The 60,948-nt window shown below is 39.6% G+C and overlaps 3 protein-coding genes across 9 annotated transcripts in view; 2 read left to right on the plus strand and 1 right to left on the minus strand.

Moving 5' to 3' along the window:
* Positions 1-8,641, minus strand: part of fbxl17 (F-box and leucine-rich repeat protein 17) — a 376,795-nt gene extending 368,154 nt beyond the window's left edge. For both annotated transcript variants that reach the window (XM_062998260.1, XM_062998261.1), the window contains exons 1-2: positions 8,505-8,641; positions 2,812-3,515 (exon numbers count right to left, since the gene is read on the minus strand). In XM_062998260.1, coding sequence (XP_062854330.1) covers positions 2,812-3,501 — 690 coding nt within the window. In that variant the 5' untranslated portion in view covers positions 3,502-3,515; positions 8,505-8,641. The remainder of the gene's footprint in view (positions 1-2,811; positions 3,516-8,504) is intronic.
* A 5,027-nt stretch (positions 8,642-13,668) lies between these two features.
* prxl2c (peroxiredoxin like 2C) lies at positions 13,669-29,917 on the plus strand. Of its 2 annotated transcripts, XM_062998263.1 has the most exons (6): positions 13,669-13,875; positions 22,620-22,688; positions 22,804-22,857; positions 25,448-25,553; positions 27,159-27,293; positions 28,672-29,917. In XM_062998263.1, exons 1-6 carry the CDS (start codon positions 13,678-13,680, stop codon positions 28,779-28,781), a joined length of 672 nt encoding a protein of 223 aa, XP_062854333.1. In that variant the 5' UTR covers positions 13,669-13,677; the 3' UTR covers positions 28,782-29,917. The 2 variants fall into 2 exon arrangements, with proteins under 2 accessions (XP_062854333.1, XP_062854332.1); XM_062998262.1 differs by lacking the exon at positions 22,620-22,688.
* Positions 29,918-34,721: 4,804 nt separating this feature from the next.
* cdc14b (cell division cycle 14B) lies at positions 34,722-59,043 on the plus strand. 5 transcript variants are annotated; one of them, XM_062998870.1, is made up of 16 exons: positions 34,722-35,144; positions 42,317-42,407; positions 42,517-42,592; positions 43,278-43,370; positions 43,474-43,550; positions 45,613-45,679; positions 45,763-45,825; positions 45,902-45,989; positions 46,078-46,308; positions 47,714-47,852; positions 47,935-48,097; positions 49,126-49,226; positions 53,954-54,067; positions 54,168-54,384; positions 57,012-57,077; positions 57,207-59,043. In XM_062998870.1, exons 1-16 carry the CDS (start codon positions 35,009-35,011, stop codon positions 57,219-57,221), a joined length of 1,737 nt encoding a protein of 578 aa, XP_062854940.1. In that variant the 5' UTR covers positions 34,722-35,008; the 3' UTR covers positions 57,222-59,043. The 5 variants fall into 5 exon arrangements, with proteins under 5 accessions (XP_062854940.1, XP_062854941.1, XP_062854943.1 ...); XM_062998872.1 differs by lacking the exon at positions 34,722-35,144 and adding an exon at positions 39,124-39,329; XM_062998871.1 differs by lacking the exon at positions 57,012-57,077.
* Positions 59,044-60,948: the final 1,905 nt, after the last annotated feature.

The raw sequence follows: 60,948 nt of genomic DNA on the forward strand, positions 1-60,948 counted from the left end.
ATAAGAATTCGTTCTTAATGACTTGCCTGGTCAAATTAATTAAAGGTTAAGTAAATAAAAATAAAAAATAACTTGTTGATCATCTAAATTTAAAACCATGGCCACTGGAACAGAGTTGTAATAATAACAGCAGCCTTCACTCCTCTAGGAAGTAATTCCACAAGACTTATAGGGAATATGTGCCCCCCACGAGGTCAGGGGCTGATGCTAAACAAGACGACCTGGCATGAAAGTGATGTTTCAAATCCTCCCAAAGGTGTTCAGTGAGAAGGCTTGTATAGAAATAAAAAGAAATGAATAAAAATAATGGGCATTGTGTTTGTGTGGCTCTTCTACCCAGTGTTTCAGGATAAAGTGATTACTAATAAGGAATATAAATATATATACAGGTCCTTCTCAAAAAATTAGCATATTGTGATAAAGTTCATTATTTTCCATAATGTAATGATAAAAATTAAACTTTCATATATTTTAGATTCATTGCACACCAACTGAAATATTTCAGGTCTTTTATTGTTTTAATACTGATGATTTTGGCATACAGCTCATGAAAACCCAAAATTCCTATCTCAAAAAATTAGCATATCATGAAAAGGTTCTCTAAACGAGCTATTAACCTAATCATCTGAATCAACGAATTAACTCTAAACACCTGCAAAAGATTCCTGAGGCTTTTAAAAACTCCCAGCCTGGTTCATTACTCAAAACTGCAATCATGGGTAAGACTGCCGACCTGACTGCTGTCCAGAAGGCCATCATTGACACCCTCAAGCAAGAGGGTAAGACACAGAAAGAAATTTCTGAACGAATAGGCTGTTCCCAGAGTGCTGTATCAAGGCACCTCAGTGGGAAGTCTGTGGGAAGGAAAAAGTGTGGCAGAAAACGCTGCACAACGAGAAGAGGTGACCGGACCCTGAGGAAGATTGTGGAGAAGGGCCGATTCCAGACCTTGGGGGACCTGCGGAAGCAGTGGACTGAGTCTGGAGTAGAAACATCCAGAGCCACCGTGCACAGGCGTGTGCAGGAAATGGGCTACAGGTGCCGCATTCCCCAGGTCAAGCCACTTTTGAACCAGAAACAGCGGCAGAAGCGCCTGACCTGGGCTACAGAGAAGCAGCACTGGACTGTTGCTCAGTGGTCCAAAGTACTGTTTTCGGAAATCAAGGTGCCAGAGTCTGCAGGAAGACTGGGGAGAAGGAAATGCCAAAATGCCTGAAGTCCAGTGTCAAGTACCCACAGTCAGTGATGGTCTGGGGTGCCATGTCAGCTGCTGGTGTTGGTCCACTGTGTTTTATCAAGGGCAGGGTCAATGCAGCTAGCTATCAGGAGATTTTGGAGCACTTCATGCTTCCATCTGCTGAAAAGCTTTATGGAGATGAAGATTTCATTTTTCAGCACGACCTGGCACCTGCTCACAGTGCCAAAACCACTGGTGAATGGTTTACTGACCATGGTATTACTGTGCTCAATTGGCCTGCCAACTCTCCTGACCTGAACCCCATAGAGAATCTGTGGGATATTGTGAAGAGAAAGTTGAGAGACACAAGACCCAACACTCTGGATGAGCTTAAGGCCGCTATCGAAGCATCCTGGGCCTCCATAACACCTCAGCAGTGCCACAGGCTGATTGCCTCCATGCCACGCCGCATTGAAGCAGTCATTTCTGCAAAAGGATTCCCGACCAAGTATTGAGTGCATAACTGAACATAATTATTTGAAGGTTGACTTTTTTTGTATTAAAAACACTTTTCTTTTATTGGTCGGATGAAATATGCTAATTTTTTGAAATAGGAATTTTGGGTTTTCATGAGCTGTATGCCAAAATCATCAGTATTAAAACAATAAAAGACCTGAAATATTTCAGTTGGTGTGCAATGAATCTAAAATATGTGAAAGTTTAATTTTTATCATTACATTATGGAAAATAATGAACTTTATCACAATATGCTAATTTTTTGAGAAGAACCTGTATATACACCCATCAGCCATTACATTAAAACCACCTCCTTATTTCTACACTCACTGTCCATTTTATCAGCTTCACTTACCATATAGAAGCACTTTGTAGTTCTACAAATACTGACTGTAGTCCATCTGTTTCTCTGCATGCTTTGTTAGCCTCCTTTCACCCTGTTCTTCAATGGTCAGGATTCTACAGAGCAGGTATTATTTAGGTGGTGGATCATTCTCAGCACTGCAGTGACACTGACATGGTGGTGGTGTGTTAGTGTGTGTTGTGCTGGTATGAGTGGATCAGACACAGCAGCACCCTCAAACAGCAGCAATAGATGAGCGATCGTCTCTGACTTTACATCTACAAGGTGGACCGACTGGTAACAGTGTCTAATAAAGTGGACAGCGAGTGGACGCGGTATTTAAAAACTCCAGCAGCGCTGCTGTGTCTGATCCACTCATACCAGCACAACACACACTAACATACCACCACCATGTCAGTGTCACTGCAGTGCTGAGAATGATCCACCACCTAAATAATACCTGCTCTGTGGTGGTCCTGTGGGGGTCCTGACCATTGAAGAACAGCATTAAAGGGGGCTAAAAAAGTATGCAGAGAAACAGACGAACTACAGTCAGTAATTGTAGAACTACAAAGTGCTTCTATATGGTAAGTGGAGCTGATAAAATGGACAGTGAGTGTAGAAACAAGGAGGTGGTTTTAATGTTATGGCTGATCGGTGTATGAATCTCAGCAGTAATGGCACATTTTAGTGGTCGTAAAACAAACACTGGCACTTAAGAGTGTGTCTTGCTTATGTGAACACAGCTTAACCCTGACAGGCCAAACATACAGACCTTAAGTAGTATAGAGGAAGGAAGGTGGTTGATTCTGGATGTGTCCATGTTCTCAGCACCCTTGCTGTCCTCTGACCCACTGCTGGTGGCAATCAGACAGGAGGAGGAAGAAGAAGAGGAGTTCTCGGGGGTTTTGTAACTGCCCGAGCTATGCCCCGAGTCAATCTGAAGTCCAGCGCCCGAGCTCTCCTCCTCCTCTGAAGGTGAGGAGAAGGAGGAGGAGGGCAGCGGACAGAGCTGAGGCAAGAGGGGTTCGCCGGCGTTCTTCGCCTCCTCTTCGCTCGCCGCCGTCTCCTGCGACGCGCAGCGCAGTTGCTTGCACGGCGCCACCGGCTGCGGCTCGCCGCTCTTGCGCTTGCACACCATGTCCGAGTAGTCGGTGCAGAACAGCACAGGAGCTCCGATGAGTCTGGCCGGCACGGAGGACAGCAGACTCCGGCCCTGGCGCTCCCACACTGCCAACTCGGCGGGCGAGAGGAGGAACTTGGCGCGGTCCTCGTGCGAGCTCAGCTGGGCCAGTCTGGGGTCGGCGTGGCACTCGGCCTCGAGGCTCTCGCTGCTGTTTTTGCGGATGATCAAGCAAAGCATGCAAGGCCCCCGAATAAAACAGCTCTTTCGCTTCTTCTTCTTGCGCACCTTCTGCTGACTTTTTTTCAAGCGGTGGCCATTCGTCGAGAGGAGATGGCCCATATAGATGACTGGCTCTGGTAAAAGCAGAGTGAGAGAACAGAGGGAAAATGACTTTACAAAGCAATAAAATAGTAAGGTTTGTATTTTGTACACTGGTAGCATACCATATCAGCTAAACATAAGATGTGTACATGAGTTTCGTGGATCTTTATGCTCTGGCATCATACAGAAGATTTTCTCTTTGCCATTTTAACTACACCTACACTGTATGTACACTCAGTGGCTATTTATAGTTGGGATGATCTACTTTATAATGTTCAACACTGTAAATTACTGCATTTAACTTGTAACAATGTCATTGTTTTTTATTTATACATTTTCTATTCTTTTTGATATGTTTTACTGTGTTTTACTGCCGTTTGTTTTTCTACTCTCCCCCACTTTGTCTTAATATGTCTTAATGAAATGTCTTAGTGCTGTTTTCTCGTCTTCCTCCTAGTATGTTTTAATTAATTATCTTGGTGCTGATTAATGTGGTGTGTGAATTTTGTACTACGATTTGTATGGTTTTGTGTTGTTGTTTGTTATGATTACTTGCTTTTTATGTAAAATGTAAAGCGTCTTTGAGAATCTTGGAAAGATTACTATATAAGTAAAATGTATTATTATTATTATTAAATCAGTTCAAATGAAGCACCAGTCGGAGCACAGCTGAGGTACTGTCTGAGGTACTAGTAACTGGGCAGTTTTTGTGTGGTGCTGGTACAAGTGAATAGGGATGCATCGATACCATTTTTTCCCAACCGAGTACGAGTACAAGTACATGTATTTTTGTACTTGCCGATACCGATACCGATACCAATACCTATTTAGAATACCGTTTTTTTTTTTAAACAAAAACACACGTGAGAAGTGACGAGAAGTTTAATGATATCACGTCCAAAAATGCACGTCAACAAGTAGCGAGTGATCGAAGTGTTTGTGCGCTGACGTGATGAAATCAAGGAGGAAAAATAAATGAATCTGAGTGGATTTGGCAACACGAATAGCATGGATTGTTCTGTAGTGAGTTGGAGGTTAATAAATATTTTTGCAATGTCGGTGTTTTGTTGTTATGTTTTGTAGAGAACGAACGATCAGGTCAGAAATACTGTAAAACGTGTGAGTGTGTGCTGATGTATTCTGATATAAACTATATCATCCCCCTGTCCCACCTGTTTACACTCCTCTCCTGCGTTTCCCCTCACGCCGTATCCTGCGTTCTCATTGGCTGTTCGACATGTCACTCATTCCCAGTCGCACATCTGAGATCAGATATCTGACGCGCTCGAAAACTCGAGCGAGTTGCTCCCGAGCCGGCAAATCTAGCGCCGACCGGCCGCCGAGCGAAAATCAGGGCAAAAATCGTGTAGTGTGAACCGGGCATAACGCAGCGACGTGCACTAGGCACACGGTATCAGATGTTTAGTATCGGAGCCTCGTTTGCGAGTACGAGTACAAGTTAATGAGCGCGGTATCCGGCAAATACCCGACACCAGTATCGGTACTCATGCATCTCTACAAGTGAACACCTGATTTTAATCCAGCATCCTGATCAAATGGTACGTGAGAACAAAAATGTGGTAGGTGGAAGTAATAAACTGACAACTGAGTAGTTATTCCAAAAGTGGGCAGAACCTTCATACATTTGTGCGCCCCGTAGTATGGTTTGCTTTTGTAGCATACTTTATACAATAGTGTATACTACCATGGGGACCAGTATGCAGTATATAGTATGTAGTAGGCTATTTCGAACACAGCCCAAGAGCATGAGCTTATTGGACACTCAAAGGCATTTAAAAATAGGCACTTGCAGTCACCGTTCTATTTTATCCAAAAGGTTTTTAGTGGGTTGCTTGAAGCCTATAATTTTTCCGAAGATCACATGAACGGTAGCATTTGCAGTTACATTTTCTGCATTTTAGCAGACGCTTATATCCAAAGCGACTTACAGTACTGGGACAGTATATTTTCTAAGCAATTGAGGGTTAAGGGCCTTGCTCAAGGGCCCAAAAATGGCAAACTAGCAGTGGTGGGGCTTGAACCATCAACCTTTCGATTACTAGTCCAGTACCTTAACCACTAGGCTACAACTTTTCCACCCAGCAGACTGAAGGGCAATTTTGTGTCTGCTGCAGTCATTATCCAATTGTGCCTGCTAGAGGGTGCCCAGCCGACCGGTAGCAGAGCTGAGATTTGAACCCGTAAGCTCAGAATCTCAGCGCTGGTGTGCTAGGGGATCATCGCACTGCGGCATTTGGGGTGAACAAGAATCCCGATTTAAAACTGCATGGTACCTCTATGCCAACAAACTATTTTAAAGGCTTATATTCACATTCATTATTTAAGACTTTAGAAACTGAATTTATGGTCAGATGAAACAAAAACAGAAAAAAAACTCTTGGTGGTTTTGGCATGAACAAAAGATTGGTATTTAAAAGAAAAAAGAACGCAGCCCTGCTGATAAGACCTGTTGGGTTTGGTAAAGGATCCGTCATGTTTTGATGCTATTTCTCCCTCTAAAGACCCTAGAAATCTTTTTAGACAACACAGCCTCCATGAAGTACTCGAAATTAAAAATGAAAATGCAAATTACATTTGCTGAGAAGCTAAACTGGGTCATGGCTGGATCTTTGAGCCAAACAATGATCCAAAACATGTCCACATAGACATACCATGCCCAAACTGGTCCATTCAATTAAACCCCATACAACCCAGTTGTGACAAGTGGTTTGATTTAAAACGACCTTTGATGCATTTTACATATTTGTGGAATAGCTTACTTTAATTTAGATTAGATTTGTCTTGTGTGGTCTGTGTGAGAAGAGCTAAGTATCTGAAGAGTCACTTTCTTGCCTTATTTTTACTTTACCAAGGGTACCAATATTTCCTAAGCAATGTGTACTGGTCAGTACTTTAAATTCAATTAACAATCTATACTAGCCTTACGATGTTTGTTTGTATGTTTATTAGGATTTCAACGTCATGTTTTACACTTTGGTTACATTCATGACAGGAACGGTAGTCACTCGTTACACAAGATTCATCAGTTCACAAGATTATATCGAACACAGTCATGGACAATCTAGTGTCTCCAATTCACCTCACTTGCACGTCTTCGGACTGTGGGAGGAAACCGGAGCACCCGGAGGAAACCCACACGGACACGGGGAGAACATGCAAACTCCACACAGAAAGGACCCGGTCCGCCCCACCTGGGGATCGAACCCAGGACCTTCTTGCTGTGAGGCGACAGCGCTACCCACTGAGCCACCGTGCCGCCCGCCTTACGATGTAAGCCGAAATAACATCTCCATATGTCCCCTCAGGTCCTGATGTTGTTGTGTGTTGTCCGAGTGTTGTTGTGATTATACAGATACTTGTTTGTATAATGTGAATCTCTGTAGTGTTTACTATTACTTTTACCTTCCGATTTATGTAACTTGCTACTGAGGCCCTAATTTCCTAATTAATAAAGTACCTACCTACCGACCTACCTATCTATCTGTCTGTCTGTCTGTCTGTCTGTCTGTCTGTCTAACTGTCTGTGTGTCTGTCTGTCTATCTATCTAACTGTCTGTCTGTCTATCTATCTAACTATCTGTCTATCTATCTATCTATCTGTCTATCTGTCTATCTATCTATCTAACTGTCTGTCTATCTGTCTGTCTGTCTGTCTGTCTAACTGTCTGTCTGTGTCTGTCTATCTATCTATCTAACTGTCTGTGTCTGTCTGTCTGTCTATCTATCTAACTGTCTGTCTGTCTGTCTATCTATCTAACTATCTGTCTATCTATCTATCTATCTATCTATCTATCTATCTATCTGTCTATCTATCTATCTGTCTATCTGTCTATCTAACTGTCTGTCTATCTATCTATCTATCTATCTATCTATCTATCTATCTATCTATCTATCTGTCTGTCTATCTAACTATCTGTCTATCTATCTAACTGTCTGTCTGTCTGTCTGTATCTATCTAACTGTCTATCTATCTATCTGTCTAACTGTCTGTCTGTCTGTCTATCTATCTGTCTAACTGTCTGTCTGTCTGTCTGTCTGTCTGTCTGTCTAACTGTCTGTCTGTCTATCTGTCTGTCTAACTGTCTGTCTAACTGTCTGTCTGTCTAACTGTCTGTCTGTCTATCTGTCTGTCTAACTGTCTGTCTGTCTATCTGTCTGTAACTGTCTGTCTATCTGTCTGTCTGTCTATCTGTCTGTCTAACTGTCTGTCTGTCTATCTGTCTATCTAACTGTCTGTCTGTCTGTCTGTCTATCTGTCTGTCTAACTGTCTGTCTAACTGTCTGTCTGTCTATCTGTCTGTCTATCTGTCTGTCTAACTGTCTGTCTGTCTGTCTATCTGTCTGTCTAACTGTCTGTCTAACTGTCTGTCTAACTGTCTGTCTGTCTATCTGTCTATCTGTCTAACTGTCTGTCTATCTGTCTGTCTAACTGTCTGTCTAACTGTCTGTCTGTCTGTCTGTCTGTCTGTCTGTCTGTCTGTCTGTCTGTCTGTCTGTCTGTCTGTCAGTAAATTCAGCACACTTTACTAAAGTTATTGCTGGCTATCAGTCATTGAAGCTTAAATTGCACCCAGACATACAGATCTTTTTGCAAAGGGATGCATTTTTACTGTAAAATGTAAAACTCAGTTTAAAAGTGCACGTTTTGTACACCTGCTTATTATGGATCATCCAACATACACACACCAGACTTTAAGTATAAATAAGTGTTGATCTTTGTAAGTATTGACACTGGAAATGCTTTAACTATCAAGCTTTAACTTTAAAGTTCTCTACATTCATGCAAAAAGCTAAACAGCAGGATGCCAGCTCACTATACAAAGCAGATTTAATTGCAATACACTGCTTTTTGCTTCCAGTCCCATGTTGTTGTGATAGCATCCTAGCTTAAGCTGCAACTCCATGTATACAATGATGGAGTTGCTAGGATAGCTTGTGAGCTAGTTTGTTAGCAAACATCGAGTGCAAAACAAAAAGCTGTGATGATAAAACATCCCTACCAGCAGTGTGCGCAGTGTGGACCTTCTCTGTCCTGCTCTCGCATAGTCCGACTACAGAACAAAGCAGCAAACACTACCGGACTAAAGACTAACACTGGTTTTAATAACATGGAGCTAGCTGCCTTAGTGCTATGTCAACTCGGTACTTAGGGCTGAATCCCAAACGGCTCCTTGTTAACTAAGTAGTGCACTAGATAGGGTACATCTATCATTCCGTCAGAACCTAGTTAGGGCGCTCGTAAAGGATGTATGTAGTTATTTAGAATCCTGCTCAAAGCCCTTTACTTAGTTCCTAAATCGGAAGTCCCGCCTTATTTAATGCAAATAACTAAGTTTTACTTAGGATTACTACTGGAACAACAACATGTCTGTATTTTCAATGAACAGGACTCTTCTGTTTTTAGTGTAGAAATGTACGCGAGGTTGTTTGAATCAGGAGTCGACTCCGATTCCCATACAGGATTCAGGAATCGACAGCACAGAAACATGGGTGCTATTAAACTCCTCTTTAATCTACCTCCCAAACCATGCAGAAGGTAGATTAGCTGCTCTACATCGTCCCTAGGTTTGCATGGCTGTGTAAGTTGCCATTTGGTAAAGTGACGGCAACACACTAATCCACCCCTGCTGAGATTCAAGTCCGTATCTCAGCAGTGATATCACCCGGCCGGGCGTCTACACAGACACGGGGATTGGCTGTAGCCATGCGAAGGACTGCGCCCAATGTTTCCGGGTGGAACCAGGCTGGGCGTCTACACAGACATGGTTGGCTATGTCTGAGAGGGGATTGGCTGTAGCCATGCGATGGATCGCGCCCAATGTTTCCGGGTGGAACCAGGCTGGGAGTCTACATGGACACAGACGTTACATTGTCTGAAGAGGGTGGTGGCCAAAGCCCTGTGATGAATTGTTGCCCTGTTTAGGGTATTCCTTCTTGCGTTTAGTGTTTCCCAGTGGAAACAGACCTGCCACAGCCCTGACTACAGTAAAGCAGAGGAAAATGAAATTCTGCATTGTTTCTCACTTCCCACCCATAAAGTTTGCTTTATTATGCTTGTGCTTAGTCCCTTAGTGCTTAATCACACTTTAACATGTATCAAACCATAGGGTACCATGCAAAAGAAAAGGGCCAAGATGTCAAAGGGCCAGTATGTCATTGAATGGTTTGATAAATATGAAATGATGTAACTCGTATGATATAGACACACAGTCGCCAGATCTCAAGCCAAGTGAACACCCATAGAAAGTCTAACCACTGTGTCCACTACCATTATCAAAACAACAATAAGTGAATATCTTTTGGAAGAGTTTTGTTCCATCTTTGGGGCGGCATGGTGGCTAAGTGGGTAACACTGTCGCCTCCGGTTTCCTCCCACAGTCCAAAAACATGCAGCCAGGCTAATTGGAGACACTGAATTGTCCTATAGGTACCTAGCCGCTAGGCTGCATAAACCAGTGCATTGTAGTGCCGGTCCCAAGCCCGGATAAATAGGGAGGGTTGTGTCAGGAAGGGCATCCGGCTTAAAAACTGTGTCAAATAAATAATGCAATAGTACAGTTTAGGGACTAAAATCAGTGCCAAAGTGCATTGAAGCTATTCTGGGGTCTTGTGTTTACCATATACAGAAGGTTGCTATATATATATACTGTATATATATATACAGTGTATCACAAAAGTGAGTACACCCCTCACATTTCTGCAAATATTTCATTATATCTTTTCGTGGGACAACACTATAGAAATAAAACTTGGATATAATTTAGAGTAGTCAGTGTACAACTTGTATAGCAGTGTAGATTTACTGTCTTCTGAAAATAACTCAACACACAGCCATTAATGTCTAAATGGCTGGCAACATAAGTGAGTACACCCCACAGTGAACATGTCCAAATTGTGCCCAAAGTGTCAATATTTTGTGTGACCACCATTATTATCCAGCACTGCCTTAACCCTCCTGGGCATGGAATTCACCAGAGCTGCACAGGTTGCTACTGGAATCCTCTTCCACTCCTCCATGATGACATCACGGAGCTGGTGGATGTTAGACACCTTGAACTCCTCCACCTTCCACTTGAGGATGCGCCACAGGTGCTCAATTGGGTTTAGTCCATCACCTTTACCTTCAGCTTCCTAAGCAAGGCAGTTGTCATCTTGGAGGTTGTGTTTGGGGTCGTTATCCTGTTGGAAAACTGCCATGAGGCCCAGTTTTCGAAGGGAGGGGATCATGCTCTGTTTCAGAATGTCACAGTACATGTTGGAATTCATGTTTCCCTCAATGAACTGCAGCTCCCCAGTGCCAGCAACACTCATGCAGCCCAAGACCATGATGCTACCACCACCATGCTTGACTGTAGGCAAGATACAGTTGTCTTGGTACTTCTCACCAGGGCGCCGCCACACATGCTGGACACCATCTGAGCCAAACAAGTTTATCTTGGTCTCGTCAGACCACAGGGCATTCCAGTAATCCATGTTCTTGGACTGCTTGTCTTCAGCAAACTGTTTGCGGGCTTTCTTGTGCGTCAGCTTCCTTCTGGGATGACGACCATGCAGACCGAGTTGATGCAGTGTGCGGCGTATGGTCTGAGCACTGACAGGCTGACCTCCCACGTCTTCAACCTCTGCAGCAATGCTGGCAGCACTCATGTGTCTATTTTTTAAAGCCAACCTCTGGATATGACGCCGAACACGTGGACTCAACTTCTTTGGTCGACCCTGGCGAAGCCTGTTCCGAGTGGAACCTGTCCTGGAAAACCGCTGTATGACCTTGGCCACCATGCTGTAGCTCAGTTTCAGGGTGTTAGCAATCTTCTTATAGCCCAGGCCGTCTTTGTGGAGAGCAACAATTCTATTTCTCACATCCTCAGAGAGTTCTTTGCCATGAGGTGCCATGTTGAATATCCAGTGGCCAGTATGAGAGAATTGTACCCAAAACACCAAATTTAACAGCCCTGCTCCCCATTTACACCTGGGACCTTGACACATGACACCAGGGAGGGACGACGACACATTTGGGCACAATTTGGACATGTTCACTGTGGGGTGTACTCACTTATGTTGCCAGCTATTTGGACATTAATGGCTGTGTGTTGAGTTATTTTCAGAAGACAGTAAATCTACACTGCTATACAAGCTGTACACTGACTACTCTAAGTTATATCCAAGTTTCATGTCTATAGTGTTGTCCCATGAAAAGATATAATGAAATATTTGCAGAAATGTGAGGGGTGTACTCACTTTTGTGATACACTGTATATATATATATATATATATATATATATATATATATATATATATATATATATACATACATATACAGAGAGAGAGATTCCACGTGTTTCACGAATTTCGGTTTGTAATCCGAAATTTGTAGTATGTTAAGTTGAAAAAGATCGTTCTTAACCCAAAATGTTCGTATGGTAAACCGTTCGTAACTCAAGGGTCCACTGTATACAGTCTGAGCAATTAAGAGTTACGGGCCTTGCTCAATGGCCCAACAGCAGTAACCTGGCAGTGGTGGGGCTTGAAGCATATATAGACAGTTAGCAAACATTCGGACAGCGGACAGTGGGTTTTTTTTGGTGTTTTTTTTATATTTTGTAAAAATCTATATTAAAATGGCACCAAAGAATGTGCAGAGAAAGCGCTTACGAGAAATCTATTACTTTTTGTTGTTGTAAAATTACTCCTGCCAGTAGCTGTCACTGTGTATCAGACAGAGGGAACAGTGAGTGAGAGGGAAGAAGGATTTGTTTGTTTGTTTGTTTATTAGGATTTTAATGTCATGTTTTACACTTTTGGTTACATTCATGACAGGAACGGTAGTTACTCATTACACAAGATTCATCAGTTCTCAAGGTTATATCAAACACAGTCATGGACAATTTAGTATCACCAATTCACCTCACTTGCATGTGTTTGGACTGTGGGAGGAAACCGGAGCACCCGGAGGAAACCCACGTGGACACGGGGAGAACATGCAAACTGCACACAGAAAGGACCCGGACCACTCCACCTGGGGATCTGTGAAGCGACAGTGGTACCCACTGAGCCACCATGCCACCCTGGATGGATGAATGGATGGATAGACAGACAGACAGATAGATCGAACCCAGGACCTTCTTGCTGTGATGCAACAGTGCTACCCACTTAGCCACCGTGCTGCCCGAGAAGAAGGAAGTTATTCTTTCATGCAATTACATCTACAAAATACAACGCTATTGATATAAAGAAGGAAATAATAGAGAAATATGAGAGTTATTGTTGTTTCTGGTAGATACACTGTATAAAAAAAGTACTGTACTGTACTAAAATGTCATGTGTGTTTATGTACAGTACAGTACTACATTTACATTTTACATTTTCAGCATTTATCCAAAGCGACTTATAGTTATGACTGAACACAATTTTACTATAGTACAGTATTATAGTATTATAATAGTACTACTGTGTATTGTTGTTCATTATTGTTTATTACAGTATTGTCTATTCTATCATTTAAGATTTAAGGGAAATATACTTGTATTTATAACAAAAAAGACAATTTAAGACTTAGAAATTAGAATTAGAGAGGTTAGGTAAGGGGGGGGTTGGGAGGTCTGGCACGGATTAATTCTATTTACATTATTTCTTATGGGACTAATAGGTTTAACTAACGAACATTTTGACTTAAGAACAGCCCTTCAGAACCAATTACATTCGTAAGTCAAGGGTCGCTTTGGATAAAGGCGTCTGCTAAATGTAGAAAATGTAATGCAAATGAATCGACTCTGAATCTTTGGAGTCGACTCTCTGCATCCGAAACATAAAACAATAAAATCACCTTTTTGGGATCGACTTCCAGTTGTACTACCATACACAATACATGAGTTATAAAGAAACCTACTAAACCACATTATTACAAATGATAATATTTATTTACACATAATATTTAATGCACGAATGTATCTGTGAACACTTGGTGCCATTGTGAAGTGTGTGAACATGCTGCCAACGCATCAAACGTTATTCAAAGTTTGTCGCCCATGTTAAAAAAGAAAGCATCAAATTAAACAGTATTTGCATGAGAGTCACCATGTATAGGCGGTATTTCCTGAACAAGAAGCCAAAAATAGCGGGGGGTTGGATCGCTGGCTTGTAGGAGAACTTGGAAGTACACAGACAGTCGCAGTAATGGCTACAGCTTCACCCATAACACAACAGGTCAGGAGCTCTGTTACTCTTCCTCCGACTCCTGAATCTCAGATTCATTCTGACTCAGACTTTGACATTTCCGACGTAGAGGACTGTCTGATTTTCAATCGAAACGGAGCCTGTACAACCTTTAAGAGCTTATTTCAACACCAGAAAGCTATTATTATTTTTGTAAGGGTAAGATCATTCTTCTCATGTCTCCACCTATTGAGAAACACCCCTATTTTCTTTATGAAGTTATGTTGGAATCATTTATCTGTTAGTAAACCTAGGTGGAAACTATCTTCTACATATACTAACTACTATCTTCTACATATACTAACTACTATCTTCTACATATACTAACTACTATCTTCTACATATACTAACTACTATCTTCTACATAACTACTATCTTCTACATAACTACTATCTTCTACATAACTACTATCTTCTACATAACTACTATCTTCTACATATACTAACTACTATCTTCTACATATACTAACTACTATCTTCTACATATACTAACTACTATCTTCTACATATACTAACTACTATCTTCTACATAACTACTATCTTCTACATAACTACTATCTTCTACATAACTACTATCTTCTACATATACTAACTACTATCTTCTACATATACTAACTACTATCTTCTACATATACTAACTACTATCTTCTACATAACTACTATCTTCTACATATACTAACTACTATCTTCTACATATACTAACTACTATCTTCTACATATACTAACTACTATCTTCTACATAACTACTATCTTCTACATATACTAACTACTATCTTCTACATATACTAACTACTATCTTCTACATAACTACTATCTTCTACATAACTACTATCTTCTACATATACTAACTACTATCTTATACATATACTAATTACTATCTTCTACATATACTAACTACTATCTTCTACATATACTAACTACTATCTTCTACATAACTACTATCTTCTACATATACTAACTACTATCTTCTACATAACTACTATCTTCTACATATACTAACTACTATCTTCTACATAACTACTATCTTCTACATATACTAATTACTATCTTCTACATATACTAACTACTATCTTCTACATATACTAACTACTATCTTCTACATAACTACTATCTTCTACATAACTACTATCTTCTACATATACTAACTACTATCTTCTACATATACTAACTACTATCTTCTACATAACTACTATCTTCTACATATACTAATTACTATCTTCTACATATACTAACTACTATCTTCTACATATACTAACTACTATCTTCTACATAACTACTATCTTCTACATAACTACTATCTTCTACATATACTAACTACTATCTTCTACATATACAAATTACAATCTTCTACATATACTAACTACTATCTTCTACATATACTAACTACTATCTTCTACATAACTACTATCTACATAACTACTATCTTCTACATATACTAACTACTATCTTATACATAACTACTATCTTCTACATATACTAACTACTATCTTCTACATATACTAACTACTATCTTCTACATAACTACTATCTTCTACATATACTAACTACTATCTTCTACATAACTACTATCTTCTACATATACTAATTACTATCTTCTACATATACTAACTACTATCTTCTACATATACTAACTACTATCTTCTACATATACTAACTACTATCTTATACATAACTACTATCTTCTACATATACTAACTACTATCTTCTACATAACTACTATCTTCTACATATACTAATTACTATCTTCTACATATACTAACTACTATCTTCTACATATACTAACTACTATCTTCTACATAACTACTATCTTCTACATATACTAACTACTATCTTATACATAACTACTATCTTCTACATATACTAACTACTATCTTATACATATACTAACTACTATCTTATACATATACTAACTACTATCTTATACATAACTACTATCTTATACATAACTACTATCTTATACATATACTAACTACTATCTTATACATAACTACTATCTTCTACATATACTAACTACTATCTTATACATATACTAACTACTATCTTATACATAACTACTATCTTATACATATACTAACTACTATCTTATACATAACTACTATCTTCTACATATACTAACTACTATCTTATACATAACTACTATCTTCTACATATACTAACTACTATCTTATACATATACTAACTACTATCTTATACATAACTACTATCTTATACATATACTAACTACTATCTTATACATAACTACTATCTTCTACATATACTAACTACTATCTTCTACATAACTACTATCTTCTACATATACTAACTACTATCTTCTACATATACTAACTACTATCTTCTACATAACTACTATCTTCTACATATACTAACTACTATCTTCTACATAACTACTATCTTCTACATATACTAAGTACTATCTTCTACATAACTACTATCTTATACATATACTAACTACTATCTTATACATAACTACTATCTTATACATAACTACTATCTTATACATATACTAACTACTATCTTATACATAACTACTATCTTCTACATATACTAACTACTATCTTATACATAACTACTATCTTCTACATATACTAACTACTATCTTATACATAACTACTATCTTCTACATATACTAACTACTATCTTATACATAACTACTATCTTCTACATATACTAACTACTATCTTATACATAACTACTATCTTATACATATACTAACTACTATCTTATACATAACTACTATCTTCTACACAACTACTATCTTATACATATACTAACTACTATCTTATACATAACTACTATCTTCTACATATACTAACTACTATCTTATACATAACTACTATCTTCTACATATACTAACTACTATCTTATACATAACTACTATCTTCTACATATACTAACTACTATCTTATACATAACTACTATCTTCTACATATACTAACTACTATCTTATACATAACTACTATCTTATACATATACTAACTACTATCTTATACATAACTACTATCTTCTACATATACTAACTACTATCTTCTACATATACTAACTACTATCTTCTACATAACTACTATCTTCTACATATACTAACTACTATCTTCTACATAACTACTATCTTCTACATATACTAAGTACTATCTTCTACATAACTACTATCTTATACATATACTAACTACTATCTTATACATAACTATTATCTTATACATAACTACTATCTTATACATATACTAACTACTATCTTATACATAACTACTATCTTCTACATATACTAACTACTATCTTATACATAACTACTATCTTCTACATATACTAACTACTATCTTATACATAACTACTATCTTCTACATATACTAACTACTATCTTATACATAACTACTATCTTCTACATATACTAACTACTATCTTATACATAACTACTATCTTATACATATACTAACTACTATCTTATACATAACTACTATCTTCTACACAACTACTATCTTATACATATACTAACTACTATCTTATACATAACTACTATCTTCTACATATACTAACTACTATCTTATACATAACTACTATCTTCTACATATACTAACTACTATCTTATACATAACTACTATCTTCTACATATACTAACTACTATCTTATACATAACTACTATCTTCTACATATACTAACTACTATCTTATACATAACTACTATCTTCTACATATACTAACTACTATCTTATACATAACTACTATCTTCTACACAACTACTATCTTATACACATACTAACTACTATCTTATACATATACTAACTACTATCTTATACATAACTACTATCTTATACATATACTAACTACTATCTTCTACATATACTAACTACTATCTTATACATAACTACTATCTTCTACATATACTAACTACTATCTTATACATAACTACTATCTTCTACATATACTAACTACTATCTTCTACATAACTACTATCTTCTACATATACTAACTACTATCTTCTACATAACTACTATCTTATACATATACTAACTACTATCTTATACATAACTACTATCTTATACATAACTACTATCTTATACATATACTAACTACTATCTTATACATAACTACTATCTTCTACATATACTAACTACTATCTTATACATAACTACTATCTTCTACATATACTAACTACTATCTTATACATAACTACTATCTTATACATATACTAACTACTATCTTATACATATACTAATTACTATCTTATACATATACTAACTACTATCTTATACATAACTACTATCTTATACATATACTAACTACTATCTTATACATATACTAACTACTATCTTATACATAACTACTATCTTATACATATACTAACTACTATCTTATACATAACTACTATCTTCTACATATACTAACTACTATCTTATACATAACTACTATCTTATACATATACTAACTACTATCTTATACATAACTACTATCTTATACATATACTAACTACTATCTTATACATATACTAACTACTATCTTATACATATACTAACTACTATCTTATACATAACTACTATCTTATACATATACTAACTACTATCTTATACATATACTAACTACTATCTTATACATATACTAACTACTATCTTATACATATACTAACTACTATCTTATACATATACTAACTACTATCTTATACATATACTAACTACTATCTTATACATAACTACTATCTTATACATATACTAACTACTATCTTATACATATACTAACTACTATCTTATACATAACTACTATCTTATACATATACTAACTACTATCTTATACATAACTACTATCTTCTACATATACTAACTACTATCTTATACATAACTACTATCTTATACATATACTAACTACTATCTTATACATAACTACTATCTTATACATATACTAACTACTATCTTATACATATACTAACTACTATCTTATACATATACTAACTACTATCTTATACATAACTACTATCTTATACATATACTAACTACTATCTTATACATATACTAACTACTATCTTATACATATACTAACTACTATCTTATACATAACTACTATCTTATACATATACTAACTACTATCTTCTACATAACTACTATCTTCTACATATACTAACTACTATCTTATACATAACTACTATCTTATACATATACTAACTACTATCTTATACATAACTACTATCTTATACATATACTAACTACTATCTTATACATAACTACTATCTTCTACATATACTAACTACTATCTTATACATAACTACTATCTTATACATATACTAACTACTATCTTATACATAACTACTATCTTATACATATACTAACTACTATCTTATACATATACTAACTACTATCTTATACATATACTAACTACTATCTTATACATAACTACTATCTTATACATATACTAACTACTATCTTATACATATACTAACTACTATCTTATACATATACTAACTACTATCTTATACATAACTACTATCTTATACATATACTAACTACTATCTTCTACATATACTAACTACTATCTTATACATAACTACTATCTTCTACATATACTAACTACTATCGTCTACATATACTAACTACTATCTTCTACACAACTACTATCTTCTACATATACTAACTGCTATCTTATACATATACTAACTACTATCGTCTACATATACTAACTACTATCTTCTACATAACTACTATCTTCTACATAACTACTATCTTCTCCATATACTAACTACTATCTTATACATAATTACTATCTTCTACATATACTAACTACTATCGTCTACATATACTAACTACTATCTTCTACACAACTACTATCGTCTACATATACTAACTACTATCTTATACATATACTAACTACTATCTTATACATATACTAACTACTATTGTCTACATATACTAACTACTATCTTATACATATACTAACTACTATCTTATACATATACTAACTACTATCTTATACATTGTTCACTTTGTACATATCAACATGATAGATAGATAGATAGATAGATAGATAGATAGATAGATAGATAGATAGATAGATAGATAGATAGATAGATAGATGTTTGTTTGTTTGTTTGTTTGGATTTTAACGTCATGTTTTACACTTTTGGTTACATTGATGACAGGAACGGTCTTCACACAAGATTCATCAGTTCACAAGTTTTAACGTCAAACAGTCATGGACAATTGTGTATCTCCAATTTACCTCACTTGCATGTCTTTGGACTGTGGGAGGAAACTGGAGCTCCGGAGGAATCCCACGCAGACACGGGGAGAACATGCAAACTTCACACAGAAAGGACCCGGACCGCCCCACCTGGGGATATGTGAGGCGACAGTGCTACCCACTGAGCTACCGTGCCACCCTAGATAGATAGTCAGACAGACAGACAGACAGACACTTTATTGGTATCTCTTGGTATCTTAATTGGTTTAGATCTTAGTACATAACAAAGGACAGTATCAATGATAACAGTGCAATGAACAATAAGAAACAATAGACAGTGCAAAAAATACAAACAATAGACAGAAGAACAGGGGTTCTCAAAGTGATGTCCAAGGACCCATGGTTGTCCATGATGTGTTGGTTGGTCTGTAATTTTGAATTTGATGACCAAATATATGCAAAATGATTCATGACCAAAACGTTGCAGCCCACTGCCCTAAAAATATAATAAGGAATCATTCTGTTGTACGGTACGGTGGCTCAGTGGGTAGAAGGTCCAGGGTTTGATTCCCAGGTGGAGCGGTTCAGTCCTCCCACAGTACAAAGATGTGGAAGTGAAGTAAACTGGAGATACAAAATTGTCCATGACTGTGTTTGACATTAAAAACTTGAACTGATGAACCTTGTGTAATGAGTAACTACCATTCCTGTCATGAATGTAACTAAAGTGTAAAACATGACGTTAAAATCCTAATAAACAAATAAATTCCTCACCATTACTTTAAATGTAGAAAAAATTTCTACTAATTAAGATTAAAATAACACACTGTTATTACTTATAGATAGGCATGTTGTAATTTTTTATTTAATTGGTAGGTTGAATTTAAGAAATTGAGCATTAATTGCCTGGCTGGTCATCCACACGTGGCATGGTGTATGGTAGGGAAAAGGATTACATTTCATTGTTCATTTGTTTTCATAAAATAAATCAATGGAAACAAGTTTAAGAACCACTGCAGTAGATGTGATGATAAAACAAACTGCATGTGTGTCAGCTGTAACGTAATATTCAAAAATGTTATTAAAACTGTTATTAACCAGAGCCATTGAGTATACAGCTAGTTTGACATATGATGGATCTGGAGCACTTCTGTGATGACAGTTTAATGAAGATTCAGTTGACTGGATTTTTGGGGGGTCCTCAGGCTCTTTGCTTGATGTTGTACAGGTTCTTAAGCTCACGAGTGGACCACCCTTTGTAGTCTGGTCTTAAAAAACAAAGCAGAAGGGAACCAGACTTATAGAGGTAGTGAGCACGCACTAAAGTCAAATCTTTTCAGGATGGCGTGTGGAATTTTGAGTCTTACATGCTGGCATAGAACGAATAGGCTTTGCTATATCTTCTTTAGAATGGTCGTGATGTTTAGTGAGTTTGTCAAAGTCTTTTGACATTTAACTCATTTATAATTCAAGCATTTTGCCTCTTTGTGACTAAAAGCTATTTCAAACATACATTCATGGGCATTTGTAGTTTATTGAATAAATATTTAATTTGAGTAAATGGTGTTAGCTTGACAGAGCTGTGGGTTGCCAATTAGATGGTTGTGGGTTCAAATCCTGGCTCTGCCATGCAGCTTCTGTTGGGTCCTTGCAAGGCCCTTAAACCTCTTAGCTCCAGGGGCTTTTAAGCTTTTATAATCTAATGGGTTATTAAAATGGCGTCTGGATATTTCTCTTTGGTATTGTTATATGAATTAAGTTATATTAATTTAGCTGTATTTATCAGTTAAGAAGTCAAAACCTTCAATAATACTGGAATTATGCAGTTTGTGCTTTGCCTAGATGTGGTAGGGTATTCATGTATTTCGCATCTACTGTTAATAATTAGGGTGGCACGGTGGCTCGGTGGGTAGCACTGTCGCCTCACAGCAAGAAGGTCCTGGGTTCAATCCCCAGACGGGGTGGCCTCGGTCCTTTCTGTGTGGAGTTTGCATGTTCTCTCTGTGTCTGTGTGGGTTTCCTCCGGGAGCTCTGGTTTCCTCCCACAGCCCAAAAACATGCAGTCAGGTTAATTGGAGACACTGAATTGCCCTATAGGAGAATGTGTGTGTGTGTGTGTGTGTGTCTGCCCTGCGATGGACTGGCGCCCCATCCAGGGTGTTACTGTGTGCCTTGCGCCCATTGAAAAGCTGAAGTAGGCACACACACAACCCTGATTGTATACGCGGTTAAGAGAGTGGGTGAGTGTTAATGAATACTAATCTGAGTAGAAATACAGTGGTGGCCTCTGTTATAGCATATTTATCACAAAATGGATATTTACTTTTACTGTTATGACACGCTGGTTTTCAGACATGAACTTCTAGTCTCAGGCCACATTAGAGCATTTCTTTGGGGACTTTTGAGAAATTTGCTCAATTTTAGCCATTCAGATCATAATTAGCATTTGTTTTTGTGATTATTGCTTGGCTGTAAGAAATTAGTTAAACTGGCCTGACAATTAAATTTAGCTGTGGGAGCAGCTACATCTTGACATGGGTGATATGCATGTTGGATAAGTGTAGAAATGGCTATATGTTTTTAATCAATTTATTTGATGTAGTGTGGAAATATATGCAGTAAGAGGTGATCGTAAACGGGGCACTACTGTTTTTTAACACCACAGTATGCTATTTCATACACACTTGATAATGTTGCTGTGTACACATTGTGGCACTTTAATGCTTAACATTATCATTTGCCATGACAGAATTTTTTGTGCTACACGTGTAAAGAATATGTTGAAGACTTGAGCCGGATTCCACAGGAAGTGTTATCTGTAAGTTTCAAATTCATCAGCAAAAGCTGGTTTCTTTTAAAACAGTATGGTTTGTCTTTGAAACACGTTCTTATAAGCAGAACTTAAAGCCTGTTAATCTCTCTTGCCATTATAGAATGCTGATGTCCGACTTGTTGTCATTGGACAGTCGTGCAGTTCCCATATTGAGGTAAGGTAATAGCTATTGACCAACAGGACATTTTGACCATGCAATCTGATTGTTTGAAAAACGTTTTTAATCATGCTGTTATATCTGATAGCAGCATGGTTATTTCATTATACCAGTATTACTCCATGGCTGGGTTTGCTAAGTAACAGAAACATTCATCTTGGCTGTGGCGAACAGATGTTACTTATAAATATGTGTAGATTGGACCGTATATCTTCAGTTTCTTCAGTTGTGAACTTTAGAACTTGTCTATGTGACGTGTGTACAGATTATTATCTTCAAGCTAAAGGCTCACAGCAAGAAGGTTCTGGATTCGTTTTCCAGGTGTAGCGGTCTGAATCCTTTCTGTGTGGAGTTTGCATGTTCTCCTCGTGTCTGTGTGGGTTTCCTCCGGGGGCTCCAGTTTTTGGAGATGCAAAATTGTTCATGACTGTGTGAGAGCCAAAAATCTTGCTTGTTTGTTATTGACCAAATACTTATTTTCCACCATCATTTACAAATAAATTCTTTAAAAATCCTACAATGTGATTTCCTGGATTTTTTTTTCTCATTTTGTCTCTCATAGTTGAAGTGTAGCTATGATGAAAATTACAGACCTCTCTCATCTTTCTAAGTAGGAGAACCTGCACAATCAGTGGCTGACTAAATACTTTTTGGCCCCCACTGTATATATACAGTGTATCACAAAAGTGAGTACACTCCTCACATTTCTGCAGATATTTAAGTATATCTTTTCATGGGACAACACTGACAAAATGACACTTTGACACAATAAAAAGTAGTCTGTGTGCAGCTTATATAACAGTGTAAATTTATTCTTCCCTCAAAATAACTCAATATACAGCCATTAGTGTCTAAACCACCGGCAACAAAAGTGAGTACACCCCTAAGTGAAAGTTCCTGAAGTGTCAATATTTTGTGTGGCCACCATTATTTCCCAGAACTGCCTTAACTCTCCTGGGCATGGAGTTTACCAGAGCTTCACAGGTTGCCACTGGAATGCTTTTCCACTCCTCCATGACGACATCACGGAGCTGGCGGATATTCGAGACTTTGCGCTCCTCCACCTTCCGCTTGAGGATGCCCCAAAGATGTTCTATTGGGTTTAGGTCTGGAGACATGCTTGGCCAGTCCATCACCTTTACCCTCAGCCTCTTCAATAAAGCAGTGGTCGTCTTAGAGGTGTGTTTGGGGTCATTATCATGCTGGAACACTGCCCTGCGACCCAGTTTCCGGAGGGAGGGGATCATGCTCTGCTTCAGTATTTCACAGTACATATTGGAGTTCATGTGTCCCTCAATGAAATGTAACTCCCCAACACCTGCTGCACTCATGCAGCCCCAGACCATGGCATTCCCACCACCATGCTTGACTGTAGGCATGACACACTTATCTTTGTACTCCTCACCTGATTGCCGCCACACATGCTTGAGACCATCTGAACCAAATAAATTAATCTTGGTCTCATCAGACCATAGGACATGGTTCCAGTAATCCATGTCCTTTGTTGACATGTCTTCAGCAAACTGTTTGCGGGCTTTTTTGTGTAGAGACTTCAGAAGAGGCTTCCTTCTGGGGTGACAGCCATGCAGACCAATTTGATGTAGTGTGCGGCGTATGGTCTGAGCACTGACAGGCTGACCCCCCACCTTTTCAATCTCTGCAGCAATGCTGACAGCACTCCTGCGCCTATCTTTCAAAGACAGCAGTTGGATGTGACGCTGAGCACGTGCACTCAGCTTCTTTGGACGACCAACGCGAGGTCTGTTCTGAGTGGACCCTGCTCTTTTAAAACGCTGGATGATCTTGGCCACTGTGCTGCAGCTCAGTTTCAGGGTGTTGGCAATCTTCTTGTAGCCTTGGCCATCTTCATGTAGCGCAACAATTCGTCTTTTAAGATCCTCAGAGAGTTCTTTGCCATGAGGTGCCATGTTGGAACTTTCAGTGACCAGTATGAGAGAGTGTGAGAGCTGTACTACTAAATTGAACACACCTGCTCCCTATGCACACCTGAGACCTAGTAACACTAACAAGTCACATGACATTTTGGAGGGAAAATGACAAGCAGTGCTCAATTTGGACATTTAGGGGTGTAGTCTCTTAGGGGTGTACTCACTTTTGTTGCCGGTGGTTTAGACATTAATGGCTGTATATTGAGTTATTTTGAGGGAAGAATAAATTTACACTGTTATATAAGCTGCACACAGACTACTTTTCATTGTGTCAAAGTGTCATTTTGTCAGTGTTGTCCCATGAAAAGATATACTTAAATATCTGCAGAAATGTGAGGGGTGTACTCACTTTTGTGATACACTGTATATATATATATATATATATATATATATATATATAGTGAGAGAGAGAGACGGTTGGAGTGAACTTGCACGTGTTTCGCGAATTTCGGTTCGTAATCCGAAATTTGTTTGTACGTTAAGATCGTTCGTAACCCAAAATGTTCGTATGGTAAATCGTTCGTAACTCAAGGGTCTACTGTACATGACAAATGAAATTAGTTTTGTTTACAGTGATGTGCCTGAATAAATCATAGTAGCAGTTATCTGCAGTAACATCATGTTATTATTTCTTGTAGGCGTTCTGCTTGCTGACAGGCTATCGACATGAAATCTATGTTGATCCAGAGCGACACATTTATAAGAAACTTGGACTGAGGAGAGGGGAGACATATACAGACACAGGTACAAACTCTTAGTCCAGAACACTTTACAGATACAGAATACTGAAAGGTACGGATTCTGCACAATGTAGGGTTGCAGTTTAAAGCTTCCACCCATGCTCAACTCAATATTGCTTGCATTACTATATTATGGTCAGGCACCCAAAAAGGATGGGTCCCTGCTGAGTCTGGTTCCTCTCAAGGTTTCTTCCTGTAATTTTAAGGGATTTTTCCTTGCCATTGTTGCCCTTGGCTTGCTCAATAGTCGTTTTTGGTCTGTTGGTCCTGGATTCTGTAAAGTTGCTTTGAGACAATGTCCATTGTAAAAAGCACTATATAACTAAATTTGACATGACTTGAATAGGGACAGTGGTGGCCTTGTGGGTTACCAACTGGAAGGTTGTGGGTTTGAATCCCAGCTCTGCCATGCAGCCACTGTTGGGCCCTTGAGCAAGGCCTCTAACATTTTCGGCTCCAGGGGCAGCATTCAATTGCTGACCCTGCGCTCTGACCCCAGCTTATGAAGAAGATGGGATATGCAGAAAAACAAAACAAATTTCATTGTACTGTTTATGTATGTATGACAATTCCATCTGCCCTAGATTATCATCAATGAAATTATGGCCAAAAGTTTGTGGACACCTGATATCACATCAAAATCATGAGCCTCTGGATAGACTTTTTGTTACATTTGCGTGTGTAGGTTGACAAACACTGCTGCTTGCATGACACCCTTGCCAGCCAAAGAGGACAGCAGACTAACGCATGCCTTCTTTGACATGTGCTGACTGATTCTCAGTGCGGACCACTCCAGTTTTTAACACTAAACTTTATCCTTATCAACCTCAAGTCCAGTAACAACGCTAAAACAAAAAACAATATTGTGTAAGTTATTACCACAAAGTTGAAAACATGCAATACATTTAAGCCTACAGTTTTTGCAATGTAAACACATTTTGACAAGATGCTAATTAGTAAATTGTTTTTCTTTGGTAACGAGAATGCACGTCTGCTTTGTGTGCATTGAGTTTAATAGTCTGCTTTACATCACGTCAGCCACAATGTGTGTTGGCTCAGCCAATAAAACATAATAAAGCTCCTAACAAATGGTTTTGTGGTGTCATTGCTTCCAGGGGCAATTTGGTAGTGATGGATGTGTCCGAGGACTGGTTTTGCTTGTTATTTCTACTTACACTATGCTTCTGTGGTCTGTTGAGGCAGTTGTTACTCCTAGGTGGTTCCAACATAAAAGAACAGTGCTTGTAGTCGTACAGGGCAGAAATTTTACAAGGTGACTTTTTTAAGTTTTATCCTGCCCTAATAAAGCAATGGCCATTTGTCTGAAGAGATTAAGTATATTTAACTTTTAGATTTATTCACCTTTTACCAAAGAGTGAGGCAGAATTAACCAAATCCACTAGTTACAAGTGGATTTTTGACCATGTTAATATAATGAGTAGTTAAGGTTTGCTGTTTGTTTGTCAGTTCTGGTTTGAATTACAGAACTGCCCATTCATCTACATGCTATGGTTATAATTTAACATCATTTGGTTTAGATAAAAGCATCAGGCTGATGAATATCTGTAACATAAATGTAATAGTGAATGCTTTCTCATTCTGCTCACAGCCACTCCAAGTCCACATGTGAAATCCAGCCTGCTTGTCGGCAGTATGAAGAGCATGTGGCGTGCCATGACCAGTCCTGCGTTTGATTTCCAGGGGGACCCTCTTCAGCTTGGCGGAGCGTTTATCATTGGCCCAGGTGACCGTCACATTTCATTTCAAGACATGATTTTAAAATCCTTTGTTTGTACTGGTCAAATTCTTTATGAAGCTACATACTAACTACCATCACAGTACTACCACCATGTTTGAGATGTCAGTACTGACATCTGGAACTCGCAAGATTGAATCTCAGCTCTGTTAACGGCTGGCCGAGTGCCTATACAAACAACTTATAACTTTCAGTTCAAATATAACTTTCAGTTCAATTTAATTTTGTGTTTGTATGATGTGTAAATTCTATTTATTTAAAGTATCCTCCAGGCCACCCAAAGAGGATGGGGGTCCCTGTTGAGTCTGGTTTCTCTTAAGGTTTCTTCCTGTAATTTTAAGGGAGATTTTCCTTGCCACTGTCGCCCTCGGCTTGCTCAGCAGGGGTTTTTGGTCTGTTGGTCCTGGGTTCTGTAAAGTTGCTTTGAGACAATGTCCATTGTAAAAAGCGCTATATAAATAAATTTGACTTGACTTGACTTGACAACGATTGGCTTGTTTTAGGGTGGGAATGCCGCATAGGATTCCTCATGACTGCTGCAATTACGACCTCTGCTGGCTATTCGATGGCACCTGCTCAGAGACATGGGATAAATCAGATCTGTGTGTGACTCTCAGTGTGCAACTCATTTCATGCAGATGAAAAAGAAGCTGTCATTTACTGCAGGGTCTTCCTGGGTCACGACCCTTGGATGGGTTGCAAGCCAAAAAATCGGTCGCAGAGAAAAATAATAATAATTAAATAAACTAATTTTAACCGGCACATGAACACAAATGAACTTGTACACGAACAACCACTTATGGAGGCTTTACATTACATCTCGTAAACAACAGTGGGACCAGACATTATTGCCACCAATTTTGTTAATGCACTTTTTTTCCCCCAATTTTCTCCCCTAATCTAGTCGTGTCCAATTACCCTGATTGCGTCCTCTATACTGATTCGACCCTTCACCGCTGACTGAGGACGCCTCTCAATTGACATACGCCCCCTCCGGCACGTACAGTCAGTACAGCCAGTCCATCGCAGGGCAGACATACATACACACACACACACAAACACACACCCATTCACCTATAGGGCGATTCAGTGTCTCCAATTAACCTGATTGCATGTTTTTGGACTGTGGGAGGAAACCGGAGCTCCCGGAGGAAACCCACGCAGACACGGGGAGAACATGCAAACTCCACACAGAAAGGACCTAGTCCGCCCCGCCTGGGGATAGAACTCAGGACCTTCTTGCTGTGAGGCGACAGTGCTACCCACTTAGCCACCGTGCTGCCCCAAATAAACCACATAAGCTTTAAATTTAGAAACACTGCTGCTTATTATGTAAGCTGACCATTTTGTCTTTTCCCTTTTGCAGGACCCATTGTTCATTTTGCACATTATGACAACAACAGATTCAACCACACGCCCATCAACTGCTTGCTTGAGCTAGCCGGAGTGCAGAAGGTCGATTTCAACAAACGTTGAAACCATTCTGGTTTAGAGCTGCACTAGTGGATATTGTTTAGAAAATCTACACAGTAGAATAACTAGTGACATTTTGCATTGTGTTTTTTTAATACGTGAACCACGAGTCATTCCATAAAACTGAACTACTAAACCGATGAGACCAACAGACCTCCGCTGAGGTGTGTAAACAAAAGTGAGTTTGACGGAAAAGAAGTTTTAATAAGTCAGTACAAAAAGCCTTAAAGTTTTTTATATGACCAAAAGTATGCGGACACCCACCTTAATGACTGAGTTCCGGTGTTAGACAAACCCATTGCTAAGAGGTTGATAAAATGAATTATACTGAGTAAATGCTATGCTTTAGAGCAGTGGTCCCCAACCTTTTTTGCACCATTTAAATGTGTAATGTATAGTAAATTGGCTTTACATTTACAGTGAGAGCTTTTGCTTGTACATATTTGAAGAGCAGACAGTAATTTGTAATGATTTTAATGTTTTGACTCCAGTCTGACTGAAAATCGCCCCGGATTGCTCTCATAGACTCTCATGTTAAAGCTCTTTTTTGCGAACTGCAGGCACTGTAATGCATTTTGAATGAGTTCCGGGAGGGCTGGCACTTATGTGCTTGCCTCACACATAATCGTTCCTTATTTGGAAACTAAAGGTGGTGTTCAGTATTTTTATCAGTGGGAGAGAAATGCTGCAGAGTAGACTGAGACAGGGCGATGTGTATGAAACAGAAGGAAACTGCTGCTACTGTGGGAATTACAAAGCGTTTGGTTATTATTTTAAGTAGTGTTCACTTTTAGTCTTAGTAACGCTGTGTGTGCGCAGGGATATCAGCATAACAACCTGTTATTACTTCAATGTTTGAGTAGCTCAGTGGGCAGAGAGCGCCTCGCGTATTTTTCCGCCCTAGGTTCGAATCCGGCTTAGGGCGAAAGTAAAGTAACACAAGCAGGGCCGGCACTTTTCTCACTGCCCCCTAAGCAACGCAGTCCAGAACCGGGGTTGCATGTCAGTGTGAAGATGGATTATGTAAAAATGTTGTTTGCACTATTGAGAAAAAATGTTACATGATGTTCTTTATGTTGTTTTGTCTAAAATATGGTTCTGATTTATTATTATAAAGAAAGAAAATAATATACGTTAAATAGCCTAAATAAAACATTTTGATAATGTTCCTATGACGGTGTAAGACCTGTTATATTTTTTATAGGTGCAACCCTAACCGCCTACCCCCCACTCCCGCTCAGGTAAACACCCGCCATACCACCCCCTACCCTATGCCTTCCGCCAACCCGTCAGACCAGGGTGTTCCTTATTTCCAGTTCTGAAAGTTGCCAACCCTAATTGGAGCAGCTAGCGATCTCGTCAACATGACCACCATCACCCATGCACCTAAAATAAAATGCTATCTGATGAGGACTGTATTAAATTGTTAGTGTGAAGCTTTACTTAATTTTATGATTAATGGTAAAGCTGGTCTCTCTCCACGTTCAAGTTATTTGTGAGGTCAAACTGACAGATGACTTAAGATGTTAATTATTTAACCCATTGAACGGGTCACCTTGGCCATCATCACAACAATTGCCCTCCCTGAGAGATTTGGCAGGAGCCGCCACTGGATATAAGATATCCTTTTAGATTTTTTAGATAAGATATACTTTATTTGTCATTTATACATGTACAGTTGTACAGTACAATGAAATTCTTTCTTTGCATATCTCAGCTTGTTTGAAAGCTGGGGTCAGAGCGCAGAGTCAGCCATCGTACGGTGCCCCTGGAGCAGACAGGGTTAAGGGCCTTGCTCAAGGACCCAACAGTGGCTGCATAGCAGAGCCGGGATTTGAACCCCCAATCTTCTGGTTGATAGCCCAAAGCTCTACCCACTAGGTACCACTGGTTATTAGTTTCATTTAGTTGGCTAGGTAAATGTTCCAGATTGTAAAGACAAAACTGAATGCTAACTGTATTCCTTTTGCCCCCTTCTCAAAATGAAACGACTCATTGTTTGCATGCACTATTTAGGAAAAGCAACATTGTTGTTGTTGAACACTTAAAGATGAAACCTAGTGACGCTTCTGGTCTAGAGACTCCGGTTAAAACTAGCTACAGAGCTGACAAGGACGTGTTTACATCAACACAAAATCCAGATGATTGTTAATACGCACGGTGTATTGGTTTACATTGTAAGTTTTGTGTTGTTTTGTGCAGAGGTGGAAAGAGTACTAAAATGTTGTACTCAAGTAAAAGTACTATTTAATGAATTTTTACTTAAGTACGAGTAAAGTTACTAGTCTAAAAATCTACTCAAGTAAAAAGTAACTCATTTAAAATATACAACAGATGATTTATTGCAATTATTTTAAACTATTTTTGTTATTAAACAGAGTTGGAAAGTAACGAATTACATTTACTCGGGTTACTGTAATTGAGTAGTTTTTTGTGTACTTGTACTTTTTAAAGTAGATTTTACAACCAGTAATTTTACTTTTACTTGAGTATGTTTTGTATTAAGAATTGTAATTCGCTACATTTTAAATAAGATCCGTTACTGAGTAAAATAAACGCTAAAAAAAATCGCGTCTGGGAAACTGCTGCAGTAAATTCTGAGATGGGGAGTCGGATCTTTTGACTCGGTTCCTTTTAAAGAGCCGTTCAAAAAAACTTTCCTCAGGCAGCGAGAGGCGCTACTGTAACTATAATACAGCCCCGATATTAATATCAATGATGAACAATCATCTAATTCAAACAACACTTACATGAGAAAAAAAGATTGTTGTCAAAAGTGTACAAATTGACAACAAGTATATTTTAATATCAAAAATAGTTTAAAATAATTGCAATAAATCATCTGTTGTATAACTTGTAGCCAAACTGGGCAAACGACTCCCAAAGGGCACGACTCGGTTCCTTTCGTTCATTTTAAAGAGCCGTTCAATAGAATCGGATCATTCACGAACGACCCATCACTATTGGTTATACAGTTTGAAAATGTTTTTTGGGATGGTCTGTACTAAAATAACACATTACACATCCCTAAATGTTTTAAATGTTGTATTAACATGTTTTTTCTATCATATTTGAATAAAAAAACAACTATTATGAGATTTATATCCACTTGTCACCCTCTCCTGTTAAAAAAAAGTAACTAAGTAACGTTTACTCTGAGTACATTTTAAATGAGTTACTTTTTACTTGAGTAGATTTTTAGACTAGTAACTTTACTCGTACTTAAGTAAAAATTCATTAAAGTAATAGTACTTTCACTTTTAACTCTGATATTAAAATATACTTGTTGTCAGTTAAAGCAATAAGCCACTCGAGACCGTGCGTTATTGCTATGATTTTATCATGGGGAAAGACGTTTTAGGCACTCCGCTTCGCGTCGTGCCAAAACATCCTTTCCCGTGATAAAATCGCAGTAACGCACGGTCTCGAGTGGCTTATTGTTTTAATAAAACGGCGGTCAACATAAAATATAATAAAATACAACAATGTTCAATTTATAAATGTTTTTATTTACAAAAACACTTACAAAAAGCATTCTTCCGCGACCCCAGGTAGTTCCTTAACAGTGTTGCTAGGCAACATGAGGGCGAACATAACATTCACTTTTTCTTTTCAGTGGCATATTAATATGGAACTAGAGAGTGCATTTCCGGAGAAAATGCGAGTGTGATTGCCGTGTGGCGGTCGGCAAGCGTGCGCAGGTTGGGGGTGCGCATGTGTTTAGAAGTGGTGCGGTGCGTGGGGTGTGAATACTTTCTCCCAGACAGGCCACTGTATCTGTGCACAAGCTGTGGTGTGAGCACAAGTTCACTCTGGGTGTGTTTGAAAAGCCAAACCTGTAAAAAAATGCATTTCTGCACGTTTCTACTGCTTACAAATCAGTACTCATTCATTTACATGTGATTATCACTGCAGGGGCCATGGTATTGCGCAATCTATGATCGGCTGTGTCTCATTCACAGCTTTCAGGCATAGTGCACTCAGACTTCGGTCCCTCTTTTAGCATTTAGCAATTCCCATTGATTTCAATGCATCCGTTAGCCTTGAAGCTAACGGATAGAAATATCTTTTTTTCTGTTGCAACGCAATCGATTTGACGCTCACTGCCAAGTCTAACTGAAGTATAATTTCATTCTGTGCAGCATTTTTACTTTAAAAATCACTAATACTTTAGTTACAGACCAAAATAAGTTCGTTTTCAAATCGGCAGCCATGTTGCTTTTTCGGAACAGTCCGAGGTGGTTGCCTACGTCATCACGTTGACGTGTTATGGAAGGCCAAAGGTGTCAAAATTTTTCTCTCAAAATTCGGGCAAAAACGGGCATAAATGCCACACAAATGGGCGTATCCAGATGATTTTTTGGATTTGGGCGCTAATTAATGACCCGGTCCATCAAGAGTTGGAACGGCATTTATAGCTCGAAATTTTTTTCAAAATGAATGGGAGTCAATGGGGCAAAACGGGCACCTTAAAACGGGCACTGTGCCCACAGTGTTGGTTCGATCCAAAAGCTGTATACAAGCAGTCCATTCCCGTATGGGCCGGACGATTTGGCACTGGAACGGGGTCGATATCTCGAAAATTGCGGACGAAGAAAGGGAGACAAAAAACGGGCGGAATGGCAATAATATATTGAAAACGAAAATAACAATAACAATAGTGTGCTTGCATTCTGCAATCACACTAATGATGTGAGGTGGTCATAGGTGTGCGTTTATCTGGGATTATACAACAGTTAGTTCCGACCTTACAATCTGATTGGTTGAGAAGCGTTCTAACTGTGCTGATATTGGTGATAACAGGACGGTCTTTTCACACCACAACTGTATTACTCCGCTGATGCGTTGCCAGTAACGACAAGCTTCATGCACACACACGCGCACGCAGGCGACACAGACTTTTTTCCAGATCGCGTTTTAAATCCGTGATCTGATATACAATTTAGTGCACTATGTAGGGAACATAAATCAATTGTCTAATTCACTATCTAGTGCACTATGTAGGGAACATAAATTGGTGATCTGATACACAATCTAGTGCACTATTTTGTGTTAATTATTAATGTGTTTGTAACGCGAACAGTTAGCTTAATAGCCCAGTTAGCAGCTCCTAGAAGTTCTGTTCTCACCCATAATCCTTTGGTGTGTGCAAGAGGTTTTTTTATTTCTTTTTTTTCCCTTCGGAGGTTCTTGCCTTTTTCTTCTTGTTGCTCTTACCTCCCTGAAATGAGTTTTTGCAACTTGGGATGTCTGCTTTGCAGTGTTAAACTTTATATTCGTTGTGGAACTACTTTTTGGCGGAAGGTATTGTCAATATTAAAGCATATTTATTATGAAATTCAGGACTTCTTTGATTTATTTTCTTTCTTTATTTTGTAAAAAACTGTTGTATAAAAGCAATAGAACACTCGAGGTCGTGTGTTATCGCGAATAACATCACGGCTGTGACGATCTACGACCGAATCACAGCCGTGATGTTATTCGCGATAACACACTCCCTCTCGTGTTCTATTGCTTAATTTTACAACGGCTTCGAACGCGGCTCAGCCAATCAGATTTTAGGACCGGAACTATCCGTTTTATAATTGTACACTTTTGACAACAATCTTTTTTTTCTCATGAAAGTGTTGTTTGAATTAGATGATTGTTCATCGTTGATATTAATATCGGGGCTGTATTATAGTTACAGTAGCGCCTCTCGCTGCCTGAGGAAAAGAATGAAGAGCCATTTTTTTTGAACGGCTCTTTAAAAGGAACCGAGCCAAAAGATCCGACTCCCCATCGCAGAATTTACTACAGCAGTTTCCCAGACGCGATTTTTTTAGCGTTTATTTTACTCAGTAACGGATCTTATTTAAAATGTAGCGCATTACAATTCTTAATACAAAACATACTTAAGTAAAAGTAAAATTACTGGTTGTAAAATTTACTTTAAAAAGTACAAGTACACAAAAAACTACTCAATTACAGTAACGCGAGTAAATGTAATTCGTTACTTTCCAACTCTGGTTTGTTTTGCGCTGTGTTGTGAGGCGGCGGTGAAGCGGATGGCGCAAATGACGTCACACCGAGGGGACTCAGAGAAACTTGCGCTAGACGCGTCGGTGAGAGAGACGGCCGGGGTGGGAGGAAGGAAAAGCCCCATAACACAACAACATGAGTGTGATTCAGCGCTGAGAACCACAGCACCGATAACAATGTAGATCATCTCGGGCAGTGATCGGTTCTGAATGAGCGGATATTTAATGCGGAGCGCTGAAATGAAGCGGAAGCGGCAGCGGCGAGCTGAGCGCAGGAAGAGGCTCTGTACCGGGAAGAGGGAGGAGGAGGAGGAGCCGCAGGCTGATGTTTACATCGAAATAACAGGTAAACAAGAACCGTTTGGTGGTAGATTGGTACTGGTGTGCTGGTGTGCTGGTGTAAACTGAAATTCCGAGGCCTGTTGTCGTTGTGCACGCAGTTACAGAGCTGCATATACAGCAGTGGTGTGTGCATGTAGTCTGTAAGGGAATCGGCTATGTCAACGTGTGTGTGTGTGTTATTACAGTATACATTCTGAGCAATTGAGGGTTAATGGTCTTGCTCAGGGGCCCAACAGCAGCAACCTTGCAGTGGTGGGGCTTGAACCAGTGACTTTCTGATTACTAGTCCAGTACCTTAACCTTAACTCGATTAGTTGATATACACTGATCAGCCACCTCCTTGTTTCTACACTCATTGTCCATGTTATCAGCTCCACTTATCATACTGAAGCACTTTGTAGTTCTACAATTACTGACTGTAGTCCATCTGTTTCTCTGCATGCTTTGTTAGCCCTCATTCATGCTGTTCTGCAGTGGTCAGGACCCCCACAGGACCACCACAGAGCAGGCATTATTTGTGTGGTGGGTCATTCTCGGCACTGCAGTGACACTGACATGGTGGTGGTGTGTTTGTGTGTTAGACACTCCTACCTCTCTGTTAGACACTCCTACCTGGTTGGTCCACTTTGTAGATGTAAAGTCAGAGACGATCGCTCATCTATTGCTGCTGTTTGAGTCGGTCATCTTCTAGACCTTCATCAGTGGTCACAGGACGCTGCCCACGGGGCGCTGTTGGCTGGATATATTTTTGGCTGGTGGAATATTCTCAGTCCAGCAGTGACAGTGAGGTGTTTAAAAACTCCAGCAGCGCTGCTGCGTCTGATCCACTCATACCAGCACAACACAAACTAACCTAAATAATCCACCACCTAAATAATACCTGCCCTGTGGTGGACCTGTGGGGGTCCTGACCATTGAAGAGCAGGGTGAAAGCAGGCTAAAAAAGTATGTAGAGAAACAGATAGACTACAGTCAGTAATTGTAGGACTACAAAGTGCTTCTATATAGTAAGTGAAGCCAATAAAATGGACAATGTGTGTGGTTTTAATGTTATGGCTGATCGGTGTATAGCTCAATTTGAGCAACATTCAAGACAGATGTGGTAAAACAACATACATGGTGTTGTTTGTTTGAAAACATCTGTTTATGGTTATGGAAAGCACACTCTGTGTTAGGTTTAATGTGTTGTCTTATTTAACACAGCCAATGAGATTTGAACACTATATGTTACAGCTCAAACAATGTGTCAGTGTGTTTGTTTTTGACTTGAAACTTAACTTTACATGTACAGTTTTCTTTATATTATCTCTAATTTGTTCAGTTACTCAAATGAATTAAGTAATGGTCTCTTGCATACGCATATAGTTACTTGGATGCAGAATGTACAGTGAGTGATTACTTAAAAGCACTGCTCAATATTTTATTGTTCATACTATTACAAATGTGGTGTAATGGACTGAATAATACAATGACACAGGATTCTGATTTACAGTTAAGTGTATCACAACAATGGGGTGGAAACCCATCTTAGAAACACAAATACAGGCTGGCTTGTTTACATTCATCCTTTTAAGTCATGTAAAGGACACGCCCACGAGGGTCCTTCACTTTACTCTAATCTTGACTGCTCACAGATTACACCATGGCTGAAACTTGGGTGGAACGGTGTCTGATGGCGCACTGACACTAACCCACTTTCATTTCTCGTGCATGCAACAGGAACTGGATATGTATGTTATTGTGAGTAATTTTGTCTGTAACCAGATGGTATTTGGGAGGTGGCTCAGCAGTTCAATGACACAAACATGGACATGGTAGTGTAGGTTGTACTGGTATGAGTGTATCAGGTCTCACAGTGCAGCTGGGATTTTTAAACAGTTCTCTGGGAGGAGAACAGCATCCTGTGATCACAAAGTAATAAGATACTAGAGGAACACAGTGTGCAAAAAATACTTAAAATAAAAGGCCCTTTGTACTTTTGCCCGTAACTCTGGCAAATGTCAATCAATTATTTCACAAGCAGTGGCGTTCGTGACCTAGTGTCTGTGTCCATGCGAAAGAGGGGGCATTTTAAACATTTGCAATTCCAAAACAGATAATAATTTTAATGACACATAATGATATTTTAATAACAATTAAAATGTTATTGTTCACAGTTAAAGGTGTGATGTATTGTTGTATTGAAAATATCACTGTGAAAATTGAAAATGATCATTTCACAAGGTAACATGCTTAAGATGTGGTGGTGATAATCACTTTGTTTGCAAATTTAATTCTGAACATTATTTGCCACAGTTATGGGTGGCTCGGTGGCTAGCACTGTCGCCTCACGCCAAGAAGGTTTGATCCCCAGGTGGGTCGCGTCGGGTCCTTTCTGTGCAGAGTTTGCATGTTCTCCCTGTGTCTGTGTGGGTTTTTTTCTGGGAGCTCCGGTTTCCTCCTACAGTCCAAAGACGTGCAAGTGAGGTGAATTGGAGATACAAAATCCCAGCTTTTCAATAGGCGCAAGGCACACAGTAACACCCTGGACGGGGCGCCAGTCCATCGCAGGGCAGACACACACGCACATTCACCTATAGGGCAATTCAGTGTCTCCATTTAACTTGACTGCATGTTTTTGGACTGTGGGAGGAAACCGGAGCTCACGGAGGAAACCCACGCAGACACGGGGAGAACATGCAAACTCCACACAGAAAGGACCTGGACCGCCCCACCTGGGGATCGAACCCAGGACCTTCTTGCTGAGACAGTGCTACCCACTGAGCCACCGTGCCACCCGGTGATAATCACTTTGTTTGCAAATTTAATTCCTAACATTAAACATTTGCCATGGATAAGAGCAAAGGTACAGAGGTCTTTCTTGACTCACAGTGTGTATATACTGAATATAAACACACACACACACACACACACACACACAAGCACAAAATCAGTGGACTGTTTATTATTGTACAAGGTATAATAATAATGTGGTGGACAAGATAATAATCTTTTTGTTTGCAAATGTATTTTAGAACATTAAACATTTGCCACGTTTACGGGCAAAGGTACAGAGGTCGGTTTTTTACTCACCTTGTATATACAGTATACTGAATATAAACACACACACACACACACACACACACACACACACTCACACACACTCCACTCCACTCAACTCAAAAGAGGGTGGCACGGTGGCTAAGTGGGTTGCACTGTCGCCTCACAGCAAGAAGGTCCTGGGTTCGATCCCCAGGTGGGGCGGTCCGGGTCCTTTCTGTGTGGAGTTTGCATGTTCTCCCCGTGTCTGCGTGGGTTTCCTCGCACAGTCCAAAGACATGCAAGTGAGGTGAATTGGAGACACTAAATTGTCCATGACGAATGTGTTCGATATAACCTTGTGAACTGATGAATCTGGTGTAACGAGTAACTACCGTTTTCTGTCATGAATGTAACCGAAGTGTAAAACATGACGTTTAAATCCTAATAAACAAACAAACAACTCAAAAGAAGCTTTATTGGCATGACAAATAAGGGCATTCGTATTGGCAGAGCTCAGTTACAGAGAAAAATAAATATAACAGTAAGAAATAACAATTATACAAAATAGTTACAAGTATAGAAAATAAAATAGAATAAAATAATAATAAAAACAGTGCAAATTACAATAAAAATGGTGACATTTACATTACACACACACACACTGGCACAAAATCATTGGCCTGTGGAGCAAAGCTTTCTATTGGCTGATAAAAGCTTCTCGTCTAGGAACGGTTGGGCTGTGTTCCAATCAGAGTCGCTCCTGCCCTGTTTGCTGAACTTTAAATCTTGGAGGGCGGGGCTTAGATGATTGACGCGTCCGTTGAGGCGTCTCAGCCAATCGCGTTCGAGCTTTAACAGACCGTAGTCATTCAGGAGAGCAGTGAGAGGCCGGGCGAAATTTAAATGCTGTTTAGCAGGAGGAGTGTGTGTGTGTGTGTGTGTGTGAGTGTGTGTGAGGTTTTTTTGAGTGTTAACGAGCTCATTTCAACATGCGACAGGTCAAGGTTTAATAAACCACACGAAAGCAGCACGAATTCAGACATTATTGACAGATATCAGCCTTGTCTGTGGTGAATTAAGTGTATAGCAAAGCTTTTTAAAAGTAAACAAAGAATCAGCATGTCTAAAGAAAACGAGTATCCTCCAAACAGCATCGAATTCATCAAAGGTGAGTCAAAACATCACGATTAATGGATTTAAAGTGCTTTTCTGGGCTGTTTCATTGTTCGCCCGGTACTTTGTCCTCTGCCCAGCAGCCACATCCGGGACTTTCGTTCAAATCTCCTGCAGTCACACGTTGGTTTCATTTTTACAACCTGGGAGTCTTAGGGCATCGATCATAAAGCCTTCTGTTTGTTCGTTTAAACTAATCTAATATACGCGTGTGTTTGCAGTGGTATACATATAGTAAGCTCACAGTGTTACGTACGCCAGTGTTTTATGCTGGGAATGGTGATGTACGGAACACTGTGACTGTGGCTTATTGTCTCGTTTTGAATGTTTGGATTAAATGAACATTTCAGCAATCACTGAACCTTCATGCATCTTTGTATTTAGGTTGTGAATAGATTAATCCAACTGTACAGTACATTCACTTATACACAGTGTCGCAAATAATGCATTCAATAATGCATTACTCATGGGTTGGTCATTTGCACCAGCTTGGGGGTGGGGGGGTATTAACATTATGCAAAGTTAGTGAGTGGAGCATTTGGGGGGGTTGAGCATATCATATTTGAGCATATATTGCCCCCCATATACAGTTGTATCCTATTGGGTAAGGTACTGGAATAAATCAAATCAAGGTTTATTATATGGTAATCGAAAGGTCGCTGGTTCAAGCCCCACCACTGCCAAGTTGCTGCTGTTGGCCCTTGAGCAAGACCCTCAATTGCTTAGACAATATGCTGTCAAAAGTACTGTAAGTCGTTTTGAAAAAAAGCAGCTTGGGGGGGGGTTAACATTATGCAAAGTTAGTGAGTGGAGCATTTGGGGGGGGGGGTTGAGCATATCATATTTGCTTATTTGAGCATATATTGCCCCCCCCCCCCCCCCCCCCCCATATACAGTTGTATCCTAGTGGTTAAGGTACTGGAATAGTAATCGAAAGGTCGCTGGTTCAAGCCCCACCGCTGCCAAGTTGCTGCAGTTGGGCCCTTGAGCGAGACCCATGACCCTCAATTGCTCGGGCAATATGCTGTGAAAGCTTTGGAAAAAAAGCGTCTGCTAAATGCCGAAAATGTGAATGTTGTAGCCTAGTGGTTAAGGTACTGGAATAGTAAACGAAACGTCGCTGGTTCAAGCCCCACCGCTGCCCAGTTGCTGTGCTGCTGTTGGGCCCTTGAGCAACGTCCAAGACCCTCAATTGCTCGTGCAATATGCTGTGAAAGTACTCTAAGTCGCATTGAAAATAAGCATCTGCTAAATGCCGAAAATGTGAATGTTGTAGCCTAGTGGTTAAGGTGCTGGAGTAGTAATCAAAAGGTCGCTGGTTCAAGTCTCACTACTGCCAGGTTGCCACTGTTGGGCCCCTTAGCCAGGCCCTGAATTCTCAATTGCTTAGATAATATACTGTCACAGTATTGTAAGTCGCTTTGGATAAAAACGGCAGCTAAATGCCAAAAATGTAAATTTTGTAGCCTAGTGGTTAAGGTACTGGAATAGTAATCGAAAGGTCGCTGGTTCAATCCCCACCACTGCCAAGTTGCCGCTGTTGGGCCCTTGAGCGAGACCCTCAATTGCTTAGACAATATGCTGTGAGAGTACTGTAAGTCGCTTTGGAAAAAGTGAATGTAAATATGCATGTTACAGAACAAATCATGTTCGGTCACCCTTTCCTTCTACATGGTGCTGCTTCAAGTTTGTGTCCTCCGGTCTGGAACATTCTGGAGATAATGTTATTAAGAGAGTATTGAAGTCAAAAGCGATTAAAATCTTTAAAAGGTTGGCATACTTTAAAACCCTTAATGACTGTAGATAACGTGGTGGTGTAAAGTAATAAAATGGATATGTTGATTAAAGGTGGGTTGTAACACTGACCTGATTTTAACAGCTTACTTATTATATAGTTATATTGTTTTTTGGAAGATCAAAATGTTTCCTCTGGTCTAAACTTGAACATTTCAGGTCAGAAAAGTTAATAATGCTCAGTGAATATTTTACAGTGTTGTGCCAAAGAAGCAGTTTTGACTGGTTACTATATAACGATGCAGAACAATACTGTTGGAACCCTTAAACATGTTTCATTTGGACTCATTTATAACTGCAACTACACAACATTGCCAATGTAAAATGTGTTGGTTTTAACAGTGGTGTCCTTACACAGCTGTGTTTGTGGGGTTAGAATTTTTGTTATAAAGTCAACAGTCTGGCACACTGATGTATGAACCATCGGTATACACGGCAAATTATTTTGTCTTTGTTTACTAATAAATAATAAAGAACTCATCAGGGTCCTACTATAGACTTGTATCCAGCATCGTGACCTTGCCGTAAAGTATAATGAAAATTGACCAATTATTAAAAACGTAATAATCAAAAAATGCAGAATGCATTTAACTTCATGGCACTGATGTAAATATCACTAAGATTGGCTACTGTATAGAAAACGTAAAGAATAACGACCCAGTGTAAAACATGTAAGACTATATAACACATGTACGTATTGTGTAAATCATGGGTATTGGGGCATCTGTAGTTTGCTGTGCCATCTACCGTACAGTTTTCATCAGGATTTAATACTAATTTTATTGGGTACTCTGCCGTGTGGTCATACTGATAGACTGCAAAACACTAAACTCAGAAAGACTGAGGTTTTTTAATGAAAACGAGACACGAAATCTACAGCACCAGGGAAAATAATTAATTTTTAACATATTTAAATCTAAAACATCTTTTATAATTCGTTTTAAATGACACAAAGTGAAGAAGCAGCTTGAGTATCGCCGTATAAATGACCCCAGTGTGTCGGTACGGCGCTAAAACTGATCAATCAACTCTGCCGTGTGGTAAATATAAAGTAAAAAACACAGCAGGATGTTTTTATTTATTTTTGTTGACCAGATCAACTGTATGTAACATTGATGTCCAGTATTCTTCATTATAAATCTAATATGTTTCCTTATATGATTTATACCGCGTTATTGTATTTTGCAGATCAACTGTATTTTGCCATCCTAAATCAGAAAATCAGAAGCACACCTGAGAGACACTGTTTTTGCATAGATGACGAACTTGCATATGAAAAGTAAGTTCAGTAATCTTAGTCTGCAGTGAAATGACTATTTGCAGTGTAAAACATTTTTAATTGCTAATGCTTGTGCAATACAAAATACTTCTGCTCTCTCACCACACAGCTTTTATGCAGACTTTGGTCCCCTCAACCTGGCTATGTTTTATCGCTTCTGCTGCAAGCTCACCAAGAAGCTTAAGGTAATTCAGATTTATCATGTTGTAAAGAAATGCCTTCCTGTTTACAATCTATTAATCAAGTCATTTTGTAAAATGCGATAAAACAAGATTCTGTGATTTGTTAATTCTCATGAACCTTAATTTAACTGTAAGTGTAAGGAACATCTTTAATATAATATAAAATAAATAATTTTACTGACCAGATTATTGCACTTTGTAAATGTAAACAATATTTAATGCATGTAACACACAAATAGTTACAAGTAATTATTAAATATTCAAATTACAGTGTTTTAGAATATTTTGCAATAAGCAGGTGGATTGGTAACAGGTGAGGGAATCACGATTGGCTATAAAGAACAACATACACCGATCAGCCATAACATTAAAACCACCTCATGGTTTCTACACACTGTCCATTTTATCACCTCCACTTACCATATAGAAGCACTTTGTAGTTCTACAATTACTGACTGTAGTCCATCTGTTTCTCTTCATGCTTTGTTAGCCCCCTTTCATGCTGTTCTTCAATGGTCAGGACCCCCCACAGAGCAGGTATTATTTAGGTGGTGGATCATTCTCAGCACTGCTGGAGTTTTTAAACACCTCACTGTCACTGCTGGACTGAGAATAGTGAGAATAGTGGATCAGACACAGCAGCGCTGCTGGAGTTTTTAAATAGTTTATTTTGTATTTTCTTCCACAGTGTCTTTCACATGCCAAGAAGAAAATTGTCTTTTACACGTGTGGGGACAAAAAGAAGCAATCAAACGCTGCTTATTTAATAGGATCTTATGCTGTGAGTATTAAATTATTGAAAACCTGTTGATTCACTGCTCATTTGTTGAATTAAAATTAGTTTACAAGAAGTAACAGGAATGATTTGCTTTTGTTCCTTCAAGGTGATGCATCTTCAGAAAACCCCTGAAGAAGCGTATAGTCTACTAGTGTCTAGAAAACCCACTTATCTATCATTCAGGTAATTGTTGTGTATACCTATAGGTGAATCTGCATTCATGCAAATTAAGTTAATTAGTCTGGTATTATCGTCACTTTTGGTAAATAGACCACTGAAGTCGTGCGTCATTCTGTAGTCCTCGTTATGCCCATATTTGGAGACCCGGGTCTAACTCAGATTTCCTATGGCAAAAATGAACGGGGTTTTCAAAAAATCGACTCTAACGCATCCTGTGCTAAATAAACATGTTCAGAACGCTGTACGTTTCGTCCTGTGTAAATTTTTCTCCTGTACATCACCGGATCCTCTGAATTACGAGGTCGTTAAAGGGTCGTAATACTAATAACGCTACACGAAAGCTAACGCTACTGCGCATTAATTAGACGTCACTGAACTACACCGATCAAATCAACGGAACGAGCGGCTCGCTTTTGGTGAGTACAACCGAAGGCGTAACACCCGACCGTCCTCGCTTTCTACTTTAATGTAGCTAGCTACTAAAAATATCAACCAAAACTTGTGAATATCACGGCACTGTTACCCCGGTGAATCGCGCTGCTTCGTGCGGTTATTTAAGAGGCTTATAAAAGAAAACAAAAAGAAAACATTAGCAGGCTTCAAGTTTAGTGATGTCAATTCAGTGCGCAGTAGCATTAGCTTACATGTAGCACTATTCATATTTTGACTCTTTAACGACTTCATAAGTCAGAGGATCCAGTGATAATAGACAGAAGAATCTCCATAAAACAAAACCTAACAGCTCTGGAACATTTTTTATGACTACAGGATGCGAGAGAGGCAATTTGCGAAATCTCCATTCATTTTTCCCATTCAAAATTTCTCTTAGACCCGGGTTACCAAACATGGGCATAACAACATGGCGTGGCCTACAAAATGACGACACGACTTCAGTGGTCTACGGGAACGAATCATTAAACTCCCCAATATACAATCTGATCAGACCTTCCAGGTTCACTCATGTTGGTAAGGACTTTAGGTCGATTTGTCAGACACTAGCCATGAATTGAACAATAGGGAGGACCAAAACCACCCAGGGCTGGGGGCGACAGGGGGTTCCTGCAATTCTAAAACATTCCCTTCATCAACAAACTATAGGAACGTTGTCTGTTTCTTAGATTATGCAAAGATAGCGGGTGGAATATGTTTACGTATCATTCTTACACCAGTATATTGGGGAGGGGGGCATTTTGAACAAATCTGAATATTGGTCTCCTTTAGTGTATTTTGTGATTACCACCATGTGTATTTCTACTCTAGTGAAACAGGAAGTTATGGGTGACATTTAGAGTCAATACTAGGAACTGGGCGGCACGGTGGCTAAGTGGGGTAGCACTGTCGCCTCACAGCAAGAAGGTCCTGGGTTCGATCCCCAGATGGGGCGGTCCGGGTCCTTTCTGTGTGGAGTTTGCATGTTCTCCCCGTGTCTGTGTGGGTTTCCTCCGGGTGCTCCGGTTTCCTCCCACAGTGCTGCCACAGTCTCATGCAGTCCAAAAGACCGGAGCCTCCCCAACAAATGCAGTCTGCTTTGGCCCTTCTTGTACTTAACCCTGTCTGCTTCAGGGGCGCCGTACGATGGCTGACCCTGCGCTCTGACCCCAGCTTCCAAACAAGCTGGGATATGCGAAGAAAGAATTTCATTGTACTGTACACAAGTGTATATGTATATATGACATAAAGTATATCTATCTACCTATCTACCTACCTACAAGGCCTGTGTATTATCCGACAAGTTTGGCTGGTAGGCAAACTGTTCCGGATCCATCACTGGTCACAAGATATAAACTTGTGAACTGGTGAATCTTGTGTAATGAGTAACTACCGTTCATGTCATGAACGTAACCAAAGTGTAAAACATGACGTTAAAATCCTAATAAACAAACAAACAATACTAGGCACTAGATGCTTTTGTTGAATGTTATTATAATTTCTGAAAGGTGTTTCAATTTATCTAAAAAATACCTTTTTAAATATTTAAATAACTAAAAGGTATTTGAATGACAGCCTTTACCAAGGGTGCCAATAGATTTCGGTAAACTCATAATTTTCCTGTTTTCATTTACAGAGATGCTTCATATGGAACTTGCATGTACAATCTGAACATCCTTGATTGTTTACGTGCTGTGCACAAGGTAAATTACAGCCCATAAATGTACACTTGCATTTCTCATGTATACCTTGTAATGTGATTAATTTATTGATTATTTCTGCTAAGGCTTTAAAGTTTGGCTGGTTGGATTTCTCCAACTTTGATGTGGAAGAATATGAGCATTACGAGGTAGATTTTCAGACTCTTTCCATCCTAAAAAATTTTTCCTCAAGGTGCATGTCAGTGAATCAGATTTGTTTCACAGAGAGCTGAGAATGGAGATTTCAACTGGATTATTCCTGGAAAGTTTTTGGCATTCAGTGGCCCACACCCCAAAAGCAAAATTGAGAACGGTAAATAAAGAACGTAATACTGAGTTTGGTAGATATTCTACAGACGTATAAAATAATAATTTACTGGTGCACTTGCTTATTTCTCTAGGTTATCCACTCCACGCTCCTGAGGCCTACTTCTCATATTTCAAAAAACACAACATCACCACGATTGTCCGCCTCAACAAAAAGATGTACGATGCCAAGCGGTTCACAGATATGGGTTTTGACCACTGCGACCTCTTCTTCGTTGATGGGAGCACGCCCAATGATACCATCGTTAACAAGTTCATAACCATCTGTGAGAACGCCAGTGGTGCCATAGCTGTTCACTGTAAAGGTGAAATGCACACATTTATCTGATTCTAATGGAGTTTTGCATTGTTTTGAATTATACTCATTTTCATAACGTAAAGCTTGTAGGCAAATAATACTTCAAAGCCATAATTGCATCCTTCGATTCCAAACTAGCAGATATGTGTAAAATGCAAATGGTAAATAAATAGTAGAGATGCACGAGTACCGATTCTGGTGTCGGGTATTTGCCCGATACCGCGCTCATTAACTCGTACTCGTACTCGCAAACGAGGCTCCGATACTAAACATCCGATACGGTGAGCCTAGTGCACGTCGCTGCGTTATTCCTGGTTCACACTACACGATTTTTGCCCTGATTTTCGCTCGGCGGCCGGTCGGCGCTAGATTTGCCGGCTCGGGAGCGACTCGGCGTTCGCTCGGCGATCAAAACTCGGCACTCGATCGCTATGTGTGAACTATCCAAAACTCGATCCGACCGGCTCGCCGAGCGCTCGAGTTTTCTAGCGCGTCAGATATCTGATCTGAGACGTGCGACTGGGAACGAGTGACACGTCGAACAGCCAATGAGAACGCAGGATACGGCGTGAGGGGAAACGCAGGAGAGGAGTGTAAACAGGTGGGACAGGGGGATGATATAGTTTATATCAGAATACATCAGCACACACACACACGGTTTACAGTATTTCTGACCTGATCGTTCGTTCTCTACAAAACGTAACAACAAAACACCGACATTGCAAAAATATTTATTAACCTCCAACTCACTACAGAACAATCCATGCTGTTCGTGTTGCCAAATCCACTCAGATTCATTTATTTTTCCTCCTTGATTTCATCACGTCAGCGCACAAACACTTCGATCACTCGCTACTTGTTGACGTGCATTTTTGGACGTGGTATCATTAAACTTCTCGTTACTTCTCACGTGTGTTTTTCTTAAAAAAAAAAAAAACAACGTATTCTAAATAGGTATTGGTATCGGTATCGGCAAGTACAAAAATACATGTACTTGTACTCGTACTCGGTTGGGAAAAAATGGTATCGATGCATCCCTAATAAATAGTGTCCAGTGTCTAGTCAGTGTTATATAATGTTTACCTAGTGTAACTTATAAAATGAGCAAAAAACACAAATATTACCCATATTAACGGTGAACTGAACTTGTGTTTTGCCTAGTATAGAGCAAAGATGAGTGTACACGGCTGTTACACGGCTGTTAGTTTTACCATTTCTAGTTGATTTGTCAAAGTTCATGCTGTAGGACAATATCATACCTGTATTCTCTTTCAAACAGTTATGATGCATAAAATGTGAAAAGAATTGTACAAGTTTTGCCCAGCTTTAGTTTACATGGTTGTGGTAATTATCTGTTCATCATGATACACAAGAAAAGTCTATTGAAAAAACATTTTCTGTGTGTGTTTTAGCTGGGCTTGGTCGCACCGGTACGCTGATAGGCTGCTACCTGATGAAGCACTTTAAACTGACTGCTGCCGAGGCAATCGCCTGGATCAGAATCTGCCGACCCGGATCGGTGATCGGACCTCAGCAGAGTTTTATTGTGGAGTAAGTAATGCGTCATGATTACAGACATTATGTCAAACAATCTGAACAAGTGTTTGTAAATTCTTACGAATTCGTCCTACAGTAAACAGTCAAACCTATGGGCGGAGGGTGAGCTGTACCGGCAGAAGCAGAGCGAGCAGGAAAACGGCTCAAACAAAGCGGCCGTCACGGGAATACTGTCGGGTGTGGACGACATCACAATCAACGGGACCAACAAGAAAAATGCAGCAAGAAAAAAAGGAATGGTGGGTAATCGTTTACAATTTTAGATTATACAGATGATACATATCATTCAGATTATACACCGATCAGCCATAACATTAAAACCACCTCCTTGTTTCTACACTCACTGTCCATTTTATCAGCTCCACTTACCATATAGGAGCACTTTGTAGTTCTACAATTACTGACTGTAGTCCATCTGTTTCTCTTCATGCTTTGTTACCCCCCTTTCATGCTGTTCTTCAATGGTCAGGACCACCACAGGACCACCACAGAGCAGGTATTATTTAGGTGGTGGATCATTCTCAGCACTGCAGTGACACTGACATGGTGGTGGTGTGTTAGTGTGTGTTATGCTGGTATGAGTGGATCAGACACAGCAGCGCTGCTGGAGTTTTTAAACACCTCACTGTCACTGCTGGACTGAGAATAGTCCATCAGCCAAAAAATATCCAGCCAACAGCGCCCCGTGGGCAGCATCCTGTGACCACTGATGAAGGTCTAGAAGATGACCGACTCAAACAGCAGCAATAGATGAGCGATCGTCTCTGACTTTACATCTACAAGGTGGACCAACTAGGTAGGAGTGTCTAATAGAGTGGACAGTGAGTGGACACGGTATTTAAAACTCCAGCAGCGCTGCTGTGTCTGATCCACTCATACCAGCACAGTGTCACTGCAGTGCTGAGAATGATCCACCATCTAAATAATACCTGCTCTGTGGGGGTCCTGACCATTGAAGAACAGCAAGAAAGGAGGCTAACAAAGCATGTAGAGAAACAGATGGACTACAGACAGTAATTGTAGAACTACAAAGTGCTTCTATATGGTAAGTGGAGCTGATAAAATGGACAGTGAGTGTAGAAACAAGGAGGTGGTTTTAATGTTATGGCTGATCGGTGTATAAAGGAGTTTATGTATTTGTTAGCTACTGTGTAACTGAAACAGTTGAGCAATAATTAGGACAGGTGTCCACATTTCTTCTATAGTGAATGAGCACTTTATTTTGCTGCTTGTCCATGAATTTATTCATTTATCAAACTTTTTTCAGTATAATGATGAGGAAGAGGAGTCCAGTGGCTTTACCCAAGGGGACAAACTAAGAGCATTAAAGAGTAAACGCCAGTCCAGAGTTTCTACTGGCTCTTTATCGTAAGTACCTTCATCACATCTCGCAGTGACTTTCCTCTCTACAACCGTAATGAGCAGTTTGGCATCTTAGAATGCGTATCATATTGAACCTTAAGGCAGACAGGATCAAACTGGATTGATTAATCTTTATTTTTTGACGTTGATAAATCTACAGTATTGATATGATGCCAGCATGCCACCATGGCAACATTCTTTAAGGATCTTGGGCCAACACCTTACAGAATTCATGGCACGAACAACTAACACTGCTGTATGCATATTTTAATGTTTTGCTGCAGGCATCTAACCAGAGCGGTAGAGAGAACAGAGCGGCGACACTCCCATAGGGAACCGTTGGAAAGGGGGCGGGACATTTTTTCTGCACAGCTTCCGGGTTGTGGAGCTCTGTATAGTTCCAAACATCCCATAGAGCCCCATTCATTTCCACTACTTATCAAACATTTTTAGCTGTATGTTGCTTTGTTTTAAAAAAATTATGAATTTAATGTCATTAATATACTTAATACTGTTATTGTTTAGCATTTGCTCAGCACTAAATGTTACATGTTTATCTTAATTAATAGGTATAACCGAATTTAGCTGAGTCAGTTCAGCTTAATTAATGACACACGAGTCTTTTCACCTAAAATGAGTTGATTAATCAAGAGTCTTGTTACAGAAATGATCATAAAACATTAGAACCACAATAAATCATTATACTTTTACTTTCATACTTAAGTACATTTGAAGGTAAATTTAGTTTAGTACTTTAGTGGAGGTAAAGAGTATTTTTACTTTTACTACTACTTTTACTGGAGTAATATGTTACCTTGGATATCTCTACTTTAACTCAACTACATGGTTTGTGTACCTTGTCCACCACTTACATTAGACAAAATGAACTTGTGCATATTCATAATGAATTCATTCATGTATTACATGTAGGAATCAATTATTAATCACTCATGAAATAAGAGATGAATGAAGCTATTACATGTACCTGCACTATAATGTTAAAGGTACGGTAATGTGTTTATGAATCTGTTCATTCAGTGCAGGTAAACCTTATGAATCCAGCACATGACTTAAAGTTTAGCCAAAATGATTATTATTATGAATCCTCAGGAAAGTGAAGGGAGATTAGTTTATGCAAAAAAACAAAACAAAAAAACTTTAATCTCTGTACTGTATATTGTCTCTACTACTTAATGATATCGCATTATGTAATGTATGCTAATATAATGTACTGTGTGTTAACAAGAACGACCTATTAACAAGTCATTATAAACATCAATCTTCCACTTTATATACCAAACTGACATTGAAGCAGATGCAGTAAATGTAAAGGCAGTTTAAAATACCCAGAAATTGTACAAATGTTTATTATTTGCCGTTTAATATTTCATTCACTGCTGCCTGTCCCATATGAGAACATGACAGCGCCGGGTTTGTTTGGAACTATTGAGGGTTACATGAACCGCGAGATCGAGGAGTGTCGCAACTCTCTCTATCTACGGCTCTGCATCTACCCTAATACTGTCTGACCTGCATGATGCAATGTGTTTCGAGGCTATGCTTAATGTACACATTCTGTTGCTTGTTGGCTGCCATTAACGTGTTGAATGCATGACTGTAGGCTACCTAAGGCTGCTTAAAACGGCCCACATATTTCCCTCTGCTTCAGTATAAATCACCTCAGTTCTACCATCTGATATTAATGCTACCAATTTGGGCAAAAATCGTCAAGTTAGTCTTCACGCAGTGTAACTAATAACTATACAATTGCATTTCATCGTTGCAGTTGTTACAAATAATGTTCATGCTTGACCTAGGCTGGGGTAGAGGGAAACGGTCATTTGCCTAGAAGTCTTTTGTCTCTTCTTCCTTCTTATTGTGTTGTGTTTAAACTGTCCCTCCCCCATGTCTAGATGGCTGGTAGCTTCTTCACTTTGTAGCCTTGTCCTGTGGTGCCTGTTATTTGGCTTCCCCTCTTCTGCCCTGCATTACTGTGTAGGCAGGTCAGGATTGTAAGTGAGCTCTCGCCTGAACCACTTACCCCCTCTCTGGACTTAAAATGCTGTAAGTGTGTTCGTGTCTCTCCATTCTCAATAACCCTCTTGTTTCTTTTCTGTTTCCCCCCTGAACACAATGACAGATTTTATTTCAGCAACATTTCTGTTGAGTTTGAGTGTATATTGTTTTATTTTATTCCTAGACACAGTTTTATATCATGACAACACTAGTAAACAGTATTCATTGTGGAGATCTGATAGACCCATAGTGTATCTGGGCACACCAAATAAGGAACTTGCTGGCCTGCTGGCCACTTCCTAAGTAGAGAGGATTCTGACTGACATCAGCTATTGAGTCAGTCTAGTCAAAAAGTGATTGTGCCATCATCTGTCCCCGCCTACTGCCGCAGTTTAAGCTTACCGAGCAAGTTATGGCTAACATCTAACAGCTAACATCTCCCTCTGTGTACTGTTAAACTGTCACTGACCAACCCAAAATTTGCAAATAAATGACATTTATACATCTTCATAAAATATTTTGAGAATTACGTGCATTGGAAAATAACGGCTCACTGGCCGCTCAGGTGGCGCAGCGGTAAAAACACACGCCGCAACCAGACCGGGATCTCGAATACATCTTGCCGGCTGAAGGCTGAGCGGCCACGCGAACAACGATCGACCGGTTGTTTGACCAGGTGGGCGGGACCGAGCCGGATATGGGTCTCTCTCTGTCGGACTGGTGCGATTACGACCTCTGCCTGCTGATTACAGGCGCCTGCACAGAGATGGGGAAGGAGTGCTCTCAGGGTGCGTCTCTCCGTACACAGCGCTAGGTGGCACAACACTCGTCAACGTGTGGGTGATGAGATGCATGCGGCTTGCTGCCCACGTGTCGGAGGGGGCGTGGGTTAGCTCCGATCTCCTCGGTCAGAGCAGGGATCGGCGTTGGCAGAGAGGACGCGCGATGCAATTGAGCAATTGGACGCGCTAAAGGGGGAGAAAACTGCTTACTTGGAAACCCAACCATAAAGTTGCAACCTAATGTTTCCGGAGACAATATGGAATTAGGCTGACTTAAGTCTTAAGTCACTGTTCTCTTTATTTAGGCTGAAATACCTCAACTAGCTTATTTTCCTCTTTGCTTGGTCATGTAGTAAATTCTTCTATTGCAAACACATGCTTTTCTTGCCTCTCTATATCTGCAGCCTCGATCTTGATGATGTTTTCCCTTAGTATTTGTGGACAACCAGATTTCACCTGTGAAACCCCTACACACCAGGGTGTTTGTTGACACACAGAGGCTTGTGGTTGGCGCATGCTGTCCAATTGCCAAGCCCTCTTTTCGTTCTGGTACTTTCCTCCCCTGTACTTGGAACATAGTCTCGTATTCAGGCTTGCAGAGGAGCATCAGAAATACATTACTCCTTCGTTTCCCTTAGCTGGTCTCGGCCCTTTTAGCATTTGCGTACTGCTTTCCTTGTGTATTGAACCACCACCTGCTGCAATTTAGAGGAAAAATAAAATTCATATCAGGTCAAATGCTCACTGATGTAGATCAGTGGTCGCCAACCTTTTTTGCACCACGGGCCGGTTTCATATAAGATATGATTTCACGGGCCATTGGCGAGGAGCATAACAATACGCCTCACCAATGGTGGAAAATCAGTGGGAACCCTGCGTTTGTGGGCTTAATTTTTTGGTATCATGTGACTGATAAAGGTACGTAAAGGTAGAAAATAAAAAATTTCTGTGCGACCTGGTAATAAATGACCCACGGACCGGTGCATGGTTGAGGACCACTGATGTAGATCATTTGCGTAAAAATTTTGGACACTCCAGATCTACACCTATCAGCCATAACATTAAAACCACCTCCTCGTTTCTACACTCACTGTCCTTTTTATCAGCTCCACTTACCATATAGAAGCACTTTGTAGTTCTACAATTACTGACTGTAGTCCATCTGTTTCTCTGCATACTTTTTTAACCTGCTTTCATGCTGTTCTTCAATGGTCTGGACCCCCACAGGACCACCACAGAGAAGGTATTATCTGGGTGGTGGGTCATTCTCAGCGCTGCAGTGACACTGACATGGTGGTGGTGTGTTAGTGTGTGTTGTGCTGGTATGAGTGGATCAGACACAGCAGCACTGATGGAGTTTTTAAATACCGTGTCCACTCACTGTCCACTCTAGTAGACACACCTACCTAGTCGATCCACCTTGTAGATGTAAAGTCAGAGACGATCGCTCATCTATTGCTGCTGTTTGAGTCGGTCATCTTCTAGACCTTCATCAGCGGTCACAGGACGCTGCTCATGGGGCGCTGTTGTCTGGATATTTTTGTGAGTGGACTATTCTCAGTCCAGCAGAGACAGTGAGGTGTCTGATCCACTCATACCAGCACAACACACACTAACACACCACCACCATGTCAGTGTCACTGCAGTGCTGAGAATGATCCACCACCTAAATAATACCTGCTCTGTGGTGGTCCTGTGGGGGTCCTGACCATTGAAGAACAGCATGAAAGGAGGATAACAAAGCATGCAGAGAAACAAATGGACTACAGTCAGTAATTGTAGAACTACAAAGTGCTTATATATGGTAAGTGGAGCTGATAAAATGGACAGTGAGTGTAGAAACAAGGAGGTGGTTTTAATGTTATGGCTGATCGGTGTATATTAAACCCGACTGTATGTGGCTAAATTAAGTGTGAATTGTTTGTGTTTATGCAGGATCATTCTTTCAAGTACTCAAAGCTGCAAATCTGTAGATACCACAGATTCCTCTGATGATGTGGACGACAGGAAAAGAAGCAGATCCACCCTTGGCACAAACCGAAGCAGCAGGTTGGTATTCGTTCAGTCACAGCTTTTAACGGTTATATTTACATGTTAAAACAAGCTAACTCGACGGTCTATAATGAATTCATTGCTTTCCTTTTGACAGCCCGTTATTACATGCCAGACTCGCCCGTTCGTTAGGAAACGTATCCGTATTGGCCAGTGAACAGAAGCATGAGTTGTGTGAAGTTAATCCAGGCCCCATGGCTACAGCTATCATGAGCAAGCGGTCAAACATTAAACGAATCAAATCAACCAGCAGTGAGCCACTTGGTCTCTGCTCAACCAAGCCGTATGGCCACAGCATGAGTCTTCTAAACGTAGTAAGTTATTAGCAGATAAACATCACAAAACGAGCTCTGCTTTACTTGACTTTCAGCATGACTTGCAGGCTGCGGCTTCTCTCGACTCTTGGCTTATCACTTTTCTCTCTGTTTAGTGTGATTTTGCACTCCTAGAAATGTGTAAAACTGCCCGTAGGCTGCTGCTTAAAACCTCCAAAAGTAGGGTGACCAAAGCAGTTTACTGTACATGTGAACGAAAGCCCGTCGACCACATTGTGGCTTAAAATTGTTCCGCCTGTGCCGCTCGGGCTGCGCAGCGGTAAAAACACACGCCGCAACCGGAGCTGGATCTCGAGTGCGTCGTATCGAATCCAGCTCTGCCTTACCGACGATTGAACGACGATTGGCCTGTTGTTCAGATGGGCGGGACTAAGGTCGGAAGTGGGTCTTTCTCTGTCAGAATGGTGCGGTTACGACCTCTGCTGGCTGATTAGAGGCGTATACACAGAGATGAGGAAGGAGTGCACTTAGGGTGTGAACACTCGTCAACGTGTGGGTGGACAGATGCATACGGCTTGCTGCCCACGTGTCGGAGGGGGAGTGGGTTAGCTTCGATCTCCTCGGTCAGGGCAGGGATCGGCAGAGGCAGAGAGGATGCGTGATGCAAATTGGGCAATTGGACGCGCTAAAGAGGGAGAAAATGCATTAAAAATGCTTTTATTGGCTACCAGTTGTGTCAAAACGATTGCATAAACATCTGGAAATACCAGTTGACACCACAGCTGACCTATCAAGATCTGTGAAAAAGGTTCTCTGGGGTCTCCGTCAGGTACGTATATTGGACAGAATTGCCTATAGGCTGCATTCAAAGTCACTAAATGGTATGGCACTGGTGAGATTGGACAGTCCATTAAGAGACAAAGTAACTTCTGCTTTAGATTGCTTATAAGCAGACTCAAACATAATAGAGTTCATGCCATAAAATGACACAAATATGTGTTAAACATGGTGTTCAAATCCAAACAAACAAACTTTAGTTTGCTTCAGCTACCTCACATTCACAATTATTTCTCCTTGTTTAAGTAAAACGCACTCCTTAAATCGTTTTTGTAATATTTAAAATGACAATCCTAAATCTCTGGAAATAATACATTCCTTATAGGTTTGGTTATATTTATTTGACAGAGTATAAATAGGAGTATGGGCAGTTTGGAATACAGCCATGGGTTACATGCATTCTCCCTCATGTTCTGTTTGTGGTCCCTGAGACCCCAGAGCTTTTAACAGCTCACAAAATATCCTAAACCCTTTTCAATCAGCTTGGGCGGCACGGTGGCTCAGTGGGTAGCACTGTCACCCCACAGCAAGAAGGTCCTGGGTTGGATCCAAAGTGTGGAGTTTGCATGTTCTCCCCGTGTCTGTGTGGGTTTCCTCCCACAGTTCAAAGACGTGCAAGTGAGGTGAATTGGAGACACTAAATTGTCCACGACTGTGTTCGATATAACCTTGAGAAGTGATGAATCTTGTGTAATGAGTAACTACAACAAACAAACAAACAAACTTTTCAATCAGCTTGATACTTCATGAGTATTTTCCTAATTTTATGAAAACTGCAAATAAACAAAATTTTTATATTGATATTGTGCTGCAAGTACCCCATAATTTATACACCCCTGTTTAATGTATACACCTCTAAAATACATGATTAAATAAAATAGTCTGTTGTTGAGGGTACAGCTGACTCTCTAATACACCCTTTAGAAAATCTCCCACCTTTACCTCTCTATGGGACCTCAAAGAGAGCAAGACAGTGAAGTCGGTGTCAACAGAACACGGGGTTTGTTCGAAAACCTAGTGATCTCTCTACATAGACAGCATTTCACGTCATCCTGTGCGCGCTCCCGAAAAGGAGGCTGTTCGAAATCCTAGATGCCTTAAAATGCTTTCTTGATGGCGAAGGCAATCCCAGCATTCAGTGCGGCATGACTGTTCTCACAAAAAAATAACAAATATGCCGGACGATGCAAAGCAAAGAAAGAACGGATTTATTTTCAATATAAGTGTAAAGGTGCACAAGTGTCATTTATTTGCAAGTTCTCGCTCGTCAGGGACAGTTGAACTGTCTTCGGTACACAGGGGGAGATGTTAGTTGACATGCTAGCACGTTGTGCCACCTCATCCCATTGGTTTGAATGGCATTGATGCTAACTGTGTTAGCTTAGTGAGCGAAAACCGATGTAGTCGCTGTCTAAGCAGTGCGTTCGAATAACCTGCCTTGTAAGTCAATGACTTATTAGAATCCTCTCTACTTAGGCAGCTGCCTGTTTAGACAGTAAGACAGCAAGACTCAAGCTCACTAGGTCTTCGAACACACCCACAGAGTTAAGCAGCATATACTTTTAGCACTACATGCAGTAATTGGCAATTCACACAACATTAATTTAACATTAAATCCGCTGAGACATAAACATACAAGCTTAAAAATGACTAAAATAATCAGTGATCAAATATTAAGTAATATTCACATCAGATCTTGTTGAGGGTAGCATGAAGATGATGTTAGTGCACTGGAATGCACAACGTCCTTGCATTAAATTTCAACCATTTTAACCAGCATGTACGTCTGCCTGTCTCTCTTTTTTTTTTACCCTGTCTGCATGTAACAGAAGAGCCGTGTGCAGAAGAAAGAAATCGAAAAGCACTTTGCAATCAATGCGCTTTACAAGACTATGGTATTTCATCTTTCTCTTTCTCTCACTTGTGTTGTTGGCTTTCTTCTGCCTTGTCAGCCTTTTAATCGTGCACATTTTAGTACATACAGAGATTGTTCTGCTTGATCATATATTTCTCTGTCCTTGCAGTCATGCCATCCCTAAAGCCAGAACACCTCTACTGCGATAGATGGAGGGTTTGTGTAGACTGACCGAGGGAGTAACTTTACAAAGTCTGCATTGTTATCATTATTATTGTTGTTATTCCAGTGATTTAGTTCAATATACCACTAACATAAATACCTGTGTCGGTAACGTTTGTCTGCTTACCAAGAAAAGCCAGGATCAAGTGAGCTCGAGTGCCAGAATTACATCTTTATTCTGTTAAACAAGGAGTCTAAGATTTGTATTATGTATCTTGTCATTGTTATCATTTTTGCTATAATTTGCTAATCTGTGAACTGATTCGGAGACTAATGTGAATCTGCTTTTGTTCAGCTGTGAGCTGTATATGAGGAATATTTGTGGATTGAAATTACTTGTACATTTTTACCTGTAAATACTGTGTATAACTTCTTTTTTTTATTTTAAGCTGTTCTGTCTAAACTTATTTCCTGAACGCATTTAAATCATGTGCTGAACATTATTTGGAAATAGAAAAAAAATATTTTATCTTGTGTTCTTACTAATGAAAATCCTAATGTACTGTTAATTGTGTTTTTTATGATGCTACCCATAATGGTCTGTTTTTCATCATGCTAATATTGGTACTATAAAAATAACTTGACTTATTTTTTGAAAATGTGCTGTTTTCTTTTCATCTGATCAGTGTTCAGATCATTGAAATGCCACTCTGCTTTCAGTCTAAAAGTTGTGCTGACAGTGTTGTGCTTTACGAGTGTATTTACTACGTATCTTTGTTCCATCTCCTATATTTTTATAGTAGAAACAGACCAGGCAAGTCTCTCATTAAACTGTATTTCTTCATCGTTTTCATGAATTATTGAAGATCGAGACCAAAATGTCTGAAATAACTTCAGTCCTTAACAAGATTTGTAAACAGTTTTATCTGATTAACATTAAAACCACCTCCTTGTTTCTACACTCACTGTCCATTTTATCAGCTCCACTTACCATATAGAAGCACTTTGTAGTTCTACAATTACTGACTGTAGTCCATCTGTTTATCGACTTACTGTTTTTAACCAGCTTTCACCCTGTTCTTCAATGTTCAGGACCACCACAGAGCAGGTATTATTTAGGTGGTGGATCATTCTCAGCACTGCAGTGACACTGACATGGTGGTGGTGTGTTAGTGTGTGTTGTGCTGGTATGAGTGGATCAGACACAGCAGTGCTGCTGGAGTTTTAAAATGCCATGTCCACTCACTGTCCACTCTATTAGACACTCCTACCTAGTTGGTCCACCTTGTAGATGTAAAGTCAGAGACGGTCGCTCATCTATTGCTGCTGTTTGAGTCGTCATCTTCTAGACCAGGGGTGTCAAACTCACGGCCCGCGGGCCAGATCCGGCCCGCGAGAGGTTTAACGACTGTATGATTGTTGTGATGGTTCGAGTCGTTACAGAGACGCGCTTATAATTTAATGCGCTCCTCAATAATAAATAAATGCAAATAATTATATTGCAATATAATACCCAAGCATTGTCTGTAAGTAGTGGCGTTTATATTCTCAGTTGTTAGTAAATGTTTAGTGAGTATATCACAGCGTTTTAGTTACAAATTTACCGTAATTAAATACTGTTGTTACGTTACTATAGCAATTAGTAACTTTACACACAATTTTAACTCCTTATTTTACGTTTGGTTAAATCTCATATTGTACCAGATGTAACACTTGACTACAGCTGTGTGCTTTTTACTGTATTAGGTTCTTTATTGTTTTTATTGTTTGTATTTTTACTTCATTTTGATGCACACAGTGTATCACACAGCTGGAAAGCAAATAAACCGACTGTATTCTGAAGAGAGCTGTCTGTCTGTCTGTCTGTCTAGCTGAGCAAGGGGTATAAACTATTAGTGAGGGCAGAATGATTGTCTTAAAAATACACTGTAAAATCCTAAATAAACTGCATCTTTCAAAATGCAGGCTGATTTTGTGACCTGCAAAGTGACACAGCCCGCCAGTAGATGATGTTACACATATTTACACATGATCCTAAAATGTACAAAAAGATAATTAAGAAAATTAAGCATGAGGAGGAAATTTAATGAAAGTGAAAACAAGTTTGTGCTTCAGGAAGAGAAACCGGTGCGTCTCTTGTGTTATGAGGCCGTGTCTGTGGTAAAGGAGGACAATATAAATGCAGAATTCAGCCTCCAAGAAAAACAGCAATGTGACTGCAATCACAGCAGGATACGTTACAATCGGCTTTTTGAGGGCCACCATAATGCTGATGTGGCCCTCGGTGAAAATGAGTTTGACACCCCTGTTCTAGACCTTCATCAGTGGTCACAGGACGCTGCCCACGGGGCGCTGTTGGCTGAATATTTTTGGTTGCTGGACTATTCTCAGGCCAGCAGTGACTGAGGTGTTTAAAAATTCAATCATAATTGCTGTGTCTGATCCACTCATACCAGCACAACACACACTAACACACCACCACCATGTCAGTGTCACTGCAGTGCTGAGAATGATCCACCACCTAAATAATACCTGCTCTGTGGTGGTCCTGTGGGGGTCCTGACCATTGAAGAACAGCATGAAAGGGGGCTAACAAAGCATGCAGAGAAACAGATGGACTACATTCAGTAATTGTAGAACTACAAAGTGCTTCTATATGGTAAGTGGAGCTGATAAAATGGACAGTGAGTGTAGAAACAAGGAGGTGGTTTTAATGTTATGGCTGAGCAGTGTACATACAGTCTTTAATGTTTTAATATGTCTTATAGCACTTAGAGTACTATCATTTTACTATATTCTATATTTATTCTCCAAAGAAAGTCTGTTGTTGACAGGTTTGCATCTGTGAGCATACTTCAGTTATCTGTATGTTTTAATTAACGTACAGATAACTGAAGGCCAGTGATAGCTCAGTGGTTAAGGTTCTGGGCTAGTAAGCAGAAGGTTGCCGGTTCAAGCCCCGCCACCACCAAGTTGCCACTGCTGGGTCCCTGAGCAAGTCTCTTAACCCTCAAATATACATCATGTAAGTCGCTTTGGATAAAAGCGTCTGCTAAATGCTGAAAATGTAAATGTGTAAGCACAAGGGTGCTTAGGTGGCGTAGCAGTATAATGCACTAGTCCACCGACGTCGTCTGAGGTTTAGGTCACGTGTCAAACTTAATTCGTCCCGCCACGTCATTTTAGCTCGCCTGCGAGAGCTTTAAAGATGTATGATCGTCTTAAAATACACTGTAAAATCATACATAAACTGCATCTCCCACAATGCATACCAATTTTGTGACCCACAAAGTGATTGCATCCCACCACTAGATGGCAGTGTTTCCACATCATTGTTTAACTGAGGCGGTTTCCAACAAGCGATGCTGAGAAATATTTACAAATAATCCTAAAATGTACAAGAAGAGAAAATTGAAGCAGAATGAAGAGAATTTAATAAAATATGGGAAAGTGAAAACAAGTTTGTGCTTCAAAAATCGGCCGCGTCTGTATAAATGTAGATATACGTTATAAATATACAGTATAAATTTGGCATTTTGACACCAAACAGAATTTAGCCTCCAAGAAAAACAACAAATTGTCCAAGACTTAAAAGGTGACTGCAATCACAGCAGGATACGTTACAATCGGCCCTTTGAGGACCACCGTAATGCTGACGTGGCCCTCTGTTAAAATGAGTTTGACACCCCTGGTTTAGGTCTTAGTGTTTTAATCAATGCTCAGTAGAGAAGGCCAGGTGAAACCCTACC

Source organism: Trichomycterus rosablanca, chromosome 7 (genome assembly GCF_030014385.1).
Source record: "Trichomycterus rosablanca isolate fTriRos1 chromosome 7, fTriRos1.hap1, whole genome shotgun sequence".
NCBI lineage: Eukaryota > Metazoa > Chordata > Actinopteri > Siluriformes > Trichomycteridae > Trichomycterus > Trichomycterus rosablanca.

Bases quoted from the DNA above. Each gene is read 5' to 3' on its own strand.
- cdc14b (XM_062998870.1), top strand. From the start codon at position 35,009: ATGAGCGGATATTTAATGCGGAGCGCTGAAATGAAGCGGAAGCGGCAG. The intron at 35,145-42,316 runs GTAAACAAGAAC...TGTATTTTGCAG, and splicing joins TGTTTACATCGAAATAACAG to ATCAACTGTATTTTGCCATC. The intron at 43,551-45,612 runs GTAATTGTTGTG...TTTCATTTACAG, and splicing joins CCCACTTATCTATCATTCAG to AGATGCTTCATATGGAACTT.
- prxl2c (XM_062998263.1), top strand. From the start codon at position 13,678: ATGGCTACAGCTTCACCCATAACACAACAGGTCAGGAGCTCTGTTACT. The intron at 22,689-22,803 runs GTAAGTTTCAAA...TTGCCATTATAG, and splicing joins TTCCACAGGAAGTGTTATCT to AATGCTGATGTCCGACTTGT. The intron at 25,554-27,158 runs GTACAAACTCTT...TTCTGCTCACAG, and splicing joins GGAGACATATACAGACACAG to CCACTCCAAGTCCACATGTG.